The sequence below is a fragment of the Furipterus horrens genome, unplaced genomic scaffold (assembly GCF_987537825.1).
Source record: "Furipterus horrens unplaced genomic scaffold, mFurHor1.1.pri manual_scaffold_5, whole genome shotgun sequence".
Classification (NCBI taxonomy): Eukaryota; Metazoa; Chordata; class Mammalia; order Chiroptera; family Furipteridae; genus Furipterus; species Furipterus horrens.
Genome location: NW_028327175.1, coordinates 194,686,855 through 194,754,179, shown reverse-complemented (window position 1 = coordinate 194,754,179; position 67,325 = coordinate 194,686,855). Strand labels below are relative to the sequence as shown.

The 67,325-nt window shown below is 43.0% G+C and overlaps 2 protein-coding genes and 2 non-coding genes across 4 annotated transcripts; 3 read left to right on the top strand and 1 right to left on the bottom strand.

Moving 5' to 3' along the window:
- Window positions 1-18,614: 18,614 nt before the first annotated feature.
- EIF3A (eukaryotic translation initiation factor 3 subunit A) lies at window positions 18,615-56,102 on the top strand. The gene is made up of 22 exons (XM_090278678.1): window positions 18,615-18,809; window positions 25,214-25,404; window positions 25,557-25,693; window positions 26,068-26,231; window positions 28,221-28,420; window positions 29,713-29,921; window positions 31,395-31,566; window positions 35,582-35,686; window positions 36,276-36,374; window positions 37,443-37,559; window positions 37,823-38,008; window positions 39,246-39,593; window positions 40,000-40,104; window positions 40,192-40,305; window positions 41,543-41,665; window positions 42,205-42,358; window positions 43,567-43,751; window positions 47,401-47,489; window positions 47,990-48,831; window positions 51,565-51,766; window positions 52,796-52,977; window positions 54,932-56,102. The coding sequence occupies exons 1-22, from the start codon at window positions 18,761-18,763 to the stop codon at window positions 55,141-55,143; spliced, it is 4,185 nt and encodes a 1,394-aa protein (XP_090134804.1). The 5' UTR covers window positions 18,615-18,760; the 3' UTR covers window positions 55,144-56,102.
- LOC150010707 (small nucleolar RNA SNORA19) lies at window positions 36,004-36,135 on the top strand. Its single transcript, XR_016511562.1, has one exon. It is a non-coding gene; the product is annotated as a small nucleolar RNA SNORA19 (small nucleolar RNA).
- LOC150010706 (small nucleolar RNA SNORA19) lies at window positions 37,013-37,140 on the top strand. The gene has a single exon (XR_016511560.1). It is a non-coding gene; the product is annotated as a small nucleolar RNA SNORA19 (small nucleolar RNA).
- Window positions 56,103-60,674: 4,572 nt separating the features above from the next.
- NANOS1 (nanos C2HC-type zinc finger 1) lies at window positions 60,675-61,649 on the bottom strand. Its single transcript, XM_090279570.1, has 2 exons — window positions 60,820-61,649; window positions 60,675-60,711 (listed from the first exon to the last, which is right to left on the bottom strand). The coding sequence occupies exons 1-2, from the start codon at window positions 61,647-61,649 to the stop codon at window positions 60,675-60,677; spliced, it is 867 nt and encodes a 288-aa protein (XP_090135696.1).
- Between the last annotated feature and the right edge of the window lie 5,676 nt (window positions 61,650-67,325).

Here is a 67,325-nt window from a genome sequence, read left to right as displayed (position 1 = left end):
CGCTTGCCGGGACTTCCTCCCAGCTCTTCCGTTTACCTTCAGCCCTCGGGTTTTCTCGGTCAGAAACCTCCCTTAGCTCCGCAGCTTCCCCCCATTTCTCTAATCCAGATTTTCATCCTCCTTCTCTTCAACCCACTCCGATCTCCCTTCAGGCTTTCCTCATTCTACCTGTGCACTTCAGTCCGCTAAAAAGAGGTGTCCTGAGGACGGAGGGTCTCCATCATTCACTCATCCGTCCATCCATCATCCAACCCCAAACCAAAAACAATTGAGGACTTAAAATGGCTTTGGAAATATAGTGTTGACAAGACAGAGCATTCCAGTGGGGAGAGACGGACGATTACCGAACAAGTAATACTAGGACAAAGCCCTGGCTGGTTTAGCTCAGTGGATTGAGCGTCGGCCTGCGAGCTAAGTGTCGCTGGTTCGATCTTCCAGTCAGGGTACATCAGAGAAGGAAAACTCTGACTCCAAAAAAAAAAAAAAACCTCCGCTGCCTTGCGGCATACTTCTTCAGGAGAAAGGCTAAGGGAGTAAACCCTGACAGAAAATCCGGAGCCGGAGTCCCTAAGGCGGTTTGACGTTGTAGTCAACACCGGCAACTCCTGCGGCGCACCTGAAGCCAAGCTGTATTGACTCCGTCTTTCCCTTGGACCCTTCAGCTGCGAAGAGAGGGGGGGTCTGCTGCATGGGCAACAGCAGACCCTCCATATCACCCTGCCCAGGCTCTGTAGCTTCAGCGTCATCACAAGATGTCGATTCAACACGAGAGGAGACAGATACCGTGTCACTCCCGAGTCGGACTGCACAACCATTCTCGGCGGTGCAGATGGACTCTTAAGAAGCTACACCATCGTCTCTCGAGACGGACGGCTGCCGACGAATACTAGGACAGCCCATTGCAATAAAATAATAGTTCAGTGTGTTACAGAGTGGATAGGGGTGTGCTGCTTTAAAATGGGTGTCAAGGAAGGTTTCCCTGAGGAAGGGCTTTGGACCCGAGATCTGACTGCCGTAAAGGAGCCAGGCAGTTTGGGTGGCTCCAGCGTCCAGCCTTCTGTATCTTCTGCGCCTCCATCCCCAAATTACACAGAACTAATCAGGGTGGATCCTTGGTGTCCACAGGAATACGATCCCACTCCCATGTTGTTTAATATTTTTGAAGTGTTCAAAATAAAATATTTCATACATACGCACCAACCTAAGAAAAGCATGTGGTGACTGCTCAATTTAACAGTTATTATAAATGTAGTTTGGCCCTGGCTGGTTTAGCTCAGTGGATTGAGCGTCGGCCTGCGAGCTAAGTGTCGCTGGTTCGATCTTCCAGTCAGGGTACATCAGAGAAGGAAAACTCTGACTCCAAAAAACCTCCGCTGCCTTGCGGCATACCTCTTCAGGGGAAAGGCTAAGGGAGTAAACCCCGACAGAAAATCCGGAGCCGGAGTCCCTAAGGCGGTTTGACGTTATAGTCAACACCGGCAACTCCTGCGGCGCACCTGAAGCCAAGCTGTATTGACTCTGTCTTTCCCTTGGACCCTTCAGCTGCGAAGAGAGGGGGGGTCTGCTGCATGGGCAACAGCAGACCCTCCATATCACCCTGCCCAGGCTCTGTAGCTTCAGCTTCACTGGAGAGGACACTCCAGCGTCATCGCAAGATGTCGATTCAACACGGGAGGAGACAGATACGATGTCACTCCCGAGTCGGACTGCACAGCCATTCTCGGCGGTGCAGATAGACTCTTAAGAAGCTACACCATCGTCTCTCGAGACGGACGGCTGCCGACGACGACGATAAATGTAGTTGAAACACTTCCCTTCTCTTCCCTAATTTCCTTCCCTTCCCTACACCACAGAGGAACTCACCATTCTAAATTTGGTGATTGTCATTTTGCTAAATGTTTTTAACCTTTGGTATATGTGTATGTTTCACTCAACAAAATACTGTCCTCCTTTTAAAACTTCACACCAAAGCAACAATAGCTAACATTTATTGAGTGGCAGGCACTGAACTCGTCGTTGGCAGCCGTCCGTCTCGAGAGACGATGGTGTAGCTTCTTAAGAGTCTATCTGCACCGCCGAGAATGGCTGTGCAGTCCGACTCGGGAGTGACACGGTATCTGTCTCCTCCCGTGTTGAATCGACATCTTGCGATGACGCTGGAGTGTCCTCTCCAGCGAAGCTGAAGCTACAGAGCCTGGGCAGGGTGATATGGAGGGTCTGCTGTTGCCCATGCAGCAGACCCCCCCTCTCTTCGCAGCTGAAGGGTCCAAGGGAAAGACGGAGTCAATACAGCTTGGCTTCAGGTGCGCCGCAGGAGTTGCCGGTGTTGACTACAACGTCAAATCGCCTTAGGGACTCCGGCTCCGGATTTTCTGTCGGGGTTTACTCCCTTAGCCTTTCCCCTGAAGAGGTATGCCGCAAGGCAGCGGAGGTTTTTTGGAGTCAGAGTTTTCCTTCTCTGATGTGCCCTGACTGGAAGATCGAACCAGCAACACTTAGCTCGCAGGCCGACGCTCAATCCACTGAGCCAAACCAGCCAGGGCAGACAGGCACTGAACTATGCACCTTTGAATTCCCTATGCTTACTACTGTGGTAAATAGTATTAATATTTCTAGTTCTCACCAAAAATACACATGTATTAGGGGCTGAGGAATGGAACACATTCAGAATCAGTTTGGAAGCAAGAACACACTTGCACTCATGTTTCATTGGCCTTTGTAATTTCTAGTGGTTCTAGAGGTAAACAGATCCTCTCATGAATTTCCTTTAACAATCTCAACAATAACATTAGCCTGCATCAACCTGCACCTCGAATGCCTGCTTCTGGTGAAACACACATGCACATAAATATGCATGTGCAAGGATGCTCATGCAGTGCTGCTAGTAATAGTGAAAATGTGAAAATTGCCTACATATTTATTAATGAAGCAACTGAAAAAAATATGGCATATTTCATATTATAGAATGCTATGAAGTCATTGAGAGTGAGGCAGACATATTTGTACTAACTCACTATGATCCCATATGTGTGTAAAACTCCAAGCTGATATATATGAGGTCTGTCCAGAAGGTATCCAGCCATGTACCATGAAAAATAGAGACATTTATTGAAGAAGATACAAGATACAAGAAATATTGTACTTAGGACAATGACGCCTCAGTCCCCTTCAAAGTAGGCACCTTGGGACCTCCCACAGTTCTCCCAATTGCCTTCAGCAGCCCTGTTGTATTTTCCTGAATCTCATCAACAGTCTGAAATCTCTTCCCTTTCAAAGGTGATTTTAGTGTTGAAAAAAGCCAGAAGTCACAGGGTGCCAAATCTGGGCTGTGGGGGTCTGAGTCACCTAGGGGATCCACTTTTTTTGCCAAAAACTCTGCACAAGACATGATGCAAGAGCAGGCACATTGTGGTGATGAAGCTGCCAATGACAAGTGGCCCATAGCTGCGGCCTTCTGAATCAGCTGAATAGTTTCCATGGAGGAATGTTGAAGCTTAATGCAAAACTTGATGCAGATTCATTGCCCTACTTGCTCAGTCATTTTGAATGCAATGACCACACAGTACACATGCTCACTCAATGACGTCTACCGTCCCCACTGACTAGCACGGTGAAGTCATCATTGTTCACACATGTGCATTCCAGTCCACTCTCCTTGGCTGCCAGGTTACATTGATGTTGCGCAAACCATTGCAACATTATGTTAACAATGGCTGGACTTTCTCCAGACAGACTGTTTTACATATATAATTGGATATCCATATAGCTATGATTGGAGACATGCACTCCAGCTGCTGACAATGGTTAACTCAGAGGAAGGGTGTGGGGGAACACTGTGAAGGGCTGTGTAGCTGTGTGAAGGTGGAATGGAGGCACAGTGACCACCGAACCATAATGCATCATAAGACCAAGAAACAAAACAGGCAAATTCATTGAATATAACACAATTTACTGTAGGGCAATTTACTTAACAGGGAAGATTGAGTTGGAATGGAAAAGATGACCCAGCAGTCTGCACAGATTCTTCTCTGATACTCTACAGTTGGTACAGTATGTTTAGCTGAACTACTAATGATTGACAAGGCAAAGGGACAGAAAATGTAGGCTTGAGCCAGGTACCATACCTCCTGGTGGTCATATGGTGGATAATTGCTTATAATTGATGCAAATACTTAGTCTGATATTTATCTCAGTTGCTTTTCCATTCTGGCCATTTACTGACAGAATTCTTCGCTACAGGACACAGCTAATCATTAACATGAGGCTTCGGTGCTGGCTGAGACTAGTCAGAGTCCTCAGCATAGAAACTAGGAAGAACTCAGGGGCACACAAAGATGAGGTCAGCTTTGTTTACATCGACATCCATACCCCAAGTACTGTGAACTGCATAATAAAAATGCCAATATACTTAGAAATGTTTACAAATACTGGTAAGTGTATATAGTTAATACATAATGCATATTAAATGTGTTATATGTTTCATAACTAAAAATGTCATTGAAAATATTGAAGATATTCAAAGTCTAAAACAGACACTAATAAAATGGTTTGCTTTAGGTAGGTAAGACTTAAGCAATTTTTTGTCCTCCTTTTACTTTATTTCACAATTTAAAAAATACTGTATTCATTGCTTCCAATAGTTCAAATTTTAAAATCTCTAAAACTGGGATGCATCCTGTAACTATAATTTTGAATGGTGTTTTCCTTTTCTTTTTTAATATTTTATTTTTATAGAGAGAGGGGAAGGGAGGAAGGAAGAGAGGGAGAAGAACTGATTGGTTGCTTCTTCCACACACCCCTAACCATGGGCCGGGCTGCAACCCAGGCATGTGCCCTGACCAGGAATAGAACTGGTGACCTTTCTGTCTGCCAGATGATACCTAACCAACTGAGCTACACTGGTCAGGGCTTTTCTTTCTTAATGGTATACATAATAATGTGTTCAATCCTTGATGGCGCTTCTAGATTTCATGAGACATGGTAAACAGTAAAAAAAAAAAAAAAAAAAAAAGAGAAAATATATTAAATCCATAATCCACTTCTGATCTCCCATCTTTCCCATTTCACCGAAGTCATTTGCTGAATCTTACAGAGAAACATTTAACCCAAAATATGTAGTATAATTTTTCATGGTATTTTGGCTGGAAGAATCATTTCCCATAAGTTACCAAGACTTCATAACTGGAGGTGGCGTGGGCTCAAGGGTGGGAAAATGAATATAGATGTAACCATGGCAGAGTTCTTGCCTGTGACCACCTTACAGTCAGGTGGGACAACAGAAAGACAGAGGGGAGGCATGACCAGACTTATTGGATTTCAGACCTAGAGATCCAAGCCTGAGGACAAAGAAAAAGACGACCCGTCTCAGAGGTGGAACAGGATGAAAGCATGTAAGGCATATCGCCTCTCCTTGTTCCCGGTGGGGCTGTCTGTGCTGTGTCTTTTGCAGTGCCTGATTCTAAGTATTTCTTCAAAGAACGTGTTAGGGAGCAGCCCCATGTGGTCACGGCCCATAGGTGCCACCTTTGTCTCTGGCATACAAGAGACACTCAGGAAATACTGAGGATAAAGATACATTCTAAAACAAAGGACTTGAGGGAGATGGTGGTGGGTGCAGGGAGAAAAGGCTAATGGAGGCTGCAGCCAGACTCGGCTGGAGTGGGGCTCAGGGCCAGGGACGGAGAGGCTATCTATGCATAGGAAGGAGGATCACAGGAATGACGCCTCCCTCCCATTGCACCACTCAGTGCTGTCAGACCTGCCTGGCAAGTTCACCAGAGTTAAGGGGAAAGAAATAAAGGGTAGAGAGTAGGGAGGTATTACCAACCTTTAGCAATAAGACTGTCACCAACGGAAGGAACTGGGGTGTGGACACAGACAAACCCGAGTTCTAATCCCAGTTCTGCCTCTGAGCTGCAAAACCTCACTCAGGTTGCCTATCTTCTCTGCGCTTATTTCCTCAGCGATCAAATGGAGCTCTTCATATTGCTCTCTGTGCCTCTTCCAGTGAAGATCTGAGTCCAGAAAAATCTTTATGCTATTTTGATAGGTAAGGATAGTCTTGTGTAAGAGGTCCCCAAGATAACCCGCAGACTCAATGATTTGTTGGGGGACTCACATGATTCAGCACACAGCTGTCCTCACGGCTATGCTTTATTACTGCCTACAAAGTCAAATCAGCAAAGGGAAGAGCCACGCGAGGCGGTGTCCAGAGGAAAGTAGGCCCACGCTTCCAGGAGTCTTCTCCTAGTGGTGTCACACAGGATGCACTTAATTCTTCCAGCAACAAGTTGCGACAACCCATGTGAAATAATTGTTGACCAGGGAAGCTTATTAAAGACCCAGTGCTCATTAGAGACTCAGGTTTTTTATTGGGGGCCAGTCATGTACGCATCTTCTCCCTAGCACGTATCAAAATTCCAGGCTCTCAGGACAAAACAGGTTTCAACACGAACCCCATTGTTTGTACAAAAAGTTTAGGCATAGTCATCACCCCTATAAATTCTGGGAATGGTGGGAGCATTCCCGAAATCCAGGTTCCCAGACACTAGCCAAGGGCCTCCTTACCAATAGGCTTTTCTAAGGGTGGCAGTCTCAGGCCTGCTGCTACGTCCTATCTGCACAGCCTGCTCACGCCTTACCCGCCAGGGGAACAGTAGGAAGTGGTTGGCACTGTTGTGGATCTGGGAAATGTCCAAACTGTCTCGGCATGTGGATAAGGGGCCCCAACCTCTTCCAGAGATGTTCTAATTTCCAGGTGCTGGGAGCCAGATGGGCTCTTCATCTTTTTTCCATAATTGGAGTCAATGAGGGATGAGGCATGTGTCAGCTCAGAGAGCCACTGGTGTGGTAGCTCTTTTAAGGGTTTCTAGGCCCACATGGGCACTGGGAAGTCACCTCTGGAAGGAGCTTCAGTCAACTTCCCTGACATTCTGTCCAGCATTATGTGAGGCTTCCAGAACATTCCCAAAAGGAAATAGTCCTTGTGTTCTTCAGTTTTCGGGTGCTGATACTGAACCTTGAGTAGATCCCAAACCCCAGGAAGCCCTGCTTTGGAACCGTGTTGTATTAAAAGAACAGTTCAGCAAGAAAAATGTAATTAAAATAAATATGGATCCTTACCAACATTTTTCAAAGAGGATAAAATTCATCACCTACAGGGATAGGTCTTAAAATCCCTTTCCTCTCATATTTTTTAAATAAACTTTAAATCTTATTTTATTATTTATTTATTTAGTGTTGGGTGCCAAAGCCCAGGATCAACTTTTTTAAAGGATAATTTCAGACTGACAGAAAAGTTACAAAGGTAATGCTGAAAGTTACCATGGACCCTCTCCCCAAGTTTCCTCTATTTTATGAATACCTCCCATCAGTAAGGTAGATTTGTCACAACTAATAAACCAATATTGATACATTAGTAACTGAAGTCCACATGTATTTTATCCAGATCTCCTTAGTTTCCTTAGTTTTTATGTAATGCCTTTTTTTTTTTCTGTTTCAAGATCCTATTTAGGATAACATTATATTTAGTTAACATGTCCTCTTGGCTTTCAGTTTCCCACTTTCCTTGATTTTGACAACTCTGGCAGTTTTGGGGAGTGCTAGTCAGGTATTTTGTAGACTGCCCTTAGGATTGTCTGATGTTTTTCTCAAGGTTAGATTGCGTTATGCACTTTGGGAGAAAGGTCAGAGAAGTCAAGTGTCATTGTTATTTCATCACAGGCAGAGGCCATCAGGGTGATAACCTTGATCGCCTGGCTGAGGTAGTGCTTGTGGGTTTCTCTCCGGGAGAGTTACTCCTTCAACTTCTGTACTGTCCTCTTTGGATGGAAGTCACTATGCACAGCCCACAGTTAAGGAGTTGAGAGTTAGGTTCTACTTCCTCGAGGGCAAAGCATCTGCATAAATTATTTAGAATTTTTCTCCACGGGAAATTTGTCTCTTCTTTCCCATTTATCTACTTACTCAGTCTTTATGTATATCCGTATGGACTCCCTCCATACTGCAAACTCTCTCTCATTCATTCAGCACCGGCTCTGAAATCTCTCTTCACTCTCCTTACAAACAACTCTCCCTGTTGCCAACCTCTTTCCTCCTTCCTTTTCTTTCCCATTGGCCTTTCCCCAGCCCCCTACTCTCCCTCTTTTATCTCCACACCTTCTTACTTGAATCGCCTGCCCCACTTCTCCGGGTGTCCTCCCAACTCAGTACCCCATGTGCCTAACAAAGTGGGAACAAGGGGAAGGTAGGAATGAAAATGCTCATGAGTCCGTATCAGAATATTAGAGTAGCTGAGGGGACAGGAAGAAGCTGTGACTATTCCATGCGTTGATTCTGTCCCTCTTCAAGGCACATATATGAAAATGATCTCCAGAGAGCTTGTGTCAGGGATTGAGCTGAGTGCTACAGGTAGTATCTCAAACCTCAAAAAACTCATCATGCCTGTTTCACAGATGATAAAACCGAGGCTCAGAGAGATCGCTTGCTCAACGTCATAGTGCTAGTGAATGGCAAGGCTGGGGTTGGAAGCCATGTCGAACTCCACATCTGGTCCGCGTACAGGACGCACTGAGATGCACGTGCAGTCCCAGTTGTCTTGGAAATAAAACCTGCCCCTGTGTTCTAAAACACCATGTGGAGCTGCCTCTGACTCCTTCTATGGGGCTTCTGTTCCAAAAGTCTAAGCCCGTACAGTCAAAACTTACACAGCCGGCCCTTTGCTTCCACTGAGCTGTACCTTCATTTTCATGTCACGCGAGGCAAAAATCACTTTAGAATTTTAGATGCCATTAGTGTTTCATTCTTCTTTCTCTGCGTTCATATGGAGAAAACCATTAATGTCTCTGTATCAGTGTTCTATGGCTGTGTAACAAATTACCACAAACTCAGCGGTAATTTAAAACAACACCTACTACCGGGGCATCTCTCTCCTCAGCGTCGTCGGCAAAGTATTCGCCCGGGTCGCTCTTGCCCGCCTGCAGACCCTTGCTTCCCGCATCTACCCAGAGTCCCAGTGTGGCTTCAGAGCTGGCCGATCAACAGTGGACATGATCTTCTCCCTACGCCAGCTGCAGGAGAAGTGTCACGAGCAGCATAAACCACTCTACCTCGCCTTTATCGACCTCACGAAGGCGTTTGATCTGGTCAGTCGAAGCGGACTCTTCAGCTTGCTACGGAAGATTGGCTGTCCACCACATCTGCTTGCTGTGGTCATGTCCTTTCACGACAACATGCACAGCACGGTGTCCTACAACGGCGCAACCTCTGAGGCCTTCCCAGTCAGCAGCGGAGTAAAGCAGGGCTGCGTCCTCGCGCCTACGCTGTTCGGAATCTTCTTCTCCATGCTCCTCCAATACGCCTTTAAGGACTGCAGCGAGGGTGTCTTCATTCACACCAGATCCGATGGCAGGCTCTACAACCTGGCCCGTCTACGAGCCAAGACCAAAGTCAAAGAGGTGCTCATCCATGAGATGCTCTTCGCCGACGACGCAGCCTTGACATCACACTCCGAAGAGGGACTCCAGCAGCTAGTCACTTGCCTTTCCCACGCATGCAAGGAGTTCGGACTAGCCATCAGCCTGACGAAGACGAACGTTATGGCTCAAGGCACGGGGACTCCCCCATGCATCACCATCGACGGAAACACCCTGGAGGTTGTCAATGACTTCACTTACCTCGGGTCCACCATCTCGAGCTCTCTGTCAGTTGACTTGGAGGTCAACCGGAGAATCGCCAGGGCAGCCACAGTTATGGCCAGACTGAACCGGCGAGCGTGGAACAATTCCAGCCTCACTGAGAAAACCAGACTGCGCATCTACCAAGCCTGCGTACTCAGCACTCTCCTCTATGGCAGCGAGACGTGGACCACCTACGCAAGGCACGAAAGGAAACTCAACAGCTTCCACATGAGGTGCCTGCGACGCGTCCTGCATGTCGCCTGGCAGGATAAGGTTCCCAACACCGAGGTGCTGAAGCGAGCCAACATGAGCAGTTTGCATGCAGTTCTTAGCGAGAGACGCCTCAGGTGGCTCGGCCATGTCAAAAGAATGGATGCAGGCCGTATCCCCAAAGACCTCCTCTACGGCGAGCTAGCAGAAGGCCAGAGGATGACAGGGCGCCCAAAACTGCGGTTCAAAGACATCTGCAAAAAGGATATGACACAATGCTCCATCAATCTCAACACATGGGAAGTTCAAGCAGACGACCGCCTAGCCTGGAGGCTCGCGGTCAGGCAAGGTACGTCACGTGCAGAGGCTGCGCGCAACGAGGAGGCGGCCCAGAAAAGATCGAGGCGGAAGCAGCGTCAGCAGCAGCAACAACAGCCATCTGCCTTCACCTGTAACAAGTGCGGCAGGGATTGTCACTCCCGAGTCGGACTGCACAGCCATTCTCGGCGGTGCAGATAGACTCTCAAGAAGCTACGCCATCGTCTCTCGAGACGGACGGCTGCCGATGATGATTAGCTCACAGTTCTGCAGTTTGTAAGTCCAGGCGCAGAGCTCCTGGGTTCTCCGCTCAAAGAGTCTTGCCAGGCTGAAGTCCAGGTGATGGGCAGGCTGTATTCCGTTCTGAAGACTCTGGGGAGGAATTTGCTTCTAAACTCATCCAAGTTGTTGATGGAATGCAGTTCCTTGCAGCTGTAGGACTGGGGCCTCTGTTCACTGACTGGCTGTTGGGCTGGGGGACTGCTCTCTGCTTCTAGATGTCGCCTGCGGTTCCTTGCCATGTGGCTCCCTCCATTTTCCCTCCCATGCTTTGAATCTCTTTGAATGCTTTAACGAGATTTAAAGGGCTCATGAGATTGATCAGACCATCATAGGAATAATAAGCCTTCATATTTACAGTCCCAGGTACGTTATACAGGATGTGTACATCAGAGAGGAGTCTTGGGGGGGGGAGGGCGCATCTTAGAATTTGCCTCCCACAGTCTCTATTCCTCTTTTTTTTTTAATCACACATCATATATTTATGTGCCAGGCACAGTTCTAGGAGTTGGAGATACAATGTTGAACAAGACAAATTTGGTTCTTTAAAGCTTACCATCTACTGTGATGAGACAGACAATAACCAAGGAAAAAGGAAAACTATAGTTAATAGTGAATACCCTGCTGAGAATTAACAGAATGGGATTTAGATTTAGATTGGGTGGTCAGGAAAGGAGGAACTCTGAGGAGGTGCCATTTTGGCTGCTCCATGAGAAGATAACATGATAAAAAAAAAAAAAAAAAAAAGGACCCTGTAAAGATTTCTAATATCTACAAACCCAAGATGAAAGCCACACCCTGGGGTTCCAGGGTCCCTTCTAATCATGTTTTACATATTTAACAGAGAAGCCTGTTTTCAAACCACACCCAAAGCCACTATGCATGGAGTCTTACTCATTGTTTTCTCAGCCCTAGTTGGCTTCTGTAGCTTTGGGCTTGGTCTCCTCAGTTCTCAAGCAGGAGCTGGGCTTCAAGGCATGCCAACAATGGCATGTGTAAGTATGTGATCCAATTGCCACAAACATGCTTCTAACTTCCCCTCCGCCCACTCCTGGAGTCTGGCAAAATATCAATGGGTGAAGACTCCCGAGTGTACGTATGTGTACAAATACTGCCAGGACATGTTACTGCTAAAAATGTACTGAGCTGAATCTGCATTCCGATTGCCTGCTTTACATTTGCAGAACTTAAAGATTCCGTGAGACCTGCTGGCACAGGAACCGTGCACCCCACACCTGCCCTTGGGTCACCGCTGGTGAAAAGATTTCCAGTCCCAACTGGACACTTGCCTGGTTAAGAACGGAAGGCTGTGAGGCTTCGGACCTTGTTGGTTACCATGCAGTTGGAGCCGTCAAGGTGCTCGGAAACATACACCGAAAAACACTTTCTGGGCGTCAGGCGCCGACCGCACACAGAGACGGACTGTGCCAGCCATCACCTTCAAGGGACTTCCAGTGTCATAGCAGAGCCCAGCATGCAGGCGGGCAGTGATAACATAGGAGGTTTGCTTTAATCAGTTAAGTCTCAGACTACTTCCTCTGGGCCAGGCAGTTATAGATACCAGAGACGGGGCAACTGAACAAGACAGACACAAATCCCTGCCCTCATCAAACTTATTATCTAGAGGGGTAGAGAGTAAAGACATAAACTCATAAAATACATTGGGAATCAGGTGGTAATAAGCAACTAAATGCTATGGAGGAAAATAGAGCAGGGAAGATGTTTGAAAGAAGAAGGTAGGTTATTATTGTATTAAAGAGTTGAGGGAAGCCCTGGCTGGTGTGGCTCAGTGGATTGAGTGCCGACCTGTGAACTAAAGGGTTGCTGGTTCAATTTCCTATCACAGCACATGCCTGGGTTGCAGGCTAGGTCCCCAGTTGGGGGTGTGTGAGAGGCAACCACACATTGATGTTTCTGTCCCTCTCCTTCTCCTTCCCTTTCCCTCTCTCTAAAAATCAATAAATAAAATATCTAGAAAAGAAGAGTTGAGGGAAGACATCATTGAGAAGGTGATGTTGACGTGGCATGGGAGGGCCCTGGGGAGGGGGAGGAGTAGTGCAGGGCCTTGCAGGCCATTATAAGGACTTTGCCTATGACTGCATGAGCTGGGGAGCCACAAGAGGGTCTTGATCAGGGGACTAACAGGATCATCTCACTTTTGTTCTGAAAGGATTCCCCTGCTTGCTATGTGGACAATAAGGAGAAGGGAACCAAGGGGAAACAGAAAGACAAGTAAGCAGGTTATGTTACACTCCAGATGAGAGATGAGGGTGTCTTGGATCACAGTGACAGCTATGGAGGTGGTAGATACAGGATTTGGTGAAGGATTGGTTGGATGTGGGGATATGATAAAAAAAAAGTAGAGTCAAAGATGCCTCCAATATTTTTGGCTTGAACAACCATAGGAACAAGGTTGCCATTATTTTACGTGGGGAAGATGACAGGAGGGGCAGGCTGGAGGCAGAAGACACCAGAACCCTAACCCTAAGCCTAACTGATGGATGGTATTTTGGATGGGAAGAAACTCCCGGCTCAGCCTAGGGTTGGGCTGGCCTGGCAGAGGGTGGCAGGGTAATTCTTCTTTGGGTGTTCAAGGGGTGATGGCCTCTAAGGCAGAAGCCCGCCATTCTTCCAAAATTGTGTAGCTTTTATATCTTAAGTTGTTTTAGTTTGTAAACTAACCCTATAGAAATAAGATAACTAAAACTAACAGGGGGAAATGATAGGAGAACCCAGGTGTTAGAGCTTAGCCTTAATTGATAGGTTTAAGTGATTAAAGTTGTAACTCAAGAGTTAGCGTTTGCTCCTGCTGGTGCAGCTCAGTGGATTGAGTGCAGTTCCTGTGAATCCAAAGGTCATCAATTCGATTCCTGGTCAGGGCACAAGCCTGGGTTGTGGGCCAGGTGCCCACTTAAGGGCGTGCAAGAGGCAACTGATTGATGTTTCTCTCCCTCTCTTTCTCCCTCCTTTCACCTCAGGTAGGGAGAAAAATACAAAGCATGAAGAAAAATGAAGAAAAATAATCATTGTCCTTCTAATATCTCCTAAAATTGCATTTCCATGCTTGATACTTTCCATTGCTTTCCACTTGATGTGAAGTTTTAATTCTCCCTGGGAAACCTCAATTTTCTTTCAGAACAAAAACAAAGCAAAATCCAGGGCAAAGAAAGAGCTCCAAAGGAAGAAGGGGGACAAGAACTAGCCTTAGAATCTTGTCTCCTTTCCCACCAGTCTCACTAACCTGTCACTCACATAGGTGACCTTTCCTAGGTCCCAAATGGTCCAAAGCCTCACTGGTAGAGGCCCTCTCTCACCCACCAGTACATCCACTGGTCCCTTGGCAGAGACATGACCTCTCACCCCCCGGTCTCACAGCAGGGACATACTTTCTTGCCCCAAGCCAGATTCTACTGGCACCAAATGACCGTTCCTAGGTCCCAAAAGGTAAAGGCATTCTCTCCAACCTGCTTCACAGATGACCTCTTCTAGGTCTCAATGGCCAAAGAGCAGAGCCAGAGGATTCCCAATGTACCCAAAGCAGTAAAGTTCAAACCATATCCCCATAAGATCAGAAAGCAAGCAAAGAATAATTGTCCCCAAGAGTGAGGTTTCCTTTTCTCCAGGTTTAAAACTTGCACAACATTTCTATAGACCTTTACTCATTCAGAAATAACTACAACTCACTTCCAATTATTGTTCTTTTCTGCACTGGGAAGGATTATACTCAAACTCAGTATCTGGCAGCTAAAAGTCCCTAGCTTTACAAGCAAGCACATGAATAAAGAAAAAGAAACATTGTCACCCTGTGATGGGGGCCACTGTCCTTTTCCAGAACAGAAATTTCAGATCTCCCTCCAGAGTGCAGGTCCCGCTTTCCCTTTCAGCATCGACCACAGCAGCAGGGTCTGCGTCCTCCTCAGGCGGGGCCCGTTTTACCCGTGTGTGGTGGAGCCAGGACTTGATTCTCATCAGCTTCAAGGAAGTATGCATTGTCAACAGGACGGCACAGGGGCCAGTCTACTGTTCAGGACCTTGAGTCTTCCAGGTCTTCAGTGAGACTAGGTCCCCTGGCTGGAACAGATGCAAAGGCTCGTCAGATGGGTAGGGAAACCTGTGATGAGCAAACTTGTGCAAAAATGGTGTTTGCCCTAAATGTCGCACATATTGTTTAATTCTTGACTCATGCTACAAATTTAAAGGGGGTGTTCCTAAAATAGAGACCTGGAGGAGTCTCCCATAAACTATTTCAAAAGGGCTCAATTTAAGCCCACTTCTGGGTGCCACCCTAATTTGGATCAAAGCAATGGGGAGTGCCTGGTTCTGTTTTAAATGTGTCTCCTGGCATGTTTTTGCCAGGGTCTTCTTTATCATGTGCTTCATTTTCTCAGTCTTTCCCACAGACTGAGGTATCTGAGATGCCCTTAAGTGCCATTGTATTTGCAGTGCCTGTCCGACCTTCTAGATCTCTGAAGTGAATGATGGTCCTTTGTTGCTTTGAATGCTGAGTTTCTTTAAGTAAGAGTTTTGCCACCTCAGTTGCCTTCTCTGTTCTAGTGGGGAGCTCCTCTACCCATCCAGAAAAAGTGTCCACAAAGACTAACAAAAATTTGAAATTCCCCTTGGTGTTAGGCATCTGTATGAAGTCCACCTACCAGTCCTCAAATGGGCACAACCCTATTGTACTCCCCTTTCAGTAGAAGCACGCTGTTTTAAGATTGTTCCTGGCACATTTTTGCCAGGCTTGGGTGACCCTCTGAATAGTCCTTTGCAAATGGGGGGCCCTTCAAATGTGGCCCAATGAAGTTCATCAAAGCATCCCTTCCATAATGGGCCCCTTCATGTAGGTGCTTGATGATGGGATACACTAGAGCCTCAGGGAGTAAGATCATGCCATGGGTGTTGATCTTCCACATAGAATTGGGATGTTAGTGTCCCCATTTATGGCCCATCCCTCATCCCCTTCTGTGTAATGTGGTATGAACCCTGACAAGTCCAAACAAGGGATCAAAGCCCCCAGGTGTGGCAGCTCTCTGGCTACCTGTCTTACTGCTTTATCATCAGTTTGGTTTCCCTGGCTTGTTTGGAAACCATCCTTTGGTGTCCTGGGCAGTGCAGTATGATAACCTGGTCTGGTAGATTCACTGTCTCTAGCAATTGCTCTGCATGTTTAATATCCTTGTTCCTCAAGGTTAAGCGTCCTCTCTCATTCCATATTGCTTCATGGGCATGGACTACGATGCAGGCATATTTGGAGTCTCTGTGTATGTTAACCTTGTGAAGAGCTATCAGCCCAGTCTTTTGTGCTGAGGTTCCCAGCACCAGGGTCTGGGCTTCTATAACTGTCTGTGGTGACTACCGCATACCCAGCTTATTGCTGGCCATTATCCATGAAACTGCTCCCTTCTGTATACAACTCCCAGTCTGGTGCTGCCAGAGGCTGGTCCAGCAGATCTGGTCTGCTAGAATAAACCTGGTCAATGATTTCCAAGCAATCATGCTGGAGGACTGAATCACCCTCTGGATCTGGGAGAAGGGTGGCCGGATTCAAGGTTGTGGTAATCTTCAAGGTAATATTTTGGCTGTCCAGCAGAATGGCCTGGTATTTCCCCACGTGCCCTGCTGTCAGCCAATACCCTGTTTTTGTTTAATAGAGTCAGGACCTGGAGGGCACCAGTATTATAGCGGGCTGTCCCAAAGTGAACTTCTCAGCATCCTGTAAGATGTTACAGGGAGCTGCTACTGCTCAGAGGCATGGTGGCCATCCCTTTGTGTGTGATCCAACTTCTTTGAGAGATAGGCTATGGGGCGGGGACTATTTTCAGTTCAATCCCCTGCCTTTCATGAACATATAACTTGAAAGGCTTCTGTAAATTGGGCAATTCTAGTGCAAGAGCCAAAACTAGTTTTTCCTTTAAGGTATAAATGCTACTTGACTCTTCTTTGTTCACGGATTCAGAATCAAGTCCTTTCAAGGAATTGTACAGTGGCTTTACTGTAAGTCCAAAGTTTGGAATCCAAATTCAGCAAAACCCTGTAATCCCTAAGAACCCACGAACTGCCTTCGGTCCTCTGGGATTTTTAGTGTAGCAATTGTTTGCTTTCTATCCACCATCAAACTCCTAGTACGTTGTTCCATGATCACTGCCTTTTACCATTTCCTAAAGTGGTTTCTAACATATTCAGGTTGCTTGTTTTCTACGAGGCGAGCATTAATCAACAGCAAGTAACTATGCTTTTCTCCTGGCCCAAAACAGATCCCATCTTGTCCCTATTGCACCAGTGAATCGTCAAGTTCTTGAAAGCAGGCATCCTATACCTTTATTTCCAACATCTAATAGTATGGCTATTAGTTGGTACTGAATACCTGTTGGTTGAATTGAACAGGTAAATTTATCCTGGAAATTGACATTACATATTTACTTATTCCCAAATATAGTACTAGGCTCTAAATAATTTTACTTAATGCACTTTAATGATTGTTGACTATTAGATTAGCAAATGCTTCACGTACTTTGAATAATTTGAAAAAGGAAAAGTAAAGAAACATATAGAGATACTGGATTTCGTTTTACCTTCCAATTTTTTTTTGTGTTTGTCTGGTTTTAGGCCTACCAAAATAATGAGAGTATTAAGTAATAAGGTAATTTTACCATTTTTACTCAGATATAATGAAAAGAATGTTTGGAAAGCTTTTTCTGCTCTTTATTTTATTTTATTCTGTTGGCCTACTCTCTATGGCCTACTATTTTTCTACCTACAGCATTTAAAAGCTATATTTGCTCTTAGGTTTAGCTCTTTAATTTCGACTTCATTATATACACAAACAAGTCTCTTGAATCCTGCTCCATAAAACATTCCTACAGCTTCTTAGTATTCATTGCTCAACCCTGTCTGGGTCTCAGTTTTTGGGAGTTAGCTCAGACATTTAGAATGGTTTAAGCATTTTTGGAGGAAGAACTCTCTGAATTTCAATTTTAAAACAATCTTTTTTTAGAATTTGTTATTTATTTTGTCTGCATATCCCAGATCTTCTTTCTTTACAATGATATTTACTTAAATAGAAAAAATGAGGGGGAATGCTTTTTGTGTATATGTACTGTGGTTTCCTTGTTCATTAATGTAGTCCTCATTAACTCACGTATACACTCCATTATTACAAAATGTGTAATAAAGTTGCAACAATTTATTCCACTGCTGCTTTCTGAAATTTTCTTCTGAACTCATCTTAATTTCATACCACGGGCTTGCGTGATTAGACTTGGTTTAAATAAGACTTTCAAATTCTAGGTATAAATAATGTTTGAACATCAAGATGATTAATCAATAATAAAGACTGCAGCAAAGGGTCTATTATAAATTGCTTTTCACTAACGCTCATTTTTCTTAGGTTTGTGATGTGTGCTTAATGTAAAGGCGACAACACGCCACGCATTTTCGAACACGCAGGTCTGTTCGGCTGCAGCAGGGCTTTTGCCTTTTGTCGGATTGCTCTGTCACTAGTCTGCCCCATTTTAAAAGCCTCCCCTTGCCTGAATGCCCTCATTCCTCAGGCAATGTCTGTGTAACCACCTTTCTAGTTTTACCTCGATATGAAAGAAGCTTGCTTATTTGTCCAGTAATCTACTGCGTCCCTCCTCCCCAGGCTAGTCCGTGATGTGACAGGTCACCGCTTTTTACAGAGGTGAGCTTCGCCGACCTAAAGATACCTGCTCAATGCACTTCTGTTAAACGGATAAATTCCGCATATTCACTCCGCCAAGACGGGCCATTCCCCAGGCGGACAGCACGTGACTGTAGCTTTGCATGACTCCGCAGAAGTCACGGTAAAAATGAATCTCTGCAGACGCATGTCTTCCAGCCAAACAGAAACCCTGACCCAAATCTCACCTTTCCCACCCCGAGTCTCGCTTGAGCAGTAAGGGCCCCGAGACCGGCCTCCCTAACGTTCAACCTCGGAGTTCCAAGGGATCACCGAAGCGCGGCAATGACGCCGGGCGCCGCCACGTCAGCCGACGCGCGTAAACCTCAGGGCGCCTGCGCGCGCGGGAGAAGGGCGGTGCGCCCGCGAAGGACCGCCTACATCCGGGGTCTTGGCGGCGGCGCTGGCGCCGCTGTGCGGAGGTCACGTGGCTCTCTCCTTTCCATCTCCGGCTGGCTGGGCGCGGGCGAGTGCTAGCGAGGCGCGTGGAGCCCCGCGCTGGTTCCCCTTCGTCTGCTCTGCTGGCCCGGATCACGAAGAGTTCACTCACTCCGTGTGAGCTGACCCTGCCGCCAAGATGCCGGCCTATTTTCAGAGGCCGGAAAATGCCCTCAAACGCGCCAATGGTGAGTAGGAGAGCGGGGCGCACCGGGCTGGGGCGGTCGCGGCCTCAGAGGTCGAGGGTCCCGGGCCTGCTTCTCGCTGCTCCGCTGCCCGCCTGCGGCGCGGCCGGAGACGAGGTGGATGCGGTCTGGCCGCCACCGTCCCAGCCCGGGGTTGGACGTGGTTTCTCTTTTCACCCCAGCCGACCGGGGACGGGAACCGTCGCCCTGGGGGCTCCTCATTTGCCCCGCCGCCGTCTGGTGCGGCTTGGGGGCCGCGGTCCGGGAGACTGTGCTGCCGGGCTGCAGTTCCCCCACCCTGGCTCCCTCCGTCTTGCCCCTCGGGCCGCGGGTCTTTCGTCTGCCTAGGCCCCGCGCCCCGGGCCGCCATCTGGGAGTGCCAGGGAGGAAGAAACATGGCTCCCTCCCGGGGACAATGCACGCGAGAACCTCGGCTCCACCTCCCGCCGGGGCCGGCAGCGGGGCAGTCCCACCCCCGGGCGTCCCGCGGACCCCTCCGCCTCCGAAATGGAGCGCGCTTCTTCGCTGGGTCGGGGTCCACTCACCCTACTCTCCGGCCACTGTGTCTCTGCCTCGGGGACTCTGACCCATTTAACCTGTTTCAGTTTTTTTCTTTCTGGCATTGATTATTGGCAGCCCCAAAGCCTGTTCGGAATCCCAGGAAGTTGGAACGGAGTTAATGCTGGAAGAGGGAGACTTAAAAGTTCTCTCTAAGATAACCAGACTGAGGCCGAGGGGCAGAGAGCATGGTTTGCCCAAGGTCACTCGGGGAGTTAGCTGTTCCAGGGGATGAAACTGGGAGGTCTCTTGACTTCACCGATGAGTCGTTTTTCTCGCCACAGCGTCGCTGCCTGCGATTTGTTTCCACATGTGTCCCAGGGCCACGGGCTCTTTTGGGGAAACTTGTGCTTGTTTGTATTCAATAGACATTTATTACGTTGGCATTATGGGGGTACAAATGTATTATGCCTGTCTCTGGTCTTTAAAAACTTTCTGGTTTAGCACCCCCAACCCCCCAGCCTAACTGTGTTAGGGCGTCCAGAGCCCTTATTTTCACCCTTCCTCCACCCAGACAAGTTTTGGGTCTGGTCCATGTTGTAGATGGATGTACTGTGCGTGTTACAGTATTATGTTTGTGGAGCTTATTTTGTTAAGCTGGTTTGAAAATTCCTCTTGCGAAAAAGTCAGTGTCTGTCATTACATAAAATGGATACTACTGATCATCTGTCAGGGCCAGAGATGTGTTTGTCACATACTTATTGTTTTAACGAAAAGCAACAATTTGGGGGGAGGGTTAACAGTCTATGGAATAAGGTCATTCTACATTCTATGGAATACAGTAATTGTTATAAAGAACAGTTAAAACTGTGATTTGAGATTTGACCGGTACTCATTCTAACCAGCCATCTGATGGCTAGAACAGAGGAGAAGTTTAAGTTTATAGGAAAGAAAACAAGTTTATCAGTACCAAATAAAAATAAACTAACAAGGTTTAAAGTTTAGAAACTTAGAATTAGATTAAGTGATTTGTGTAAAATTACTACTGGGTTTGCTGTCGTGGATCTATTTTTTTTTTAATTTGTTTATTTTTATTTTATTTTTAGAGAGAAGGGGAAGGAGAAAGAGAGGGAGAGAAACATCACTGTGTGGTTGCCTCTCACTTGCGCCCCCAACTGGGGACCTGACGTGCAACCTAGTCATGTGCCCTGACTGGGACTCGAACCAGCGACACTTCGCTCGCAGGCAGACACTCAATCCACTGAGCAACAGCAGCCAGGGCTCCTGGATATGTTTTACCAACAGGCACCCCCCTCCCCCATTCTAAACAGGCTCAAGCACTGTAATCTCTATGGCTTAAATATTAATTTTGTGTGTTCAGGCTTTATTTCCTTCATCACTCCCCCCTTCTGAATCTTCATATGAACTTAATATTTCAATAACTTTTGAAAATTAAAAGAGATACATGACGTGTAACAAATCTTAAAACTATTTTTTTCATGTTTCCTCAGTTGACATTGATTCATAAAGGGGAAGTTGGGGAAACCATCTGAAATTAAAGTAGGCTAGGTGTGAAGGGGGATACTGCTTGGGTCAGGGAGTGGACTTTGTTTCTGTACCTTTGAAGGAAAGGCTTTGCATACTCCTTGCTGCAGCCCTGTTAAGGTGCAGGACGGGTGTTTCTGTGGTGGAGATGGAATGTCTTACCAGTCATGTAGTAATTTCTTTACCTTTTGATCTTCTGAATAAGAGGTCTCTTCACACAAAGTATCAAAGTGAGCGGAATGGGGATGGCGTATGGCACTGATTACAAAACTAATAAACAGGATAATAAAAGCACATTTCATTCAATGGAAATACTCTCATTTTATCTAAATGTGTTATTGGTAACCTCAAACACATTTAGACCTAATCCATTGCATTATCTCATTAAAATGTGAATACATTTGACAATAGTCCTTTAGGCTACCCTAATTCTTTACATCAGGACAGTGTTTTTGGAAACAATTACAGTAATCAGGAAGGTAGGAGCTTGGCCCAGCAGTGACCAAATAATTCATACCCTGTATCCCTGGGGAAAAGCACTTTTCCCAGATTATGTTGTAGTGCCAAATTAGCTGCTCCTGACCCAGCAACAGCTTTTTAATTAAACTACACCAAGGATTTAAAAATAAAGTTGTTATTAAACCCACAAGTTGTGTAACATTATAGCTTATCTACCTGGTCTTGCATTAATAAACTAGTACAGTTGAAGGGTCCACCTAAACTTTTTCCTTGTAGACAGATACATAGGCAAACTCAGAATGCTCACCCTCCTGCTAATACAGTTTAAAACTTCAGATTTTTATTTTTATTTCAAGGGTATCAATCTGTAAAGGAACATTCTTTTAAACATTGCAGTAGAGCTTTTAGTTCTTTCCAGCCTCAGTCTCCCCCGCCCCCGAATTAGATAATTCAGAGGAACTAAATCCTCCTTGTATATTAAGGGTAAAGACATTATGAATTATCATGAGAAATCTGTTTCCATTCTAGTTTTCCTTTTAAAAACACTTTGCTGGCATCGAAGTTTGTGTGTGTGTGTGTGTGTGTGTGTGTGTGTGTGTGTGTGTGTGTGTGGTAGTTGAGGTGTTCGTTCTATTAAAAATTATTTTTTTAATGCATTTATTTGGCTTGTTTGACCCTACTTCAGAGTTGAAAGTATGGTCTGGGATTTGGAATCATAAATTTTGAGTGGCTGTTTAGGAAGTAAAAAATACTTTTAGTCCTATTCCTAAACAAGGCATTTTATTTTTTAGAATGACATAAGAAACCACAGTCTTCCTTATAAAAATTAGAGATTGGGAACGTGAATTATTTTTAGAAAGTTTAGTATCTTGTCATGCTGGGGCCAGGTTTCAATTGGGCTCTCTTTGTGCATATTTTATGTTACAAGATATTGATAATACTTAACAGTCACTAGTGTAATATTTAAATCTTCAATATAGGATCGAGAGTTGGATATAATAGGTTATTTTGGTGCTATTGTTGTGATACTCTTTTTTTTAGATTTTATTTATTTTTAGAGAGAGAAACTTGACTGGTTGCCTTTCTCATGTGGCCCCCAACCGTCCCCCAACGGGGACCAGCCAGCAACCCAGGCCTGTGTCCTGACCTGGAATTGAACAGGTGACCTTTTACTTTGCGGGGGGATGCCCAATCAGCTAAGCCACACCGGTCAGGGCTGTTGTGGTATTCTTAACTGAAGACATTTTTGGCTTATACATACTGTTTTTCTTCTTAAATAGTTGTGAAGAACACCTAAAGTTCTGTTGGAGTTTAGAAAATAACCTTATATGCATGCTCCAGTAGTAAACTAGGTTAGTTCACCCCTTAAGATAGGAAAGGTTTATTATCCCAACAAAGTATTTAACTGCTTGTACATCTCTGTTTCATTTTGTAGAATTTTGGGGAGGGCTAATAAAATTGACAACTGAAAATGGACTTACTGTCATAATGGCAAGATTAGTATTGCGTTTTTAACTTCAAGTATTGAAGAGAGGTTTGCATTCATTTATATGTGAGGAATATTATTTGATATGGGATGAAGTAGGATATTGTGTAAAGATACTTATTTCAGTATGTTGTGTTGTGATTTATACTGTTGTAAGCTTTTTACTGTATTAGAAAGTTATGTTATTTGTAGCTTTCCTGGGGGAAGGAATGTTCACAATCAACATTCCTAAAAGATGTACTAATTGGAAGAAGAAATACTAGAGAATTACTAAATCTGTAGATCTAGTAAAACCCTCAAATAAGGGATCTTTTTGCCTATTCTTTGCCTAGCACAGAGTTGCATGGTAGATAATGCTGTATACATTGTTAGTTTAACTCTTAAAGAATTCCTTGTCAAATATATATTTTTAAAGATTTTATTTATTTTTAGAGAGAGGGGAAGGGAGGGAAACATTGATTAAGGTTGTCTCTCATACACGCCCAGACTGGGGACCAGACCTGCAACCCAGGCATATTCCTTGACCAGGAATCGAGAAGTCAAACCTACATTCTTTGCTTTGCCGGACAGTGCCTATCTAACTGAGTCACATTGGTCAGGGCACAAATAAATTTTTATTTTTTTAAGGAGAAAGATAAATGATGATTTAAAAAAATGGAGATGTAGTATTTTAAGACATTTTTTGATAGTGTAAACTAGTATTTTAGTTCTCTCAAATTATTTTTCAGGTGTTCAGTGAAAAGTTTCTGTCTGTGAAATATGGCAATTGTTGAATTTTAAGTTGAACATAACCAGATGAGTTATGTTAAATAACCTCTTTCCCCCCAAGTTTATTGAAGATTTGTGCAAAACAAAGCAAAAAATGAGAAAAAATAAGATAAACTTCAGTCAGAAATAATGTGATAGAGGAGCCTTTGCTTTTGACTGAATTTCAAAATGAGCAATATAGGTAAAATATGGGATTAGAACTGGATTTTGAACTATTGCCACATATAGTATGACTTCAGGTTTAGGTGGTGGTAAATTCAAGAGTATGTTTCTTTGCTCTGTGTTCTAAAATGTTTTCTCCCAGTTTTTAAAAATAAACTTTAGGACCTGGCTGGTGTGGCTCAGTGGACTGAGTGCCAGCCTGTGAACAAAAGGGTCGCAGGTTCGATGCCCAGTCAGGGCACATGCTTGGGTCGCGGGTCAGATCCCCGGATGGGGATGCGAGAGGCAACCACACATTGGTGTTTCTCTTCTCCTCTTTCTCCCTCCCCCCTCTCTAAAAACTAAATAAAATCTTAAAAATTAATAAATAAAATAAATTTATATTTCATAAGTTTGAGATTTGTAGAATTATTGCAAAGATAGATAGAGTTCCCATATATACCACACACAGTTTCCCCTATTAATATCTTTTATCAGTATGTTGGTACACCTGTCACAACAACTAATGAGTAAGTACCCAGTACATTATTATTAACCAAAAGACACATTTCATTCATATTTCTTTAGCTTTCCCTAATGTCCTTCTTGTATTTCAGGATGCATCACACTAAGTTGTCTTATGTCCTTAGACTCCTGGTTCTTAAAATTGGTTGGGCTTTCCTTTGAGAGGTACTGGTCTATATTTTGTAGAATGTTCCTCAAATGGGATTTGTCTTAATATTTCCTCATGTTTCCACTGGGATGAGTAAAGAGATACTCTGCTCACGTTTTGGAAGAATAAGTTTTGTTAAATTGTTGGTTCTTCCAAACTTAATGTATAGAATAACCCAGTTGAAAATCCCAGTGAGCTCTTTTGTTGTAGATATCTACAAACTATGTCCAAAGTTTCTAAGGAAAGGCAGAAGACCTACTATTGCCAGCACAATGTTAAAGAACAGTGTTAGAACACTCATACTACCTGGTTCTGAGACTTTACCATGCATTCTTTTATAGCTATCAAGACAGTGAGGTATTAGCAGAAGACTGGACACATAGACAGAAAATGATCAGAATAGAGAGCCCAGAACTAGACTGACCGAAAAGTCGATTGGTCTGAAAGGAACGTCAGTCTCATGTATTTTTCTGCCTTTAGTCTTGGCATGAACTAGAAAAAGTTACATCAGCCAGAGCACTGGTGATTAAAGTCATATTTTTCTTCATTTGTGGGGAAGATTTTTTTCCCCCTCATGACTTCAGTTTCAGGAACTTTAAAATCACTTGGTATTGAATGAAATCTAGTTTTACCTGTAGACCATATTTTGAGCTAGTGCCAGGTTTTCATAGTTTTACCTTGGATAATTTTAGCATAGCTTTAGAAGTCAAAAATAAATGTGACCTAAAAAGAGATGGTGATGAGTTCAGAAGTTAAAACAGACGATTTAAAAAGCAGGATTTAGACTTATGTATAGTATATATCACTGATTTTAATTCTCCTGAATTACTTTTCCAGAATTTCTTGAAGTTGGCAAAAAGCAACCTGCTTTGGATGTTCTTTATGATGTTATGAAAAGTAAGAAACATAGAACATGGCAAAAAATACACGAGCCAATCATGTTGAAGTACTTGGAACTATGTGTCGATCTTCGCAAGAGCCATTTGGCTAAAGAAGGATTATACCAGTATAAGAACATATGTCAACAGGTATGAACAGAGCTGAGTTTAATCTTTGATAAGTGCTCTTAGTAATTTTGAGTTTACCTTTCAAAATTAATGTTACGTCATAAACTTTGTTTTTAAAATATTTTATGGTTTGTTGGGAAAAATGTTTTAAGTTCCCTTTTTTCTTTGGTTAGGTGAACATCAAATCTCTAGAGGATGTTGTCAGGGCGTATTTGAAATTGGCGGAGGAAAAAACTGAAGGTGCTAAGGAAGAATCCCAGCAGATGGTCTTAGACATAGAAGATCTGGATAATATTCAAACTCCTGAGAGGTATATGGGTTAAACTGCTAATAATTTCTTCTTAAGTGTTTTTCTTTACATGTGTGTACCATCCTTATTTGAAGTAGATGTTAGAAAGACTGCTTATCTTTGAAATGTTAAATGTATAATAACCAAAAAATCATGTGTTGTTCAAAATTCACAAAAGTGGAAAATTACGACCCTCGTATAGGTGGGTATATACTAATTTCAGTGGTGGTAATTCAAATATTACAACACTGACTGTGACACCTTTAGAGTACATCCAAAGTGGTAGGAAGAATTTGTACTATTTTATAGTTATCATCTGGTTTCGGTGTTTTAGCCGTATGGCAAAGTAGGAACCATGTCTAAAAGTGTTTTCTGCCTTTTTAATCTTTCTGTAGTGTCCTTCTAAGTGCTGTAAGTGGTGAAGACACTCAGGATCGTACTGACAGGTTACTTTTAACGCCGTGGGTTAAATTTCTGTGGGAATCATACAGACAATGTTTGGACCTTCTTCGAAACAATTCTCGAGTAGAGCGTCTCTACCATGATATTGCCCAACAAGGTAAAACAAGAACTAATTTGACAACTTGACTTAAAAATAGAGTTTGCAAAAGAGTAACTGTTAATGTTAACCTCCTGTTCTCCATAGTACTTAGTTTTTATTCTTGTTGAAAGATTGGCATTCATTTGAATAATAAGTGACTTAAGAAATTTGTTTTACTATTTAAGATAATTCTATATGAAATGTATTCCATTAGGGGCTGAAAGACCTTTTAAAGTCACTTTTGAATATTACAGGTGATTGAAAAAAATAAACAACTTTTTGATTGCATTCTGATAAACGAGTTCTACTTTTGGCTCCACTGCTGCATATTCTTGGGAAAGCTACTTAACCATGCACTGGATTTCTAAGGTCTTTTTAAAGACTTGAGATTCCAAGAAGAATACCTATTTTCCTTAAGCAATATTATTAAATGTAGAACAGAGCCTTTCTGGTGACTCTGGGTCAGCATTAAAAGTATGCAGTTGTTGGCTGCTCTGTCTGGGAGTAGCCTGTTCCCTCTCCCACTGCTTCACTAATAGACTCACTTTCACTCTAAGCTGGTAAGAAATAGTATCCAGTTGCTATACTGCATAGACTGTGAATCTGAAGAGAGTATTTGTTTTCCTGATCTTTCCCTTGTTGTCACTGGTCTTGCTGTCGGTGCAGCCTTTTAACTGTATGGGACCCGAGAAGGGCTCTTGCCTTTTTCCTTCCTTGGCCTTAGCGTGAGCTCGTGGTTCCAGTTCTTTTTGCCATGGGATTGATTGTCACTTGCTGATTCAAGATTTGAGTGACTCTGTGATTATGGGTATTTTACCAGGAGTATTAGAACGTGTGTTCTATTTTGCTTATGGCTAGCATAGATGAATTTTCACTTACCACAAGTAAACTTGGAATTTTTGATAACTAGGATATAAATAATTAACTTGAAGTTGAACTGCATCCCTTTGTTTTGAGAAGGGCAGAATAATTCCCCCGGACTGTTCTCATATTGCGTATGTGACAGTAGAGAACTAGTACTTTAATTTGTACTTGAACATTATTAATAAGTAAATGTCCATTTATTAATAATAAATGATTAAAATATTAATATTTCAATGACAGCAAGCAGTGCATGTGCACGTCTATGTACAGAGTTGAAATTGGGTTCCTGTAAGCCCCCAGTTTGTGCATTTTTTCATTAGTGCAAAAGCTTGCTGTCTCTGTAAGTTCGGTAACAAAGTTCAGTGTACGTTTGACCCTTGAACAACATGGGGGTTAGGGGCACCAGCTCCTCTCGCAGATGAAAATTTGCATAGAACTTTGACTCCTCAAAAACAACTCCTAACAGCCATCTAGACTAGAAGTCTTACTGATAGCATACAGTCAATTAACATATTTTGTATAAGTATTATATGTTGTGTTCTTATGCTAAAGTAAGCCAGAGATAAGAAAATTATAAGGAAAATAAATTTGCAGCACTTATTGAAAAAAATCTGTCTGTGTATAAGTGATCCTGCACAGTTCAAACCTGTGTTATTTAAGGGTCATCTGTATTTTAGGCTGTAATTTTTTTTTTCTCCCTCTTTAGGATTTGAGATGGTAAGTGTTAGAAAGGTGAGCCCTGTCCAGACCTGAATTTGAATAATTTCCCATTTGTAAACTCAGAATTGTAATTTAGTCCTAGGACAGGACTGATGACTGTCCAAAAGGTGGTCAGGGCACATGAGGCGTTTTTTGCCTGATCACTTCTAAACACTGATGATGAGTTTGGTAAATCTTGTTAAAATAACTGATCTCCCTCCCAACCCCCACTTTTTTATTGTTGTTCTATTACAGTTGTACCACCTTTGCCCCATTACTCTCCCCTGCCCTGCCCCCCGCCCCCCTCTCCCATAGTCAGTCCCCACCTGTTGTCCATGTCTATGGGTCATAAAATAACTGATTTTAATACATGAAATAAAACCTATTCAAGTACTTAAGTTGATGATGAAAAGTACCTAATATGTTTTACATTTATGTTTATAGCTTTCAAATTTTGCCTCCAATACACCCGTAAGGCCGAATTCCGTAAGCTCTGTGACAATTTGAGGATGCACTTGTCTCAGATTCAACGCCACCATAACCAAAGTACAGCAATCAATCTTAATAATCCAGAGAGCCAGTCTATGCATTTGGAAACCAGGCTTGTTCAGTTGGACAGTGCTATCAGCATGGAATTGTGGCAGGTATGGTGTGAAAAATACTAGCTTTTCTTTCAAGTAATAATAACAGATATGACTTATCCCCCCCTTCCTGAGTGTCTTCATCTTGATATGTTAATTTCAGTAGCTAGGTCAGGAATTTAAGATTATCTAATGGAGTAGGGAGAGCTCCGGGTAGGGAATCTCAGAATATTTTGGTTCTAGTTTCTAAGTATCAAGTCTGGGCCAAATCATGTAATCCCCTTTGAACCCAGTTTCTGTCTGCACAAAATAGCTCATCCTCAGTGCTGCTCAGTGTGTGTTCAGTGCCTGGCGCCAGTCTATGAACTTTTTATTGGTCTGTGATGAAATAAGTCTAGAGGAGCTACACGTTTACAGAGTTGTTTTATTTTTTAATAGCAATTTCCTGATAGTTTTGTGTCTGTTTACTTTGATTTAAAAAAAAAAAAAAACACCTTGTCTTTCCATTTTATTTTTGTAGTAATTTTACCATATTTTGTCAGAGTATTGGTGGTGACAAGTTGGAAATTAAAAAAACAAACCTGTCCTTCACTGCAGATAAGAGAAGTGCTGCACTGGATGGCCTCCCAGGCTTCTCAGTGTTGCGTCAGCTTAGTTAGCATACGTGGGGGGTAATCCCACATTGGACAGCTCAGCAGTTTTGGGAATAGTCTTCTGCTTGGCCTCCTTACTCGTAAGGATTTCACAAAGATATTTTTGCATGACTCTGTAGTCATAAGTTGAAGCTTTTATATATTTGATTCCCCTAAAATCTATTTGAAATTATAGAGGAAGAAGCTAAAAATCAGTAGTTTTTCAGCCAGGTGAAAAAGTGATTTGATTTCCCACTCTCTCCTTATGAAGTCTTACTTAAAATAACTACCTGATAAACTTAAGAGGAAAAAGTTACATAAAATAAAAGTAAACATGTTCATTATAGAAAATGTGGATAAGTAAAAAGAGGACGATATTCATTTATGATATTAAAACTTGAAAATAACTTCTATATTGTATTTTGTGTCCTTTCCAGATTTTTTCTATGTATTCCCCCAAGTGGTATGCTATTATGCACAGTTTTCCTTAAAAAGTCTGCTGTTTACTTCAAGGAGTTTTAAGAATTTAGTATTTTTGCAATTATGACAATTTTCAGAAATATATCAGATATTAAATTATAGGTGAATAAAAAGAACCACACTTGCAAGCATTTTATTTGCCACTTCTATTAAGTGTTTTGTGCTTTAGGTTTTATAAAGAGATTTGAATTAAACTTTTTGTGTGTGTAGAATGTGATGAGTAATTTATACTACTAATTTCAGGAAGCATTCAAAGCTGTGGAAGATATTCATGGGCTGTTCTCCTTATCTAAAAAACCGCCTAAACCTCAGTTGATGGCAAATTACTATAACAAAGTCTCAACTGTATTTTGGAAATCTGGAAACGCTCTGTTTCATGCATCTACACTCCATCGCCTTTACCATCTATCTAGAGAAATGAGAAAGAATCTTACCCAAGATGAGATGCAAAGGTAAGAATGTTATGGAATTGAGGTTATGAAACAAATACCTACTACTCAATGGCATGGTAGTGTGATACAGGTTAGGGTTTCTCAGCCTCTGCATGGTTGACATGTGGAATATGGATGTTAATAATTCTTTTTGGCAAGGGATGGTGCACTTAGGTAGCAGCACCCCTCATTTCTACCCACTGGATTCTGATAGCAGTCCTTCCAGTCTGTGACGATTAAAAATGTCTCCAGACATTCTTCTTGGGCAGTATTCTTGGTCTTCAGTAGCTAGCTATCTTGTCCAGTAACCAATTCTCCCAAAAGTGCAATTGAGAAAAATTAAATATTAGGAATATCAAATATTAAAGACAGTATTAAGGTATAAGCTTTCTATCCACATACAGGTATTTAGAATCTGTGCTTAGAACAGATTAGACACTTAAAAATGAATACTTCTATCAATTCACTTTTTCTCCTGATTTTAAAAAATATTAACTAAAATATTTGGGATACATATATAAATGAATATTAAGAAGGGTCTATAAGCTAACAATTTAAAGACCAGTTTATTTTTAACATTGTAATCTATTTCAGTCACTTTTCCTTTTTAAAAAAAATACATTTCAATTGGTCTTAGGTGACTCGCATACCATTCTTTTTCTCTTACTGGTAGGCCGTGATATTTTGGTCTCTAGTAGATTTGTGTACACCAAATTGTCTTTCTTTTAGCTTTACAGCAACAATAGAACCAGCTTAAATTAATTTTCTAGTATATTTTTGAAACTCTTGAAGACAGTGTTGACTGTGTAATTTGCTGTCCCTTATGTAATCCAGGTGTGTTTGAGATAAGAAAAAACTTGGTCTTCTTTAAAGTACCTCTGTAATCTCTTCAGAGAATACACTAATGAAAAGCATTAGGTTATTTAGCTTCATGTTATATTCCTTTGCTTAATCAAGTGTGTTGCCTGAGATCCGGTCTTGAAAATGGTGAAGCTGAGGCACCAACCCTTCACTCTAGGTCTGCAGAGCCACAATCGGTAGTGTCCAGCTTTACTTTCCTCTTGCGTTTTAAAGGAGCTAAAATTTAGCTTCTGTTTTCCGCTCTTAATTATGTTCACTTATGGTTCTTGTAAGTTTTCCCTCCTTTCTTACTGTCATTTTTTTCCTTAAATTTTAAAGCTGCCCTAATTATTTTTGTAAGGGAGTATGAAGTGTGCAAATGTGTCTCTTGCCACTTAACCCAGTCTTTTTCTATAGCAAGAAACCATTGACAGTAGCGAGTGGATGGTTGAAGTTCTGATTCTCCACGTATTCATTTTAGTACGGTCCATTTCTTAATCTTGTGCTTTGATGAAAAATAGTTATGAATATAGTTCACATGGTGGTATACATATTCTGTCACTGGCATATTGTACCAGATGATTAAAGAGTAATGTCTTTTTGCTTCTTATATAACATTTACAGATTTAACCGATTTGTAATTTTGTTCTCCAGAATGTCTACCAGAGTGCTTTTGGCCACTCTTTCCATCCCTATTACCCCCGAACGCACTGACATTGCCCGGCTCCTGGACATGGACGGCATCATCGTTGACAAACAAAGGCGCCTTGCCACGCTGCTAGGTCTTCAAGCCCCGCCAACAAGAATCGGCCTTATTAACGATATGGTTGGTATACGTTTGACGATTCTTAGAACTTTGAACAGAAACCTTTGGTCAGGTTTATCATTTATGATTGAATACTGGGGGTGCCGATGCACGGACACATTTTGAGAACCGGCAGAGTGAGTCAGCACTGTGTTCGTTGGAGGTGGTTTGTCTGTAGTGGCTGAGCTAGATTTAAACTTAATGTAGCAGATGAAACTTGGACTAGCTCTGAGGAGTAACATCGACCGGACCACTCAGTAAGAGAAAAATGATGGGCAAGAAGGTTCATGGCTTATTTCAGAGGGCTGTAGGAACACTAATCAAACTTACAGATTTCGGATGTATGATGATGGGGCTAAAATGCAGATTTCTGTGTTTCTCCCACTACATACACTAAATCCGTTTTGGAAAATAAAGCCTAAGATATGTATGTTTACAGTGTTTTACATTGGTGGGATCTTTTCATTGAGCAGAAATTTATCATGTGAGTGCCTGTTATGTGCCAGCCTAGTGATAATTAAATGAAATTTGTATTGCTGAGGCATTTAGATTTTAGGGATTCTGATTCACCGTATTGTGACTTCGTGGTTATTGTGATATACCTCCAGCAAGTTATTTCACACGAAAAAAGAGGGACAGGTGCTTGAGAAAGGGCCTTACTTTCTTGGCAGAATTTATCAGTTTAGGTAAGAACTACAATAAGTTCTCCTGTATTCACTGGGGATACATTCCAAGACCCCTAACGGATGCCTGGAAGTACCAAAAGTACTGAACCCTGTATATACTGTGTTTTTTCCTTTACATACATACTTACGGTAAAGTTTAATTTATAAATAGGCACAGTAAGAGATTAACACTAACTGATAATTTAAAAAAAAAAAGGAACCATTTTTATCGTATAAAAAATACGTGAATGTGGTCTCTCAAAAGCAGTTTCCGGCTTTGGCATATCCAAATTGTCAGCATCACTAGTCTTACTCTTTGTGAGCAGTGAGTTAGATAAGGGTGACTGGAGCACAAGCACTGGGAAGCTGCTGATCGGACAACCTCTAGGACACAGTGTAGATGGGCAGGACAAAGGGATGGTGCATGGCCTGGGCAGGATAGAGCAGGACAGTGTGGGAGTTCATCACGCTACTCAGAATAGCACACAATTTAAACTTGCAAATTGTTTATTTCTGGTATTTTCCATTTAATATCTTCAGACCGTGGGTTAATGAACTACAGAAAGTAAAATGCAGATGATCGGGGGGAGTACGATAATAAATTTTCTAAATGTTGGGTTGGCTTAAAAAGTCCGTTTAGTTTTTTCCGTAAAATAAGACCCATTTTTCATTTTCACCAATAACTTGATTGACTTGTATACTTTGAGTATGTCAGCTGTCTCCTGCTATTGCCTTCTAGTGGGTAGAGGCCAGGGCTGCTGCTAAACATCTTCCAGTGCAAAAGCCCCACAACAAAGGATTACTTGGCCAAAATGTCAGTAGTACCAAGAAACCACTTTTGACACATTTGAGCAGTCATAGCACCTTCTCCACACACTGCACAGGTTTTTTTGCGTATCAGTGGCCTTTTTACCGTTCTTGAAGTAATGTTGCGTATTTTCTTCCATCTTCAGTATCAAAATGACTGCACAAAAACTCACTCATTTTGATAAGCTTCTTTTTGAATGCATGCTGATAGGATTGCTGTCAAAATACAATCAACAAAAATTGTTTCAACTGAAGTTAAAGACAGCTAAGCACTGCTAGAGCCATTGTGTGGAAAAAACTAAACAAACTTTTTGGCCAGCCCAATAGCAGCTGTTTTTGTTTGTTTTTTGTAACATTTTTATAGTCGTAAGGCAATTTTCTTTTTAGTCATCTTTTGAAAAGAACTATAAAACATTGTTTCTCGGTCTTTGTATGTCTCCCTGTTTTTTTAAAAATACTCATCAAAGGACATGCTCATTTATTTTAGAGAGAGGGGAAGGGAGGGAGAGAATCATAAATGTGAGAGAGAAGCATTGATCAGCTGCCTCTTGTATGTGCCCCAACCCAGGACCGATACTGTGGTCCAGCCATGTGCCCTGACTGGGAATCGAGTGCACAGCCTTTTGGTTCTTAGGAACGTCAACCCAACTGAGCCACACTGGCCAGGGCAACTTCCATGTTTTATTCTGCTTTTCACTGTCCTCAGACATCAGCTTTGTGTTTAGCAAGTTTTTATAGGATTTAGGATTAAATATAACAAAAATGGCATTATCTTTAGGAAGAGGTCTTACCAGCAAATATGTTTTAAAATTTTGTTTCTGATACTGAAGAAGTGTGCCAAACTAGAAGTAGAATCTACCTCTTGAGCCCGTGTCTCTTCATACCACACCTTGATATTAAAGTTGGTCTATTTTGATACTGATTTCAGGAATCAGTGATGGAGAGCCTTGGGCCAGCAGCCAGGACAACCAGGTTTGGGTCTCCATTGTGCCCACGGATAAGTGTAGATGTTTATACTGGTTTGTGTCGGGTGAATAGACTAGGTGACTGCCGAGGCATTTATAAATCCTGGTGAGTTTACTATACATCTGAAGTTGAGACCTGAGCTTTGGGCTCATAATGGGTGTAAGCACCAAGAGGATGATTCCATTATCTCAGGATCAAATTAATTAAGTTCATATGAGACTGGTTGTTAGGTCAGAAGGCCATGTGTTAATTTTAGTGAGAAATAATGCTTTAATAGCTTAGGATAGCCTATCTTAGCACAATTCCTATTTGGAGGCGATGTTAAATGGAGAATCTAGAATTATTTGATAGGAATGAAATTAGAGCTGAGGGAATTTTATTTGGATTCTTATACCACACTACATTACAGTATTGCCTTATAAGTATTCAAATGGCATAGGACATTAACCATGCACCCATTTTGCATTGGAGTTAAAGCTTAGTCTAGAGTGCTCAAGTGTGTGGACATCATCCTCTGGGATATGCCCACGTTAGCTTCAGTCTTGTGACTTGGTCTGTACGGGTGTGGATTCCTGTACTTGCTGCGTCCCTGCAGTTACGCTGTGTTTAGGTTAGCAGTTCCCAACATGTGAGGGGTGAAGGTCCCATGTATTCTAGATTTAAAGTACAGGTACGATAAGATTTGGTTTGGGGCATTTTTAGGGTGTAGAAGAAGATGCCACTGTGTGTCTTCGTTGTAAGAAGGATTACGCAAGTGGCATTTTTTGTGTGTGTGTGAAAGGAAGTTGAGTTTCGTTCAAATAAAAATAAAATATTATTAAGCTAAAACTTTTTTAAGAGTACAAATCAAATGTAATTGGGTAAATTCTTGAAAGGTTCTTTTCAGTTACCACTTTTTATACCCCCGAAGAATAGGCACTGTCCTGATTTATAACATCACAGATTTTGTCTATACAGGTATACTTAGGATAAAGTTTATTTTACACAAAATTTAAGTTCATATAAATATGGAATCATGTGGAAATTTTTTTCTAACCATTATGTTTGTGAAATTTATGTGTTCAGTATAGCTGTTCGTTCTTTGACTGTTTTTGTATATTATATGAACCTTTCCCTATTTGTCCTGAGCTTTTCCCGTTTGGGGCTATTTTAAATAGTGGAACCATCATCATTTTTGTGAGGTTTAGTTATTTGTAAACTCTGGCATTTTACTTGTTAATGATAACAGGTTAAATTATTTTGGCTACACGAGTTGTATTTGTAAATATTTTGTTGATTGTGTTTAGAGTTTTTATTTTCTTTTTAAGTTCTTGGTGGGGCTTTTCTCTGTAGGTAGCTGCATAATTTGGGGCAAGAGATTCAACAGTTGTTCTGGATTTCTCTTTGGTAAATGTAAATATTTTAGGGGTCTTTCATTTTCCAGATTTCCAATTCTGTTTTGTTTATCATCTGTTTAGAATCCCAGTTTGAAAATTTCCTATAGCAGTTAAACCTTTCTGTAAAAGTTTAATCTTTATTGTGTATGTTTTTTCCATCAGCACTCAGTCCCCTTATACCTCCATCCCCCCGCAGTTAAACCTTTTTGCTGTTTACTGTAGGTCAGATTCAATGTGCTACAGTATGTTGTTCCTGAAGTGAAAGACCTTTACAACTGGCTGGAAGTAGAATTTAACCCACTAAAACTCTGTGAGAGAGTCACAAAGGTAGGCCTTTGTACTTATTAATTCTTGGTTAGTTTGCCATGTAGCCTGCCTTCCTGCAGTTTTAGGTTGTATTTCTATTTATTAAGGGATAAATATTGTCCTATGTGTTTACTCCTTTACCTGAGGACATCGTATTTTTTTAAAAAGAGGGGAAGGGAGGTGGAAAGAGAGAGAAATGTCAATCGGTTGCTTCTTGTATGCACCTGGAGGACTGAACCCATAACGTAGGTATGTGCCCTGACCGGAAATCAAACCCACAACCTCTGGGTTTGTGGGACAGTGCCCCAGCCAACTGAGCCGCACTGGCCAGGTCTTCATTGCACATTTCGTTGCCTTTTTTTTCTTTATGACAAGAGAAAAGATATTTCTGATGGGCTAAACAAACCTGTGGGGATGAATTAGCAGCGTGACTTAACTTAATCATTGCTGCCGGTCACCTTCAGACAAGTAGTCATAGCTTCGTAATACATTCTGCATTTCTTTGCATTGTGTGATATTTTTATATGTTAAGAAAATTGGAAAAGTTTTGTAGATGTTTTAATCTGTTATGTAGAAAGTTTGTCTTTTTCAACTTCATGGATTTTTGTAGGTTCTAAATTGGGTTAAGGACCAACCTGAGAAGGAACCAGAATTGCAACAATATGTCCCACAGCTGCAAAACAACACCATACTCCGTCTTCTGCAGCAGGTAAAAATGAAAAATGAGTGTTTCATGTAAGAACTGGAATTCCTTCCCTTGATTGTTTTTATTGCAAAACTGAAAAATTTAGAAATGGCCTAGGAAGTGAAGGCCTCCCCAAATTCTACTCCCTGTCCCAAATTAGTCTTATTTGTATTTGATTTGGGGAGAAAAAGAATTTTGCATAATTTATAGCTGTTCGTTTTGCTCTTTTTTGTTGAACAGGCCGCACATATTCCCTTGTTAGTAATGGCTTTTCATTGCCTGAGGGTACTGTAACTTACTTATTCGGACTATTGATGCAAATCTGTATTTCTGGGCTTTTTGCTATTAGAAAATGTTACAGTGAACATCTTTTTTGCATGTGTCTTTGTATGCTTCTGTGACTTTCTGTAGCATAAGTAGTAGAATTAGTCATGGAGCTGACGCATTTAAAGCTTTAATAGCTCCTGAAAATATTCTATTAAGGCACCCCCACCCCCAGTCACAAATAAGAGCCTTTTCTCTGACAAACAATAGGTATTACCAGTCTTTTAACATACTTTTGTTCAACTTATTAAGTTTTACTATTATGGTTTATAACATGGCTTAAAAGTTCCTGTTTTGTCTTCCATTTATTTCATTTTGGGGAGGGGCTTTTATTATTTGTGCACATTTCATTGACCTGCTTTCTCGTATGTGTGAGCAGTGTTATTTCTTATGTGCTATACAAATAGTTGAAGGTTAATTAGCAGTATAACTCGGTAGTAATGCTGCCAGTCTCCTTCCGACAAGTAATTTAATAAAAAGTGTTCAGCTGAATCAGCAGGTTCTTTATCTGCAAATATGTAATCAGTTAGGGTTTTATGAAACTATAAAAAGATGATGCTTTTCAAAATAGTGTGATGTGTGAGGGTGTAGAGCACAGGGTTTGATGCTGAGAGCCTTGCATCGGAGTGCCAGTGTACTGTTCACACACTCTGACCGCAACTTCTTCTCTGACAAACGGGCCTAATTTTTACTCCCGTGGCTGAGACTACATGTAAAGCATGCTGACTGCGTGGTAGCTGTCATTAGTAACCTTGTGTTTTTATGCAGGTGGCACAGATTTATCAGAGCATTGAGTTTTCTCGTCTGACCTCTCTGGTTCCTTTTGTTGATGCTTTCCAACTGGAACGTGCCATAGTAGATGCAGCCAGGCACTGCGACCTGCAGGTTTGTGTTGTGACGGGGACACTGGGGCGGAAGGCAGGCCTTCGAGGACTGAAAACACATCTTTTATCTTCTGTTTCTCAGCTTTTGGTACATTGGCACTGTTTTAAAGCTTGACTGAGAGAAGCTTCTAGGTTTTTAATTCAACATTCTTTTGTTAATCTTTTTCTCAAATTCAGTTGAAATTTTTAAATCAAAAGTCATTCATTTGAAGAATGACTATGCATATTGGTGTAACTACTGATAATGATATTTAATTTTCAAAGGTTCGTATTGACCACACTTCGCGGACCCTCAGTTTTGGATCTGACTTGAACTATGCTACTCGAGAAGATGCTCCCCTTGGTCCTTACTTGCAAAGCATGCCTTCGGAGCAAATAAGAAACCAGCTGACAGCCATGTCCTCAGTACTTGCAAAAGCACTTGAAGTCATTAAACCAGCTCACATACTGGTATGCATCTTTGGGAGAAATGAACTACAGAATTTTTGAGGGGTCCTTGTGCTATGTCTTAACAAAAAGGGTTTGAGATGGTGTGTGTGAGAAGGGATTTATTATATTGCCTCTCAGTTCTATTTGGTAGTTTTGATATTTTTATCAAATGTCTTTATCAGATAAAAATATTAATGAGCTGCCTTTCATGGCGTAAAATAATAAACTACACATAATAATATGAGTATTGGGCATACAGCAGACCACAGTGAAGATCCTCCCAAAAGGGGTTCCTTACCACTGGGCTTTTCCTTGATGTCTGAGTTGTTTCTTTCCTTGTTTATGTGCTCTCTTAGTGTTTCTCCTTGGCTAGAACATTTCAAAGTAGATTTGGTGCAGAGTAGAGTTGACCTAGCAGAATAGGTTTTTCTGTGGGAGGAGTGTCACAGCGTTTGGAACTGAGAGCCAGTAGCTTGAATAATGTCATCTCCAGTTACTAAATGCAAAAATATAAGGATAATGCATCAGGATTACTGTAGTCCCTCTCTATACAGAATCCCTCTATATCGCGATTCACTTATTGCGGCCTCACTGTATTGTGGGATTTTTAAAAATTATATTTTATCGTGGATTTTTCGCTATATCGCAGGATTTTACTGTACTGTATACGATGTTGTTAAAGTTACGTAGGTTTAAGAGTGTAGAATATGTTTAATAAGCATGAGTAGTGTTTATAAAAGTGTGGAAAAGGTTAATAAGGGAGTGGGAAGGGTTAACATGTTGCGTACTGGGGTATTTAAATGCCTTTTAGTCCTCTGTTCCGACAGGTTTTTAAGATTTAAATATGGTTATATCGCTAATATTAATGAAATGACTTCACGAAATTAACAATTAAGCTACTACTATCCTTAATATAAACAAATGAAAAATTACTATTGAATGTCTAAATAACCTTATTTAATTGTTTAAAATTACGCAATCAAATGACAAGAATTCTTGCCATCCGAACGCAATGTGTTAATGAGGGACTGGGAACGGTTTATAAGTGTGTGGGAAGGGTTTATAAAGCCTTAAAATATATATAAATACTAAAATAAATGTAAGGTTCCTACTTCGCGGATTTTCACCTGTCGTGGGGGGGGTCTAGAACATAATACCCGCGATAAGTGAGGGAATACTGTACTGTATTTATAATTTTTGATGCCTAAAACCATGGTATGTCACCGATGTTTTTCCCCCAATACATTTGTTTTTGAAGCAAGAGAAGGAAGAACAACATCAGTTGGCGGTTACGGCATACCTTAAAAATTCACGGAAAGAGCATCAGCGTATCCTGGCTCGCCGTCAGACAATTGAGGAAAGGAAAGAGCGGCTCGAGAGTCTGAACATTCAGCGTGAGAAAGAAGAATTGGAGCAGAGGGAAGCGGAGCTGCAGAAAGTACGGAAGGCTGAAGAAGAGAGGCTGCGCCAGGAGGCAAAGGAGAGAGAGAAGGAGCGTATTTTACAGGAACATGAACAAATCAAAAAGAAAACTGTTCGTGAGCGGCTGGAACAGATCAAGAAGACAGAACTGGGTGCCAAAGCGTTCAAAGATATCGATATTGAAGTATGTAGCACATTACTCATTAAACTCAGTTTTATCCAGCATCTTAGAAACACAGTTCTTTACCATTTTTTGACTTATTTTGGTTATTTGGTTGCTTCACTTATTTTGGTACTTATAAGATTTATTAACTATTATCTGTGAAGTAAGCATTTGTTTTAATGGCTCTGTGCAGTTTTTCAGCATATTGGAGACGTGAGAAATAGATGTTATTTTTTTCCTTATAATCGTGAAAATATGGCTACTGCAAGACATTTTTCCATTGTCCATATTTACTCATCGTATAAAAAGTAATTTAGGATTTGACTTTAGAAGCAGTGCTCCATTGCATTTCTTTTATATTCTTTTTTTTTTCTTTTCATTTCTTTTATATTCTTATTAATGATTGTGCATCTGTGTTATTTTCCAGGACCTTGAAGAATTGGATCCAGATTTCATCATGGCCAAACAGGTTGAACAACTGGAGAAAGAAAAGAAAGAACTCCAGGAACGCCTGAAGAATCAAGAAAAGAAGGTAAATGAAAAGACTGGTAAACCTTTAACATGTCAAATGTAAGAGATTTTTTTTTTTTTAAACTACATTTGTTTTCATGTTACTCAGATTGACTATTTTGAAAGAGCTAAACGTTTGGAAGAAATCCCTTTAATAAAAAGTGCTTATGAAGAACAGAGAATTAAAGACATGGATCTGTGGGAACAACAAGAAGAAGAAAGAGTAAGATTTTAATTTAATTGAAGTATTTTTAGACTGTGAGCTATAGTTAAATCCTCTGCCAGCAATGGGACCAGGATTTAAAAATTGATTTATTTTGTATTCTTTTGCCAGAATTGGTGCTTTAATGATCGCATACTGACAGATTGGTGGGCAGAAATTTTTACAGTGAGATTAAAAAATGAAACTTCTAAAATAACAAAGGACAGCTGAAAAGTTTAGTTTTTAAAACAGCTTTATGGGTAGATAATTCATGTACCATGTAATTCATTTACTTAAAAGTATGTAGTTGATGGTGTTCAGTGTATTTCCAGAGCTGTGCAGCCATCTAGTTTTAGAACATAGCCCAGAAGGAACTTGGTGCCCCTTATCAGTCAGTTATTCTTTGTGTCCTTTCCACCATCTGGCTGTAGGCAACCTCTTTTTTGCCTTTAGATTTTCCTATTTTGGGTATTTTATGTCAAGGGAATCATACAATGTGGCTTAAACTGCTCCATCTTTACTTTTGTTAGTCTATGTTTACCTAATGATGCAAAAATAAGATTTGCAAATGCTTTTAGTGGCCAGATTTGTAATAAAAAGAAGTGACCTCACTGTAGTTAAAAAAAGAGTAAAGTAACCACAGGCAAGAGACAGTGTACATTTGTGGGGACTGCAGTGTGGAGAGTGCAGCCTCTTCTTGATTCCATGGGTTTGTTGTTTGGGGCCTAGTGTGGCAGCTCTTTTGATTTTTTTTTTTTTTTTTTAGAAGTTGGAATTTTTGGTTATAATTCTTTTAGTATATAAAATTAGGAAAAGTGCTGCAGACCAAATAAAATATTTGAGATAATTGCTGAAATCTCTACCCTGAAGCCTTATATATATTTTTTACTTAAGGAGCACAGAAAGAAAAGCCTAAACCTCCAGTTGTTTTTAAGGAAGAAACGTCTTTAATAATTCAACCACAGTGCTTATTACTATTTTTGTATATTTATGGTTTGTATCTTCTGTTTGTTTTACCATGTAAATTATAGTTTTTCCTGGATAAAAATTTCTGGTGCATTGGGGCTCTTTGCCCATCTCCGCAATGCCTTCCTAGGGGCCTGTTGGCACACAGGATAGTCACCCTTCCATTTTTGTGACAGGGCGGTTAGGGCACAAGAGCTGCTTGTATTCTGCAAGAGTATGTCAAGATTTAGGGTAAATTAGTAATCAGATAATGAATGCTTTCAGAATTTAATTTTGTATTATGTATTTGCAGATTACTACTATGCAGCTAGAACGTGAAAAGGCTCTTGAACATAAGAATCGATTATCACGGATGCTTGAAGACAGAGATTCATTTGTAACGCGACTCAAGGCGGCACGACAGTCTGTTTATGAGGTGAACTTAGGGTCTCAGCGAAATGTGTATCCATGAGTTTTAGTTTTGCCTTAAGGGTTCTTTTTTTAAACACGGTGGCACATTCTGTATTGAGCTAACATATATAATGTAGCCATTCAAATAATATTTTACTAGGAAATTTCTTTAAAACATTTTCCAGGCTAAGCAGTCAACCATTACTATTTCTCTGAAGATGACGGGGACTGCATGAAATCTGCTGTTGATATAAGCTTTTGTTTACTGTTTAATTCGGAGAGAAAAAACAATCAAGTGTCCTGTTCTAACCATTCTAATGTAATCATTCAATTTAGTTTCTATGAGTGGCAAACTTACTTAGTGTTGTAAGTAATTTAAATTCTTGGAAATCCTAGTGTGAGACAAACTTTCAGTCATTTGGAAATCCTGCTTCTATATTTTAAGGTTGCTTTTTATGGCTCACAAGAAACCTGCAATGCTTTTGTAAAGTTTAAACTTACTTCTATTTGCGGCTCTTCAAAAAAATCTGATTTTTAAAAAATATTCTGGATAACCAATTACAGGAAAAACTTAAACAGTTTGAAGAACGATTAGCAGAAGAAAGGCATAATCGCATGGAAGAACGTAAAAGGCAACGTAAAGAAGAACGCAGAATAACCTACTACAGAGAAAAGGAGGAGGAGGAGCAGAGGAGAGCGGAAGAGCAAATGCAGAAAGGTAACTGTAGACTAATATTGGAGGTTTATACAGCTTGACGTTAGGTCAGATTATAGCAGTCTTATTTAGAAAACACAGGGATTGAGGGCTCAGGATCACTGGATTATTAACTACACCTAACTAGTTCTCAGTTTCTGAGGTCTTAACTTAGTTGTGTGAAATTTGTTATATGTGAAGATATGTCTTCAGCGACTAGTTGAATTTCACATTTTTGGTGTTCTTTCAATCCTACCTTTTAAATTTTTATCACTGTATTCTATGAGCCGCCCCCGGCAACCCCACCCCCACCCCCCACCCCCCACCCCCCACCCCCTGCACGCGCGCCCTTTCAAAACAAAACAAAGCAAACTAGAATTATCTTCTGGAGGGCTTCCCCTGCTAGGTGAATGTTCTTCTAAGAACCCGTCTGTATCAGCGTACTGGCTGGCATTGTTGTGAGAGGCTGCGTTCAGCCTCAGTGAGAACGCCTCAGTGAATTTTTTTTTGAAGACTTTCAGTGCGTTTGCCTATTTCATGATGGGTGATTTGTGGGTACACCTGTCCACACTGCACTGAGTGTTCAGTTTTTGACCAAAAACGGCATGAATCCTGTGCCTCACCCTCCCTATTCACCTGATCTCATCTGAGCGGCATTTTTTGTTTCCCCGAATAAAAAAAAGTCCTCAAAGGGAAATGTTTTGTCATTGTGGAAGAGGTGAAATAAAAAACTGCAGAAGCACTAAAAGGCATCAAAATTGATGAGTTCAACAACTGTTCTCAGCAGTGGGAAAAACACCTTGACAGGAGTATTGCTTCAAATGGAGAGCACTTTGAGGGTGACTGCAGTTTAAACATGTAAGAATAAATACACAATTTTTTATAAATTCCGGTTTTTTGGGTCCCCTCTCATATGTAGTATTAACATTTACTTAGGATTACCTGCCAGATGAAGTCTGTCAAGTGATTCTTTTTTCTGATACCACAGATGCTTAGGTGTTGGGGGGAGGATTTCTAGAATTTTTTTAAGTCATTACACAACTGTTAATGATGAGTGGCATAATACTTGTTTTCTCAAACACCTGCCCTTCTGCTGATTGTAAGCTATTTTTAAATTCTTAAAAAGCTTTTACTTTTCTGTATTTTGCATGTTTAATACCAGAAAAGTAGACCTAGCAGTAAGGGAAAGATGTGGATAGGAGGCACACTTTCTAACCTAATACATTACATAGAGCGTGAAGAGAGAGAACGTGCTGAACGGGCAAAACGCGAGGAAGAGCTTCGGGAATATCAGGAGCGGGTCAAGAAGTTGGAAGAAGTAGAAAGGAAAAAACGCCAAAGGGAGTTGGAAATTGAAGAAAGGGAGCGCCGTAGAGAGGAAGAGAGAAGGCTTGGTGATGATCCGCTTTCTAGGAAGGTGAGTATTTAGACATTGGTTTTCCCTGGGATGATTTGTGTTTATCAGCATTCTTCTTGCACGATACATGTATGTCAGTGCATGTGGTGATGTCTGGGCTTAGTGTTTTAAACTGGTTAAATTCACGTCTCTGGTTATTGCTTTGTCTTCCCAAAGACAGGCTCTTAAGGGGAGAAAATTAAACTTATATTAGTGAAGCTGAGATTTTTATAGGCTTTGGTTTATTGAACCTCAAAAGACTAAATAGTTGACAAAAGATAACATTCATTAGTGCTATGAAAAAGGGATTGTTTTGTGTTCCTTGGAAGGAGTTGCTGTGAATTAAGAGGATGATATGAGTTCTCTTAACTTCTTGGCACTTGAAGCTGGGTCTGGTGGAACATCAGTATTCAGCATCCCCTGGGACTTGTTAGAAATGCAGAATCTCAGGCCCAACACCAAACCTTCTGAATCAGAGTCTTCCTTTTAACAAGATTGTTAAGAGGTTCAAACGCTGCTCTATTTATTGTGTTTAATTTGCACGCATGCCCAGAACTGACCTATTTCCTTTCTCTCTATTTTGTGTTTCTTTAAATTCCCCGTCCTGACTGGTGGCATTATTACCCACTTAAATCACAGAGGTTTGAATCCCTCTCTGTCCTTTCTGTTTCTACATTCCTGCCTTAACTCAGAGTTTCCTTTTGTCTGTATTACTTACTGGGCTGCTTACTCTTCTTCTCCCTGGTAACTCTCCCCGCAGCTTCAGACCTCCCTCTACATTGTGACCCGCTTGATTTTTCATAAGATGATATGTGTTTGCTCATTACATCTGCTCTTGGTTTTCAAACCTTCCTTTGGTTGGTGCTCATTACGTAGAACCAAAGGTTAAAACATGCCTTAGCAGTCAAGGCCTTTCATCTTTACTGCTATTTTTCTTTGGCTTCATCTATACCATTTTCTTCTTAGCCAGTCTGAGCTGGTTTTACGCTTTATCGTGTGTCTTTACATCTACCTATATGTTCTTTGTTTTCCCTGGGATGTGCACAGGCTGCCTCTTAAACAAATTATTGCTTGTTTTTAAGGTTAAAAGCTAAGTAGCTGGAGGATTTCTTGCCTGCCTTTTCTCCACTCCTTTATCTGTGCCATACCTTTACCAAGGCCTTGTCTGTATCGGAGGAACCGTTAGTAGGTTACCTGTGTAGTGTTGGGTCTCAGTTTTATATGTAAGTGGATACATTGTCAGTTTTGTTACTCTTGTTGCTAATTTCTATCTTCACTTTCCTGTTATCAGTGATTGTGGCCTGTATAGTTTCTACTTTTTTTTAAATTTAATGCATTTTTTCCCTTGTGTCTTAAAACATGATCAGGTTTTACGAGTAGTTTTTCCTTGGACACAAAGTTCTATGTGTATGTATGAAACCAGAACAGTTGTGTTATTTAATTTGCTTCACCCTGTTGATTTATGGGAACTTCATTTTCTTAATAAAGTAAGGTAACTTACTTAGGATTGTGGGTTTGTGACTTATTTTCTTTTAGTTTTTGTAAATCTGTGTTCCTCCTTTTGTTCATTTCAACCTTTTGTTTGTTTTGTGCTCCTACTTTCACCTTCTCTTTTAATTAGAGAGTTTTTAGTTTTATCTATTCAATTTAGCATAGTAACTGTTACACTTTTATTTCTGACATATGGTGTGGAGCTTTTTATTTGCCTCCATGTCCCTGCTATTCCTTGTTTTCTTTTAAGCCAGACTTTGTTTTCTTTATTCTTTTAGTGATGACCATTAATGTTTTCCAAAATCTATGTACCTTTAACAGCCTGTGAATTTTGAGAACTCTTCTGTCTCTTCAGAACAAAATGAAGTTCTCAGCATACTTTTATTTATGTTTTATTGCAATCAGCTCTATATATTTGCTTCCAGAGCATTAAAACATGTTCTTTATTTAAGGATTCATTTAAGTTTCACAGCCATGTTGGCAAATGTGATTTAGTTTGAAATACATTTACACTGTATCACCTTTTCCCCTTTGCAGATAACTTTTTGTTTTGTATTTTATCTTCTTAATTTTTTTCAGAATGTCTTGGTGTATGTCTCAAAAGAGGTTTTTATTTTTATCTCACAGTTGAACAATGGTACAGTGATTCAGCGGATTCAGAATCCTCCCTCAGTGACTTAGAGACCTGTCCTCTCTGTTCTGATACTCGTTGGGGTGGGGTTCATGATAATAAATAGTCTTGGTAGACACTTATTCCTTGGAAGCTTTTAGAATTTTCTCTGTCCTCTATTTAGGCACCTAAGTGTGTGGTCTTAATGAATCACCCTTTTTGGCATATGTGTCCTTTCAGTCAGAGGATTTAATTTACTTAGAGAAGGTCGAAATTCCTTTTCTTAGGGAAATTTTTTCCTCTCTTCTATTTTGGTCTTTCAAAATTCTATTCTTTATCTTTTTTTAATGTTTTACTTTTTTCACCTCGGTCTGTTTGCAACTGGTTTTCTGAGATTTCTGTTTCGTTTATATGTTTTTCTGTGGGGCCTGTTCTACTGTTTGATCTGTCAAGTGAATTTAAAGGTTTGGTGATCATGGTAATTTTTTGGAATTCTTTTTGTTCGTTTGTTTAATGTCTCGTAGCCACCCAGGAAAAATCTTCTGAGATTCTAATATTTATCTTAAAACCTCTTAACTTCAGTTCTTTGAATTTAATTTGCAGGGTGAGTATGAAGGGTGGGAGAAACCTGGTCTTTTGGGGTGGACACTCCCTCCACTGGAGGGAGAGCATAAATTACACTTCCAGTTGAGGTCGTATTTTCTCCCACAGTGTTCACTTGAGAAAGTCTCTTGGAAAAGCCCCCCTTTTAAAAGATAGCCCAGAGTCGGTAGCCATGCTGGCAGGTGACTTACCATCTGGCTGTTTTCGTCCTTCACCGCTTCTTACTGCTCGTTGTTCTTGGGGGGTTTTGTGGCCAAAGCGCATTTTTCATTTTAAATTAAGATCCTCATAGTCACCTATAAAGGGTTGTAGTTACCCTCTGCTCAGTCAGGTTTTTATTTTAGTCCTTCTACCCACCCCTAGAGCGTGTTTTATGTTGTTCTTTTCTGATTGCGGCACTGGGTTGTGTTTGTGGGAGCAGTCAAGCTGTGGCAGAGGCGTTTGTGGTTCAAGTTGGGTGTGTCACCCCTTACAGAGGCTGCACCACGTTTACATTTTCACCTTAAGGGTGCTGAGTATTTCCCACACTCTTTCTCTAATTTTTATTGACAGATAATATTTTGAGTAGGGAAATACTGTTAATCTAACCATTCCCTTTTAGACATTTCATTTGCTCCACCTCTGTTCAGTAGGCATTGTAATATACATTTTGGGACACTTGGCTTTTTTTCCCACATAATCTTAAAAGGAAATTTCTAGGTATGAGAAAATCTGTAGACATTTTAATGATCCTGGCACATTGCTTTCAAGTGGCGTTTTACCATTTATAAAACCACCCACAAAATACATGCGAATACCAGCTTCACTGTCCTGTCAGTCTGATTTCAGGTTAAAAGAGAAACAATTTTAAAACTTATTTATATTTAAGGACTTAAGATTTTTAACATAAGTACAGAACTGTTTGATAACACCAGCAGTTGTAATCATTGCCAGTGCAGTGCATCTTACTAACTTCGGTTACTGCAGGACTCGCGCTGGGGAGAGAGAGATGCCGACAGCACGTGGAGGAAAGGGTCTGAAGTGGATTCTGAGTGGAGACGAGGCCCGCCTGAGAAGTAAGTAGGGTCAGGGAGCGTGGTTCCCACTAATCATAGGTTGTGTTAATAACTTAGTAGTTTTCTAACTTGGTTTATTTTGTACGAGTGGGGAAAGCAGAGCTGGGAAGAACGGTGTGCGTGTCTGTTACTGAAATGTTTCTCGTAGTTTACTCCAACAGCGATGTAATTACTGACTTACAAAGATCTTGAGAAATGAGGTTTGGAATAGTGTTGGGGTTAGAGTAAGGATGAACAGTCTCATAACATGTTTTCCTTTCAAACCATCCTTCAAATGGGGTCGCCGAGATACTCCTGGAGAAGTGCAGGCGCTTTTAAGAAAGGCAGCTGTCTCCTTATTGTCTTATTGGTTGTTGCTCTAGGAGTTTAGGTTTTGTATGTTATTTTATGAGTAGGGTTAATGAATTTACACTGCAGTGATTTTTTAAAGGTAAGTGAAATAATTTCCAAAAGGACCACGTGCTTTTGGAAACAAAGCTGTTTGGCTTGTTGCTTTGTAGGGAGTGGAGACGCGGAGAAGGGCGGGACGAGGAGAGGCCCCTCAGAAGAGAGGAAGATCGCCCGAGGCGGCTGGGGGAAGATGAGGAGAAGGAGCCTTCTCATAGACCAGATGATGACCGGATTCCCAGGCGCGGCGCGGATGATGACAGAGGCCCCAGACGTGCCGCTGATGAGGATCGGTTCTCTCGCCGTGGGGCGGACGACGACCGGCCTTCCTGGCGTAACGCAGAAGATGACAGGCCTCCCAGACGAATTGGCGATGATGACAGGCCTCCCAGACGAATTGGCGATGATGACAGACCTCCCAGACGAATTGGCGATGATGACAGGCCTCCCAGACGAATTGGCGATGAAGACCGGGGAAGCTGGCGTCATGTGGATGACGACAGACCACACAGACGAGGACTGGATGAGGACCGAGGAAACTGGCGGACAGCCGATGAGGACAGAGGACCAAGACGTGTGATGGATGAGGACCGGGGACCGCGGCGAGGTGTTGCCGATGATGAGCGATCATCCTGGCGTAATGCTGATGATGACCGGGGTCCCAGGCGTGGTGTGGATGATGACCGGGGTCCCAGGCGCGGCTTAGATGATGACCGGGGTCCCAGGCGCGGCGTGGATGATGACCGGGGTCCCAGGCGCGGCGTGGATGAGGATCGAGGAACTTGGAGGAGCGCCGATGATGACAGAATTCCCAGGCGCGGTGCAGATGATGACAGGGGTCCTTGGAGAAACATGGATGATGAACGGATCTCAAGACGGACTGATGATGATCGGATTCCCAGCAGAAGGGGCGAAGACTCCAGACCTGGTCTCTGGAGACCATTTGTCAAGCCAGGTAAAATTATTTTAAAGATTTTATTTATTTAATTTTTATTGTATTTTTATCCATTATCATTTATCCCTGCATACACTCTTCCCCCTCTTTAACACCCTCCCCCCAACAATTACCACACCGTTGTCTGTGTCTGTCAGTTCTTCCCCTCTTTCGCTCGATCCCTCCAACACCACCCCACGCCCCGCCCCAGCTGTCAGCCTGCTCTCTGTGAGTCTGTGTTCTGTTTTGTTTGTCAGTTCACTTTTAGAGACGGGGGAAGGGAGGGAGAAAGAGACAGAGAGAAATATCAGTCGGTTGCCTCTCACACATGCTCTGACCAAATCCCGCAACCCAGGCATGTGCCCTGACTGGAATCTGACCTTTTGCTTTGCAGGCTGATACCCAACCAGCTGAGCCACACTGGTCAGGGCTCAAATGACTATATTTTGATTAAAAAAACAAACAAACAAAAAAAACCTGTGTTTTTCAATGGAAAAAAAATAGAATTTTAACGGATATATGGCAGATTGGTCTATATTCCTATTAGTTTCTGGGAAAGCTGATCGGTTATTTTTTCTTGAATTTCTCTGCAGTGACTTAGGTCAAAGCTTACTTAACTTCAGTACCCCACACACCAAAGCAAATGACTTCACCCTTTTTTCTGCTGTTTTGCCTTTTTGACGGCTTCTTTTAAGGGCTCGTCCTCCTGTGTCCATACTTTTTAAGTGTCCTTGTCCTTTAGGTTCTGTCCTGGACCAGCCCCCTTGTAACAAATAACAAAAAGCAAAATACACTTATTCGGGAACATTGTCTGTACTCTTGCCAGCCATGGGGTTGTACACATGGCCAGGGCTCATTTCCTTGTCAGTCTGAGGCCTGATCATCGTTTCATACTTCACTCCTCTTGAGCAGTTGCATAGAAGTGTGTGAATTTTTATCATAGTCTCCAGATGACTTCCTTCCTTCCTTCAGACGTGGGCCTTCCACCTGCGTACCGTGCATAGCACATCTCCGCCTGGAAGTGTCACGACACTTCCAACTCGGTCTGTCAGAGCTGACCGCACACACACACATGCAGGCGCCCACTTCTCCATCTGGTTGTGTAAGCTGCACATCTGGCTCTCTCTTCCTTTAGGGTAAATCTTCCATTTAGTTTAGTTCTGTCTTGTCAATTCTCCTTATACTTAAGCCTACCCACTTCTGTTCCCCCTGCATATACTTGGCTCTGGGCCACCACCATTCGTTCTTTGGACCCTTGGTGGCACTGGTCTCCGCTGGCTCTCACCTCCGAGTCTAGCCTCTGTGCAATAACCATGTAATCTGTTCTCACTGCGAATTTAAGTGAGCAGCTGCCTTGCCTGTACCCTTAGTGGTTTCTGTTGCAGACTTCTGTCTCTTCGCTCTACTGTCTGGCCGTATGGCTTTGGGCAGCCACTTAACTTTTGTGCCTCATGTAAAATGAGGATGGCAGTATCATTAGTTTGTGATTGTTGTGTTTTATAAGGTCTCTGAATACCGAACCATTTGCTCCTAGGGAAAATACTAGTTTAGGTTTCTGTGACCCTTCTGGTTACAACAGTTCTGTCAACCGGCCAATACATAATTTGTTTTTTATATTTTTATATTTGAAGATACCTTACTTAATATATATTATTGATTCATTAACATTAAATTTATGGCTGAAGCTCTGTAATGTATATTCCTCAATGAAGCTTATCTATCACAAGTACTTTTCTCATCCATTGCCTCCTTGTGCTTGGGAACACTGGAAAACACTTCAGACCAATGCTTAGGGGCCATTTTAAACAGTGAAGTCACCAACTAAAAGCATAAAAATGCAAAAACATGGCACCAACTAGACCTTCCAAAAGAGACGCAGCAAGGAAGCAGAGCATTGCCTTATGAAACCTCAGCCGAGACTGTATTGTACTTGTCAGGGGACTCAAATATTTTGCTACTCTGCACGTGTCTGCGAGTGATTGTTAAAGTTCTTTAGTATTAATAAATAAATGTTAGCATATAGGCAAATTAGCAAGTATGAAATCTACTTAGCTCAAGAGCTGTGGATGGGATTGACTGAGGTAATGAGTTTGGAATAGTGCTATCGTGCGTGGTAATATAAATGCTAACAGCCATGATAGTCATTAGCCTTACAATTGTGATGTGTTTTCATTGAAACCTCCGTTACCTTTGGCCTCTTTGTGTGCATCTATAAATACCTAGATTTTGACATTCCATGGATAAGCGTGAGAGGTATTGGGCTGGGTCAAAGGATTTATCCTTGTGTCATGATTTTGTGGGAGGGCAGGGATATGAAATAAAAGTGTTTTTGGTTATAGAGATTTTGAAAATGTTTCAAGATGGAAATGAAAGTATAATTGGGACTCTGTCAGAGATCTAGCTTCTACGCACCGCCCTTTAAGTTCTTGGCTTAAATAAGTTGTTTACCATCAAAACAGATTTTTTATAACTAGAATATCTGCATGCAGGTTATGCAACCCAGGCTCTATGTTTCTTATGGCATATGTTCCTGTATGTTAGAAAAACAGGAGAGGTAGTCATAAATAGGAGCTGGGGATTTTGTGAAATGAGGTAAATGGCTTTAGTTTTTTTTTTTTTAATGAGGTTGGAGTGTCTTCAATTAGTATTGAGAATGGTGATGGGTTAATGCGAACATTAAAGTCACACTATTCATAGTTACCAGTGTGTTTCTTAAGTAAAAATCATTTTTTCTTCTTTAAAAAAAAAAAATAGGTGGTTGGAGAGAGAAAGAAAAGGCCAGAGAAGAGAGTTGGGGTCCACCTCGAGAGTCAAGACCATCAGAAGAACGTGAATGGGATAGAGAAAAAGAAAGAGAGAGAGAGAGTCAAGATCGTGAGGAGAGTGGCAAGGACCCGGAGCGAGAAAGGGACAGAGAGAGAGATGGGGATCGAGAGGATCGTTTCAGGCGACCAAGGTGCGATGTTCTATTTGAAACTATTCATGGCATTCCAGTTAGGATTATCTCAGATACTCCTGGGTGTTCCCCACCATTTTGAGACATAGCTCTCCTTTTCTTCCCCCTGCCTAAATTTATCTATTAGAATCATAGTTTTTGTTTGTTTTTTTAAGAACTTCAGAGGTCATCTAATTGAATGTTCCTTCTTAACAAAGTGTGAAAATGGAAGCATGAGCGGTGTGACTGTCTACAGTTTGTGTAACTCTGGTAGTGGGACCAGGTGCAGGTGACCTTCATCGGTCCACTGCTTTTTCCTTGTGGTTTTAGGTCAGTCAGTTTTATTGCCCTTAAATTATTAAAAGCTCCTTTACTTCTTAAATTTAATTATTTGGGTGATAGTTGTTAATAAAATTATATAGGTTTCAGAAAGCCCCTTTACTTTTATTAGTGATAATTCTTGCTTCTTTTGGCCAAAGTGGCTTTGTACTGATAAATCTTTACTGTTCAATAGAATTTTTTGCAGGGATGAAAATGTCCTGTATCTCTAATGATCATTATAGTAGCCAGCAGTCATATTTGGCTATTGGCCATTTGGAATATGGTTAGTGTTACTGAGGGAGTGTCCTGATTTTATTTTAGTTGATTAAATTTAAGGAGCCACGTGTGGATGGTGGCTACCGTGTTGGATAGCAGACATCCAGGTGTTCTTTTGTTTTGTTTTAAGATTTCATTTATGTATTTTTAGAGAGAGAGGGAGGGAGGGAGACAGAGAAGGAGAGAAACGTTGTTGTGTGAGAGTTGCCTCTCACATGCCTGCAACCCGGGGACGTGCCCTGACTGGGAATTGAACCAGTGACCTTTCAGTTCGCAGGCCAGCACTCAATCCAGTGAGTCACACCAGCCAGGTGTTCTTATGTGACCGCCATGAGTTTAAACTTTGTCCCTATTCATAAACTCTTGGATTACCGTATATTACGATTTATTTACTTGTAATTATCCATGTAGTCTAATATCAGAACTTAACATGTCATTTTGAATGGGCTACAGGGATGAAGGTGACTGGAGAAGAGGATCAGCTGAGGAAGCTTCGAGCTGGAGAGATTCAAGTCGCCGTGATGATAGGGACAGAGATGACCGCCGACGGGAGAGAGATGATCGCCGTGATCTAAGAGAAAGACGGGATGACAGAGACCGCAGAGGACCCCCTCTCAGAGCAGAGCGTGAAGAAGGTAGAGACTGTCTGTACAGCTGCTGAACTGTTGGAGAACTATAACTTCCAGGGAATTTTGGGTTTTAATTATCTCATAAATTTATATGAACACCAAAAATAAGATAGACAGTGGTATTTCAGTTTTGAGTTCATGGTTCTCAACAAACATAAACATAGTCAGTGGTTGCTCTGTGGATTTAGCTTATCTCTAGGTTCAAAATATTGGGTTGGCCAGAAAGTCCATTTAGTTTTTCTGTAAAATAAAAGACACATTTTTTTATTGTTACCAATAACTATTGATTTGGATATTTTAAGTATGTTGGGTATCTCCTGCATGGTAGAACGTTGATTGTTCTCAATTAATATTCAGTTTGATCGCTATCAACATCAGCTGGTCTCAGGAGCATCATCCAGCAAGAAATCTCCAGCACAAAACTTCACAAACCACTTTTGACACGTTTGATCAGTCACAGCACCTTCTTCATACACTGCACAAATCTTTTCTTGTGTTTCAGTTGCAGTTTTTTTACCTTTCTTGAAATAATAAAGCATAATAATGCTGAAAATGTTGTCTGTTTTCTTCCATCTTCAATGTTGAAATGGCTACACAAAAATTCATCAATTTTGATTATTTTTTTATGCACGCTGATATGACAGCTGTCAATACAATCTAACAAAATTGTTTCAAATGAAGTTAAATACAACTAAACACTACTAGAGCCATCTTACAGAAGAAACCAAATGAACTTTTTGGCCAACCCAGCGTAGTAGTAGACTAATAAAATTGGATAGTATGCAAAATATATGAGTTTATTTTATGCAAATGAGGAAACAGTGTATCAGTTTTTTAAAAGTAGGGTCATAGATTAGTACAAGATATAAATCAGATGTTCTTTCTCTGAAATTGTAATGATTGAAACTTTAGTAAAAAATACTTTTAATATTTAAAATGAGCATTGCACTTAAGCAATTGTCTTACAAGCTTTAATATTTTGTTAGTACAACTGGATTATAAGGGTATCTTTTAGCCATAGTGAAAAATATTCTTATTTTCAACAAGAGCCAGAAATCCTTTTAATTTTAAATTTTTCATTCTGTCATATTTTTGTCACTTTGTCGTAGCTTTTGTTTTTTGTAGAATTATTAGGTTGGCCAAAAAAGTCTGTATGGTTTTTTCCATAAAATAAAAGACACATTTCTCATTTTCATTAATTACTTTATTGATTTGGATATTTTGAGTATGTGACCTGTCTCCCATGTGGGATATAACATTGATTGTTCTCAATTAATGTCTCGATTTGATCGCTATCAACTGCACTTGGTCTGCCTGACTGAGGAGCATCGTCCAGTGAGAAATCTCCAACACGAAACTTCGTAAACCACTTTTGACATGTTTGATCAGTCACAGCACCTTTTTCATACACTGCACAAATTTTTTTGTACTTTAGTTGCATTTTTACCTTTCTTGAAATACTAAAGCATAATATGCCAAAAATCTTGCATATTCCATCTTCAGTATTTAAATGGCTACACGAAAATTCACCAATTTTTGGTAATTTTTTAAAAAATGCATGCTGATACGATAGCTGTCACAATACAACCTAACAAAATTGTTTCAAATGAGGTTAGACAACTAAGCCGTACTACTACTAGAGCCATCTTAAGGGGGAGAAAACAAAGCTTTTTGGCCAACCCAATAAAATAATTGGGACACTTCCCAGGCCAGTGATTTCTTGTTTGCAAATTTAAATTATATCCCCAAGTCTGTATCTTGTTTTAACGGTTTTGTAAGAAAATGTAACAAAAAGGTTAAAATGTATTTCGCTTTTATTGACGTTTCCATGTCACTGTCTTCAGTACAGGGTTTCTGGGTAATCGGGGGCATTCGTTTTGCTGAGGTTCTTTTTCATCTCCTCTGATAGAGGATAGTACGGACTTACTCTCTCTGTCTTTTTTTTCATTAAACTTTCTAGCAAGTTCCTGGAGGCGTGCTGCTGATGACAGGAAAGATGACCGGGTGGAAGAGCGGGATACTCCTCGTCGTGTGCCTCCTCCAGCCGTTTCAAGAGACCGAGAAAGAGAAGGTGAAAAGGAGAAGACCTGGAGAGCGGAGAAAGACAGGGAGCCTCTTCGTCGTACGAAAAACGAGACTGATGAAGACGGGTGGACTACAGTGCGACGCTAAGCCTCAGAGTAGTGGGTGCACACCCGTGTCTCACATAGGTGTGATCGCATTCACGGATTATTATACCTGTGCTTCAGCCAGTCTCAACGGGATTTGTTAATGTTGTCTCACCGTAACACACAAAGCATGAACTTGTATTCACCCTATATTATAGATCGATCATGCACCGTTTCCACAGAGGGTTGGAAAACCACGCCATTTCCTGGAATTTAAGATGTTGCATTATTTCATCAATCACTTGTTTACAAAAAAGGAAAACTAAAAAATAAATTTAAAATGTGAACCCTTCAGGTATCGCGTAATGCCCGTACCTTGGTATAGAACTGATATTGATTTGGAATGAGGTAAGGTTCTATTATAGAAAACGTATTTCAAGACTTGAAAAAGCAGGGGGCTGGAACAATTTTCACACCGTTAGCAGTTGAGACATGCCTCTAGTGTTCTGAGGTATCAGCTAAATATAAAAAGTTTTTAGGTTCACTATAAGCGCAGTAAACTTTACAAACATTGGATACAGTGGGATTTCCTGTAGATTGTACTTGAGAGAAGGTGAGTATAAAGCAATTTGCAGTCATTATTGTAATGACAAGAACACTGCTCACGTGTGAATCCAAGACAGTTACAGCTTTTAAATTTTAAAGCATTTGGTAAACTTGCTGAGTTTTTTTCTGTTGCCAATAGCAAACTGCTTTTCCATTAATGGAGAATTCAGCCTTTCAAACATTTTAAATATGACAATATTTATAAATGTGTGGTTTGGAGGAATTGTTTAAATTCTTTTTCTTAATTTCTTTTCAGGATAGGTTCTTTCACCAAGTAATTTGTAGTAACGACTGTGTTGACTTCAATTCTGGGGTGTCAGAGCTCTGTTAAAGATTAACTTTGGTCTCATTGAAGCCAACACAGAACTTGCTGCTGTGTTTTTTCTTTAATGATAAATAAAATACTTACAAAATTTGTTTCTGTGTTGAATTGTGGTTGTATTTAAAGTGTTTTGTTTATAATGGTGAGTTTGCATATTCAGTTCAGTTTACTTGAATTTTACCTGTGCCATTAAATGTCTTAGTGTTTACTATCAAAGAACAATAACCCAGGTGTACTTTCAAGCAAAAGAGAATAGCACGTGTCCCTTGAGATGGCCTCCTTCATTAATGTGGACCACCGTACTTTCCCTATAGTGCTGTTGTTTCTGTGAGCTTATGTGCATTGGGGTGTGTGTGGTGTAGAAAAATAATAATTCAGAGGATGTTAGTTGCAATTTCTTAGTAGCTGTAGGCACTTAAATTATTTCAGATGTTGAGTGTGGTGAGAATTCTTGTTGGTACAGCTGTAAGGCCAGAAGAGGGAGTATTGAGAGCAGATGCAGCCTTTAGTGTTTGATGTTACCATTGATGGAAAAGCACTTTAAATATTTAGCAGTCTTTTCAAACAACTAGAATTCTCTAAAAGGTCTTGTGGGGAAAGGGCATTTTCTTTTGTAACAAGTATACTAGAAAAAGTTGGGGCAGTAGTCTGCTCTGAGCTTACACTCCCTGCACCTGAACAGCCCACACACCCTACACATGTCTCTTTCCACAGATGTGAAAGCTGACCAAGCAACCTCACTAATGTACAGAAGTCTTCCATGTTCTCGTCGCTACTGCATTTCTAAATCAAGTATCATTACTGTTAATACAGGTGGATAAGGGTGGGTGGAGACAGTGCCCCCCTGCCCGCCCCCCCAAAGATTGCAGTTCCACTAGTTGTCAGAAGTGGCCACCAGGAGGAAGTTGGCGCCTGTTTGTGTGGGATGTTTTATGTCAAGGACTACCTGTGTGTTGTTTTTTACTGTTTTGACTGTAGGTTGATTTATAATTTTACAAGGCTAATTGGCATTTATGGGACACTGTGGAAAGTATGTTTCTCATGTGGCTAAGAGCAGACTAGAAAATTACAACTTTTCTTTCCCTTAGGGTACATATATATTTGTGGTGTAATTTTATAATAAATATATGCCAAATGTTATAGTCAAAGTTAGTAATTCTGCAGCTTCAAAAAAGGACTTCATAGGAAACTTAAAAGACATTAAAAGCCACTGGAACTGTCACTACAGATGACAGGCAGGTTAAGGCAATTCATATCTCTGGAGTTGGTAAGGCTCTTCAGAGGATTCCGTATGTTGTTTTGCTTTTAGCTAAATATGTAATGTGTTCTCTTTTTAAAATATTTTATTTTTTAGAGAGAAGTGGAAGCAAAGGAGAAAGGGAGAGAAACATGGATGTGTGAGAGAAACATTGATCGGTCCTCTGACGACGACCCCCCCCCCCCCCCCCCCAAAAAAAAGGGAACCTGGCCCACAACCCAGGCACATGCCCTGATCAGAATGGAACTAGTGACCTTTCAGTTTGCAGGCTGGCGCTCAGTCTACTGAGCCACACCAGCCAGGGCCGTAATATGTTCTTAAAATAATTTTTGAACTTTGAAGAATTGGAAGGTTATGTTTCAATATTGGATTGGCCAAAAAGATCGTTTAGTTTTTTTTTCCATATGATGGCTACAGTAGCTCTAGTAGCACTTAGTTGTCTTTAACTTTATTTGAAACAATTTTGTTATTGTGACGGCTGTCATAACGTGCATTGAATAAAAACAAAGTTGAAGTTTTGTGTGCAGCCATTTTAATATTGAAGATGAAAGAGTATACACAGCATTTTTGGTATATTATGTTTTATTTCAGGAAGGGTAAAAATGCAACTGAAACGCAAAAAGGATTTGTGCAGTTGTATGAAGAAGATACTGTGACTGAACTTGTCAACATTGGTTTGTGAAGTTTCTTGGCATTGACATTTTGGTCAAATGATTCTTTGCTGTGGGGCTGTCTTGTGCATTGGAAGATGTTTAGCAGCAGCCCTGGCCTCTAGAAGCCCATAGCAGGAAACAGCTGACATACTCCAAATATCCAAATCAATAAAGTTATTGGTGAAAATGAAAATGTCTTATTTTACAGAAAAAAATGTAATGGACTTTCTGGCCAACCCAATATATGTGTGGTTACTGTACTTTTCATAAGAGATCTAGAAAATTAATGGTAGTCAAGACTGTTAATGTACTCTCAGTGTGTTTTAAATGTTAGCTGGAAAAGGCAGGCAAATTTGGGAGGGGAGTGACATGGAGTGTGTGTTAAATGGGTTAATATAATGACTGCCACATTGGTTGAAGGTCTTCTAGATACCCTTACCAACCATCTCCGGACCCCAAGACAGATCCATTTTCAGTGTGTTACCAGCGGTTTTGGTTCTGTATTGAAAGTGTATTAAATGCCTGAAACCTGGAAACTGTCTATAATTTGGCTCTTTTTAAAAATACAAAGTAACTGCCTGCCTACTTTTTCTGGTCTGAAGAATGCATTGATCCTATCTCCTGAAAAGGTAGAGAACAGTGGGAGGGGTACTCGAGTTCACAGTGACTTGAAAAGTACCCCCAAAGCACAGCTAACTTAAGCTGGTATATTTTCTAGCAAAACAAGTGAGTCCATGGCTTTGAGCCACTTGAGTTTAGGCCCAGCCAGATCTGAAGTTCTGCAGCCTGGGGCTAGACTGGCCACCAAACAGTACGCCTGTTCCCCATCCCTCCCCTGTTTTGTTGCACCTTCCTCGAACAAAAAGGCTCACAAGCTACCCAAGATTATTTACCCCAGCCTCTAGAACACCTTCAAGATACTCTTCAAGCCTGTTTGCTGTGGAGGAAGTTAGCTCTTTAATATAAAAGCAGTTTTAACCTCTACCGAAATTCTACTGGAATCTTGACATATCGTATTTTTCGCACTATAAGACGCACCTGACCACAAGACACACCTAGGTTTAAAGGAGGAAAACAAGGAAAAAAATATTCTGAGCCAAATGGTGTACTAAAATATTTAATAAAATATAACAATATTTCAACCATGTAAAGTGAACAGTGTCAACAGCAGTATTAAGAACAATCATCACTGTCATTAACAAATGAGAGACTAAGGTTCAAGTGCTCTTCTAGTTTTTTGGGAACCCCAGGTCAGGTGATACACATCACAGTCTGTGATGCAATATTTTTTCCATAAGACGCACAGACAATTTCCCCCACTTTTTGGGGGGAAAATGTGCGTCTTACGGAGCAAAAAATAATTAGATTAAATCCCTTGCTGGTATTTTCAGATATGCATTTTGTGTTTCAGGTGAGTTCATTTTTCTATTTTTGCCTCCTGTCTATAGCTACCTGTTACAGTGTGGCATTCAACTTGTGGGATTGAAAAATGAGGGTGGTAGGTAAAGCAGTGGTTAAGACCTTTGTCTAAGGATCAGGTTTAACCTCATTTATGGATAACCGGTGGCCTTCCAGAAACACTGGGGTCTCCCAGTGAGAACGGGAACACAGGTTTTGTTCCTGGTCTCCAACCCCCAACTCCATAATTACTGCTTATTCTGGCTTGAGGACCACCTAAGCCAGACTGCCCAGGGTGGACCCTTCTTGAACACAGGTTATTAGATTAATCTAGAAAGTACAAAGGATTCCATCTTCCATTTTGTTTGAGAGGCAACAGCTGGAATGAGCTTGCCACTATTTAGGAACCTTGAAATTGAGTGATTCAGGGTCAGTTCTACTCCCTCTTGGTCTTGGTATCACAAGTGTTTTTACAGAACTGGAAAATGGGTAAGGGGGTGGGTCCATAACACAAAAAGCCAAGTAGCAAAGTTATAGGCAAGATTAATGAATTCATATGTTACTGGATAAATACACAAGTCAATTTTTTTAAACAGCACCATTTCCAAGTGTTTACACAATATGATTATAACTGCACAGTTTTTAAAGGTGGAAAATGCTAGTTGCTAGTTTAGTAATAAAAGGTGTGGTACTTAAGAGAATAAACTGTGTTCTACCTGCTACAGATGGAGCATTTTTATACCTCCAGCTAGGACAGAAACAAGCCATAAGGTGGGAGTTACCCACTCAATACTGGAAAGTTGACTAAACTTTCGCTTCTCAAAACTGATGCTACCAGGGGCTTGCTTCGCCTGGAGTTAGAATAACTGATTAAGGACAACTAAGAAACATTGTTTCAAACAATAAAAGTCATTTGGCTGACACCCCATAAAATCATCAGTTTTAAGTTCAACTAAGAGGCTTTTAAAAAATAGACCTAGTAAGCTGCCTCCATTCATAAAATTAAACATCCAAGATTAGATTGAGACTATTTCATACCAGTGCGCATCTAAAATAGGTCGACGTGTATAGTAAATAGTGCCTCTAAGTTGCCATATTTCAGTTAGTGGAATACACACAATTTTCACCGTCCGGATGTGCACAACCTGGAAACCAGAGAGAAGTCAAGATTTTAGTGTCAGCTCAGCCGCAGTCCTCCGAACAGCCAGCTTGCTTTGAAACAACCAAGACGACATCCCAAGTTGAACCAACTGCTGAGCTCCCCGTCTCCCCAACAGCAAGAAAGAGATAGTGCGCAGACCGAAGATGAGCGTGGACAGGCGGTGACCCGCGTGGCGTCAGGTGGCAACAGACCGGGCTCACCTCAGCTTCTTGCGGGGCAGGGCATCCCTGGTGCTGCGCGGGGGCAGACGCGCGGTGGGCGGCGGTCGTGGGGTGGGCGGCGGTCGCGGGGTGGGCGGTGGACGCGGGGTGGGCGGCGGTCGCGCGGTGGGCGGTGGACGCGCGGTGGGCGGCGGACGCGCGGTGGGCGGCGGCGGCGGCGGCACTTTGGAGAGCGGGCAGTACTTGATGGTGTGCGCGTTGTCGCCGCTCGCGCCGCACAGGGGACACGTGTAGCGGCGCAGCACAGGGCACAGCACGCGCCCGTCGGGTCCCTTCAGGATGTGGGTGGTGTAGAGTGCCGTCGCCTCCTTGTTATTCCGGCAAAACACGCACACCTGCATCTCGGGCTTGAGCCGGGGAGCTGGCGGCCGCGAGGCTGCGTGCAGCTGGGGCTCGGCCGCCCACGCCAGGGCCCGCTCCTCGCGCGGCGTCACCTGGCCGGTGGCCGCAGCGGCAGGCGCGCAGCCCAGCAGCACCGCGGCGGTGCGACCGGCGAACGGGCTCAGCTCGGCGAAGCGCTCCTCCAGCAGCCCGGCCTCGGCGGGGCCTGTGCACAGCTCCAGCTCGCCCCCCAGGTAGCGGGCCCGGCACCCCAGCTCGTCGCTGTCGTCGTCGTCGTCGTCCTCTTCGTAGTCCGGCGGCCCCGGCATCGGTCTCAGCGCCCCGGGCCCGGTCCCGGCGTGAGGCGAGCAGCAGGACGAAGAGGAAGAGGAGGGCGGGGACCCGCCGCCGCCGTCTCTGTCTTCTCTGCGGGCGCAGCTGAAGCGCTGCTCGCCGTCCACCGCCTTGGTGATGAGCGTGGCGAGCCCCAGATAGTCGTTCCAGGAGCTGAAGGGCTGCGGGTGCGCTGGGCCCTGGGCGCTCACGTAGCGGGCGCTGGGCACGAGCGCCACGGGCGGGGGGGCGCGGCCGCGGCGGGGCGAGTGGGGTGCCCAGGGGAAAGCCTCCATGAGCGGGCTCCGGACTGCGCGCGCCGCCGCACAGCCACCAGCACGGACCGGACGGAGGAGACGCGTGGAGCTTGTCCGCCGGCAGGCCGCGGGACTGGGGCCGCCTGGCCGCCTTTTATCAGGCCCCGCTCCTCCCCGCCCCCGGGTCTCGCCGCCACGGCCCTGCCCCTTGCGCTCCCCCGCCCCGGCCACCTCGCCCGCGCCCCGGACAGAGGCGGAGCGGAGGCGGGCGCGCGCTTCTCTTCGGACCCCGAGGTTCTCGCGCCCCGCGCGCTGCTCCAGCCTCGCCAGCTGTGGGGATAGCTTTCGTGCTGGGAGGGGGTGGGCGAGGCTCCGCCACGGGCGCGAGCGCTAATTGGCTGCCGCCCAGAACCCCCCGGAGCCACTGGTGCCGCTCCGGATGCTGATTGGTGAAGCCGGGGCAGGGGCGTGCCCTGCCGGCGCAGAGCGGCCTGGAGGGGTAAGTAGGGAAGAGGAGACCCGGGGAGGGTCTCTGTGCCCTAGGTTTGAACAGGTGACGGGGACCGAGGTTTCAACAGGTGACACAGGCGTCGGGCTTCCTTGGCCTAGTGGTGAGACTTGCCAAGGATGGGCATAGGTATGGCGAAGGGGGAATGCCCCAAGGTTCACCCACCCATCTCCCAGCCTCGAGTCCCCGGGGCCAGAAGCCCCTTCTCGCCTCCCACCTCCTCACCAGCATGAGCAAGAAAAGCTGTGGGCAGGTGAGACCGGCGCGATCTAAGGATGCAGCTTGGGAGTCAGAGCCACCCAACAATCAGCTTAACGTTTGCACCGCACTTCGGAGAAATTTCAGCTGGATGAAATCCTCGCCCAAACCTCCGAGGTTCACAGAAGTTAGGGTTCTGCCTTAGTAAGTAGTGGAGGATCGCAGCACTGTCCACAGGGGCCTCCCAACAAGTGTTCAGCGACTGGGTGGCCATTAACTGGTGACTTAGGTAGGGATGGGGAGTGAGCCAGAAAACCTTCCAGCCCTAGGATTTGTGTGTGTGTGTGAAGCTCCGCCCCATCCCCCCTCCTGGGGGGGCTGTATAGAAATCTGCGGTGTATGTGCCATTTGAAAAGCAAAACATATTGAACACCACAATCTAATACTTTGAAACGAATACAATATTTTTATAAAAATGGAAAAAAATGAGAAGATTTTCGATTAGGTGGGTGTGCAGTGCTCATGCCCTTCCCAGGAGAAGGGGCAATACTGTTTTGTGTTTTCAGGGACAGGTATTGGGAAGGGTCCTTGTAGGGTTCTGTGGGGCGGGGGACATGCCTCTTTTGGTGGCAGGGCTGGCAGGGCAGGGCTTTCCTTCCCCTGTGGCTATTGAAACAAGGAGCTGGGTGGCTGCTGCTGGCAGCCCTTGTGAGGTGTGAGGCCACACTTATAGCTCTGGTTGTGCCCAGCAGCTCTACAATGGCCCAGAGGAGGGTTCCCAGAACCTAGTGTTGGTACCAGTTACCATCGGAATGTACGAGTGAATCAGCATGTCAGCAGTGGAAGGGGTCTCTGGGTTTAGTCAGTCCAGCCTTACTGTAACAGATGAAGAAAATGAGACTCAGGGAGGAGAAGGACTTCTCTTAGGTCACACGGTGAACATGCACTGGGTCCCATCATGCCTGGCTTGGTGGCCTTCCTGCTATATCACGGACCCTGAAGGTATTTCACACCAGGAGTCCGTGTGTGCACCAGCAGAAATGAAGTGTAGAACACAGGGGACACTGGAAGAAGGGGCCATGCCTTTTGCTTGGGCCGCTGCCCTCAGGGGCCGTCCGGGGGTCAGGCGGGAGGCAGGCACGGGGAATGACTTGATGCCTGTTCTGGCCACCTGTCTGTGTAAGGGGTTGAAGATATGTTTTCCTAGTCTCTTCCTCACCTACTCCTCTCGAAAGCTTGGTTTAAGTCCTGAAACCAGGCAGTAACACTCTGCACTTGCCAACCCAGTTCCTTTTTCAAGTTTGTGTTGGCACCCAAATGAAAAAGTCATTCCTTTATTTCCTCTCCTTCTCCCACCAAAAATAAATAAAAGAGCCCGTAAGGCGTGGGGCTCCTGCAGAAGCGTGGCAGGTTTGCTGACACATCTCTGAGCTCTTACCACGAGAACGAGGCCCCCGGAGGGGTATGAAGGTTATTATTCTATAAATGGAAAATTCCACTCTGTTCGCACAGCCCGGCAGCCTGCATCCTTTCAAGGTATGCAGACGTTGCAAGCTCTGAGGAGTGGGAGCCACCGTTCTGAGGACAACTTATACAAGGAGAGTTTAAAGCCACCAGCTGCTGTGTCTGACCCCTTGGGCAACCCAAAGAGAGGGTGGCCCAGAGTGAGGCCTCTGTCCTCGCTACACGTTGTCAGCCTGTGGTTCTACAAGGGGAACGAACACCTTTAAGTGCACATGGATAATAACACATGCCTTGGTTTAGAGCTGCAGGGTGGGTGGGTAGCGATGATTGCCAGAAGATGCCCTGCCCAGAGGTGGAAGGCAGCGCACGTGTCCTGGGGGTTCTGGCTCCTTGCTGTTCACCTTGTCTGCTATCAGCCTTTTCCCTTGTCACACGCCAGAAGGCCTTTGACCAGAGAGAACAGCTGGAAGTGGAGCCCAACATGCACGAAGGCTTTTGTTTTCAGGCACATGCTGGCCTCAGGGCAATGGGTGGCCATAGGAAGGCCTGCATGGGTGCCTGGTTCAGCTCTGGTCTAACTGTACAATTACTTTTGTTGCCCAGCCACAGCCTGACCGTGAGCTCTCCAGTGCTCTTTGAGGTGGCGGAACTGACTTCAGAGATGTTAACACCTCCGATGAGGTCTGCCTTTTGTTCCCTTTCCAGAGGTCTGAAACAAAACAGAAATAGCCAGAGTGTGAAAGTGTCTTCAAGGAACACCCTCGGATTGGTGGAGGCAGGAGAACAGATCAGGACGGGCCTCATCACGGAGGTGAGAGGGTGTGGTTGCTCAGCTTCCTGTGTGGGCTCAGGCAGAAGGCTCTGGCAGGGCAGGGGTGAGGGGTGCGGAGGGCCGCTGGGCTCTGCATTCCCACCTCTACCTGTGGCCCCCGGCCTGGGCCATTTCCTTTGCTGGCGGAGGTACTGAACCAGGAGAGGCAACACAGACCTCAGGCTTCTTGAGGCTCTTCAGAAACATGAGGTCAGCCCTGGGGAATAAGGCAGCTTGGCAGGTGTCCAGGCAGCTACAGAGATGCTGTTTGTCAGGCCCTGGGTTCCCGCTGACTCGCCTGCCAAGCTCTTTCCAGGGGCAGGAAGGGCTTTGGCTCCTCAGCCGTGGGACTTGGACGCGGGTGAGGTGCATCTGGGCACGTGGGGGGCTCCCTTCTGTGATAGTGTTGATTTTGTCCATGTCATGTCTCTGGCCAAGTTCGGAGTCATAGGGATGGTGCTCCTGCCCTCTGGCGGCTTCGAGTCGGCCACAGTCAGTAGAGAAGGCACATGGGGAAGTGGTAGGAGCTTACTGGGCCAGGGGGCGGGGTTTTCTTCCTGGGCCTTCTGCAAAGTCACATGTGTCCTTGGATGAGGGACTTAACCACTCTGTGGTCCCCAGGTCCTTCCTGTCATCAATGAGGGATCAGAGGGCAAAGTGGCAGCCACTGTCCCCCTCTTGCCTACTGACTCCTGTCCCTGCTGCGTCCCCTCCCTCGGCCTCAGGGAGGCGCTGTGGCAAGTGGAAGCCCGCAGAAACCTTCCGTGTCCCCTGGGCACGGGCTGGGTTAGGAGAGGGCAGGTGGCTCTGTCCCAGACCCTGACATAGAAGGGGAGATGGGCTAGGGGGCCTCTGGGAGGGAGTTTGCTCCCTTGTTGAAAAAGAAGCAAACCAACCAACTGCCTCACCTCATGGCCCAGCAGCAGGCTGTGGAGCTGAGGCCACCGGGAGGGGCCCGTCTTAAGGACAAAACCGGGCGGCTAACCTCAAGGCCTTTTCCCCGATGACTTGTTGCACAAGGTAAACATTTTTGTTGTTTCCGCCAAGGAACCCCGTTTTCTTTCACCTGCAGTCGAATTCATTCTGATTGAAACGCGCAGTAAGTAACGGGAAATGAACGCATTTGGTGATTCTGTCAGAAAGGGAGGGTACACAAATCTGGCCAGAGGGAGGCGCCCCCCGGGTCGAAATTGCGTGTGTGGACAAGGACAGGAAGGGGGTTGGACAACCGACAACAGGGGCTTGGCGGGGTCTCCTCTCTCACGGGGCCCCTGCCTTGCGGGAGAGCCTCCCAGTTGCCAGTCAGTGACGCCACATCATCACACCAGGTGCGTTACGTTACAGCATTGGCTCCTGGACCTCGACGCAGCACCACGTGAGGCGGGTACCTGATTGCCTCGCACTCCTGCGGCTGAGGCCAAGGCCGCGCAGCTCACAAGCAGCAGGGCTCACACGGAAACCTGTGTCCCTCTCACTGCAAAGCTGGCCTGCTCGAGGCATCTGGTCACGCTCTGGCCATGGGCTTCTGGGGACCCACGGGAGAGGCCGGCCAGGAGCACAGGCAGCGGGGCAGCAGGAAAGCATGCAGGGAACTCCCTGTGTCAGAGATTGCCCCCAACACGAAGCCAATTCCAAGTCAAAGTGGTCTGGATTTTTCCGTTTACCCAGCAGTGGCTACTTGGGTACAGTGAGTAATCCTTTCTCTCTGTAACACACCTACCTCCTCCCAGGATCACGGTTTGCTTTTAGAAGTCTGGATTGTCCCCATTTGCTTTAAAGCAGGACACGCCTGGGAGCTGACAGTCTGAAAGGCAGATGTCCCAGGGCTGATGGTGCTGATAATAACAGTAATAACAGTAGCCTCTCAGGTCCAGTGCCCTAAGGAGGCCCTCAGCATGAGCTCCTCTCATTTCCTAATCCTCCCAGTGCTCCTACAAGGCTACCCATTTCACAAAATGGAAATGAGGTCTTGAGAGGCAAAAAGAGTGTACCCAGTGTCTCCCAGCTGGTTGGTGGGTGGGATTTCTCCACGGCTTGTGCTGTGAGCCGCCATGGTTCCTCCGCCGTCTCCTGGCCCATGGACATCCGTTCCGTTAGAATTCACTGTGTCCTGCCCCCACCCCACCTCCTCACGCGCTTCCCTAAATGGGACCATCAATCTCCTCTTGCTCATCTTCAACCCCTGCAGTCTGCAAGGGGAGAGGAGTACGAGCTGGGGCCCCAGGTGGGCGCGTTACACAGAAATGGTAAACTCTGAGGTCAGAGTTGTTCTCCAGTGGGCCTGAGGGCTGGGGTGGGGCTGGGAAGCTGAGATCAGTGAAGGGCGTGAGACCAGGCTGCCAAACAGGTTGCTGTGTCCAGTTCTGCAGGTTGTGCTCCGAACCAGGGCTTCCTGTTTAAGGGAATGCCTTTTATTGCATAGACGCGGGAATACATATTCGAGTGAATCTATAATAGTTTTCTGGCTGATCTGGAGGCAAGTATCTTTTTCTAATGGAATTAGTCTATTATGATAGTTTTCTGACAGGTGGATGAAACGCCTTATCCCAGTTTGCCCGAAGCTTTGGTCTGGCCAGAGGTGTGAAATGCTAAGCTGCTTTTAAGCAGGTCTCGAGTTTGCCATCAGCTAGGTGCCCCTGGGCCTTCCTAAAGCTTCAGGTGAAAGTGCTTCCCTAATTGAGCTGATCAGGCTCCTCCTGGTCCTAGAAGGTACAGGTGGATCTGCTGCTCTGTT

What these genes read in the sequence shown, in the direction of transcription:
- EIF3A (XM_090278678.1), top strand. Translation starts at nt 18,761, where the DNA reads ATGCCGGCCTATTTTCAGAGGCCGGAAAATGCCCTCAAACGCGCCAAT. An exon ending in CCAGGCACTGCGACCTGCAG is followed by an intron (nt 37,560 to 37,822) that starts GTTTGTGTTGTG and finishes TAATTTTCAAAG; the next exon opens with GTTCGTATTGACCACACTTC. An exon ending in CAGAGCAGAGCGTGAAGAAG is followed by an intron (nt 52,978 to 54,931) that starts GTAGAGACTGTC and finishes TAAACTTTCTAG; the next exon opens with CAAGTTCCTGGAGGCGTGCT.
- NANOS1 (XM_090279570.1), bottom strand. Translation starts at nt 61,649, where the DNA reads ATGGAGGCTTTCCCCTGGGCACCCCACTCGCCCCGCCGCGGCCGCGCC. An exon ending in GCGCGTCCGCCGCCCACCGC is followed by an intron (nt 60,712 to 60,819) that starts GCGTCCACCGCC and finishes GCCCCCGCGCAG; the next exon opens with CACCAGGGATGCCCTGCCCC.